Below are 70,122 nucleotides of genomic sequence, written 5' to 3'. Positions count from 1 at the left end.
AATCGCGAGGACCGAGAGAGTGGATGGTTTTTCCCTAACGTGGGCCATCGTGTCAGCTTCGTTCAAGCATGCTGGTGGCCTGACCCCCTCCCTCCCCTTTCTTAGAAGGACTCGCAGTCGTGCAAATTGTAACTAAGGACGGTTAGAGCAAGGGAAAGGAGAGGCGAGGGATTGGAAGCCCGAGGTTTGTGGGTTCCCGGGAGCGCTCTGAGCTTGGTGCCTTACGTGCGTAGGTTTCATGACCCAACTACTGTAGGTAATATCATCATCAGAAGAAGGGAGGTGGTGGTGGTGGGGGTGGTGGTGGGTTGCAGAGTGGAGGAACGGGGCCCTAATACACAGCAGGTGAATCCAAAACAACCAAACTTCTCTTAGTTTCCAAGTCCTTTGCTTAAAAGAACAAGCAACCACGCTTAGGGCTTTACTTGCACAACCAAGTTTCTTAAGCTAAGTGAATCCCTTCGTAAACAGTTCTTCCGCTAGTGACAGGCTTTAAAAGAAATGTTTAATCTCTTTCCTTCTTGAGTTCTAAGAATACCACGTAGCCGGGGCAATTTTGCCCTTAGAACTCACTTGACAGAAAGACAAGCGGTGAAAAGATTCAAGTCTCCAAGCCCCAGTTCTATCCATTTCTAACTTCCGACTCCTCGAGACGTTGCAAGCTGTCTTTGATCAATAAGAAGAATTCATCCTGTCTCAGCACTGAAAGGTGAGGAGGGAAAGGATTTCCTCTCCTCCAATGATTGTCTTGAAGGCCACACTCAGCCTGTGCACACGAGCGCATCCAGATGTTGTGCCACAGTGGATGAGACAGAGGACGAAAACCCAGTTTAAACATCGATCGTCAGACATCCATACAAAGTTGTGGCAAAATGGAAATATTTCCCTCCTCTGTGAAACCAGACCGGGGGGGGGGGGGGGAAGATCGTATGTCCTCTGAGGAACTTGGTTGTAAGTGGCCCTTAGGAAGTCCATTATAACTCTGAATGCTTGATAAGTGACTTGAAGCCTGCTTGGGTCTGTAGGCCAGGATTATTGGTGCTAAGAAAAATGGAATATAAATAGTTTAAATAGATGATATTGAGATAGCCTTGGTTCTTGAATAACAGTGGGTCAGGTGTTTTGGTTTTCTATTTTTTAAAAAGAGAGTGTCAAGGGCTGGGGAAATTAGGACATTCAGCCAGTTCAAACCAGCATAAAGATTTATTGCAAGCTTAAGCTCTCTGCAAGAATCTGGTCAATTGGCAGTTAAGGGATAAAGGGGGCATTCAAGGTGGGCTGGACTGAGATCTCTGGTGGGTGCAAAGGGATTCCTGACTTATAGCGCATTTGACCCCTCCCTCCGGTTCAGCCGGATCATCTCCTACAGTTCATTAACTAGTTGCATTTTGGATTCGTCTGAATTTCATCTGAATTCACATTCGCCATAGTTGGAACCTTTGTGCCCCCCCCCCGGCTGACTTCCCTTTCTAGTCCACAGAAAGAGTTAGAAGGCGATCTGTGACCCCCTTCATTTCTTTTAATCGGAAAGGGAGAGATTGTGAAGTGAATTATCACTATACGATGCAGTGAGACTAAATATGCCGCAGCAGCTACCCTTCTGTCTGCTCATCCTCACTTGAGACGAAGGAAGTGAAGGAAAGTGCTGGAAAAGCCACCATGTCAATTTATTCCTTACAGGACCCGAAACTCAGTCAGCAGGAGAAGGACTCGGATCAAAAGACAATCCTCCAATGAAACAGTGAGCACAACTGTATCGAAAAGAAAAGAAAAGTGTGTGTGTGTGTGTGTGTGTGCAATTGCAACTCGGCTGAAATGTTAACCAGTTTAGGTCTCCATCATTTCTTTTCTTTTTTTTATTGAAAAGTTTTTTCAATACATTTTATCTGTAACAACCCCTCCCCACCCACCCCCTTCCCAACCCTACCCAACCCTCCCCCCTCCCCTTCCCCCCTCCCTGTCCCCGACTTCCCAGAGCTAAATACAAGGTATAAAAGTAAAAACAATCATAAACAACCATATGCTAACAACAATGAACTATTAAGTCTATCGCACTTTAGCTCTTATAGAGTGACTACAAGCAATACAAATATCACATCAATACTTATTCAAATGCTAAATGAAACTTTTTAGTCCCATATTTATTCTGGATATAATCAATCCATTTTTTCCACTCCGTAATATAACATTGTTGCGAATGGTCTTTCAAATACGCCAAAATCTTTGCCATTTCCGCCAGGTTAGACACTTTTAAAGTCCATTCTTCTATAGTCGGCAGTTCCTCCTTCTAGGTCTCCATCATTTCTGATGTCATGGGAACAAGGGTTCAAGATCAAACCAGGGGAGTAACCCTGTATGAAAAGGCTCTTGGTATTTACTTACTGGGTCAAGGTGAATTCTAGTTTTCAGTCATTTCCTTTTATGGTCAACAATACTCCATGTGAACATGCATTCCCCCCAAAATACTTGCCATGTAAAGCAGTTGTGTTAAAAAAAAAAAAGCTGTGATGATGAAAAATAAGCACCAATCTAAAGTTAGCCCAATTGTCTTTTGGACAAAAATGGGTATTTATTATAAAATGCATCCATTCTGTTTTGTCATGAGCTGTCATCTCCTTTATCTAGTCTCTAGTGTGGTGCTAAAGAAATGCATTACAAGCTTAGAAGAGGTTTGGACGTACTTCTCAAAATTAATGTATGGCTTACAGTCCCCGAAGCCCAAATTTCATGGGGTTTTATTCTTTAGGTAAAACCTCTAATACACCTTGGCTACTATCACACTCTTCCTGAATTAGCCAGGTAAGTTTTATTGGATCAGATTTTAGAGGTGCTAGTGTTATGCAGATTCCTGACAGCCTATGCTATATATGCTCGGTACAATTTTTCAGATCCACTCGTATGCTTCAGGTTGCGTGGTCCTTTGAGAAGATGAATACCGAATCATGTCTTGGTTGGTTACAAGGAGAAGAAAATAAAAAAAATGCTACAGTTAAGATTAAACCTTAGTTAAAATCTGTCTGGGAAGATTCCAAAGCCACGATCAAACACGGTCAAGTTGTGGACAGGAAAATAAATTCCCCAAAAACAAAAATTAAAGTTTTTTTAAAAAAATGAGTAAGACCAGAAAAATGGCTAGACATTTTAAACCAAGAAGTTCAAATATCCAAAGTGTCTTTTAGATTCTTATCTATAGGAGAGAATAATAAACTCTGAATAATGGAAGCATATTGTACTGACAGATTCTGTTGATGGAACCCAACAATTTAATCTGGTGGCTATATTAAGAAGCTATCGATAGCTTAGTCAAACTTGGTAAAAAAAACAACATGCTTTTCGATCCATGTTCCTTGAGACAAATTAGGCTTCTAAATACATTCATGTACACCACAGACCATAAGTCACAAAATCTGCGCCCTCCGGAAACCTATGGATTCGGTACCACGCTAAATACCGTATTATGGAGATCATCCTGTGCTGAGCCACAGAAGACAAAGACCAGCCTACAAACACGAATAATTAACCTATTTTTTTCAGCACAGGGGAAAAAGACGCTCTCAATTTCTTGATTTCTCAGCTAAGCATAAGTGAAACATACACATTACTGAGAATAATTTTACATTCCCTTCTGTTTTCTCGGCATTTTTCTGCTTTTTATTTAAAAATGACTTCTCCAAATGGTCTGGAGGACATTCTAAACATTAGGAGGAAAAAAAAAAGCTGGGAGAGTGGGCTGTTTGCCATCCAACAGATGGCAAGAGCCCAGCAGTCAAGAGACTATTATGGTATGCACACTGACGGGGGAGTAGCAGAGAGTTAAAATTCCTACTGTGAATTCACATGAGCATCCATCCTGCGTCCGTATTTCAAGAGAAGAGGAGAAGTCAGGAAGATGATCCTGGAAGAAGGACGAGTTGCAACTTCAAATTGATTCAAAAAGATTTACAGGGAGTCCTTGACTTACGACCACGATCCCCAGTTTTTTGTTGTTAAGCGAGTTCTGCCCCATTTTACGACTTTTCTTTCTGCAGTTGTTAAGCGAATCACTGTGGTTGACAAGCTAGTATCCTGCTTGTGAAGGGAACTGGCTTCCCCATTGACTTCACTTGTCGTAAGTTCTCTCTAAAGGGGATCACATGATCCTGGGGACGCTGCAAAGGACGTAACTATGAAAAACGGTCATAAGTCACTTTTTCCAGGGCCTCCGTGACTTTGAACTGCCATTAAACAAACTGTTTTTAAGCGAGGACGACCTGTATGAATCAAAACATGTCTTGGTCTCCAGAAAAGGCATCCTGTTTCTGACATTTTCAAGGTCCTGTCTGGTCTCATGCAAAGAAGGAACAAAGTGCTAAAGGAAAAGTCAATAGTTTTTAAGGAAAATATTGTCTGAACTATAACTCAAGGCCCTTCCTTTGATCCATTCACGATTTTCCTGAATAAGAACGATCTGATAGAACAGGGAATTCCACGATCAAATTAGGAACAATTACAACGGCATAAATTCTAAGACCCTATAGAAATTTCCTTAGAATCCAGCGGTTCTCCTATTGCTTCATTTTGATTGGACGGAGTTACAGGTATGGAGACCTCAACAAGAACATCTGACCCAGGTCTTCAAGGTCAAAGGATGCTACGATGAGATCCACATTCATTTTATTTTACCACGCCCGCCTTCCCACCAGCAATCTTGGCTAGAAGACTAACAAGTGGGTAGCTCACGTGTCCTGAAGCTTGGAGGAATTTAGTTCAGCACTTCACAGAGCGAAAAATGTGGTCGGCGCACTTGCTCATTCAAATCAACCCAATTGTCAACAAGCACTCCATGTTCGTTTTTGGGCATATCTTGGCGCTTCAGAATTTTAATGCTGCTGTTGGAGATCCTGTTGGAGAACCACACGGATCCAGAATTTTCCATCCGCGGAGCACTGAAATTTCATTCAGCAAGCGGCAGGCAGAATTGTTTGGTACCCACTTGGTGGACCTCTGTTTATTTATTGCATCTTTAAACCACCCCTCTTAAAAACTCATTCAGCTGCTTTTACTAGTTCAGCTTTAGAAGCCAAGAGGATTCTTCCTACAAGCTAAAACCAGCCCTTTAATTAGGAGAGCAAAGCCCTCTTCCTTCTAGCACTGATGATGTTACCTAGTTGGGTCATGCAAGAAAACAACCCAGCTCAGAGAGCACCAAGGACCACTCCACCAACACAGTCTCCTCCTCCTCCTCCTCCTCCTTCTCCTTCTACCCCACTCCCGCAAACTCCACTCCCTTCTAGATGGGTATTGAAACATCTGCAAGAAAACCACCAAGCTCAGAGAGTACCAAGGACCCCACAGTCCCTTCATTGTTTGGTGAGCAAACTTGAGGGCAAGAAGGATAAGAAACCCCTTCGTTTTGGAATCGCCAAACGGATTCGCCTCTGGAATCAAAGCGAGATAATATCATTGTTGCTGATTTCAATGTAAAATTCATGAAAATAAGGGCGCTGCCCTTTGCCATTCATAATGAATAATGGGGGCGGCTTATTATCAGCTTTTTCAGTCTCTTCCACTAGAGAGCTTTTAAAATGAGGTCAACAGCCATCGTATCTTTACATATGATCAGCTAGCAGGAAATACAAAGCAACGGCATTTGCCCGGCATCACTAAACAAAGCCACAACGGATGAAAAATCATGCCGAATGTTAACTGCAACTCAGGCCAGATATGAATTGCTTGGATCAAAGTGGTTAGAGAAGGGAGACAGAACAGTGAGAAAAGATACACGGTCCCCATTAACCATGCCGAAAGATCAATGATGGCTAAGCAGAAGAATGACAATCCGATATGTTTGTCTCCACCGAACCCAGAGTATTGGTAGTTGACAGATGCAGCGCAGGAAAAGAGAGCTGGCATCCGATAAACTAACATCACTTCTTATAGCTGACGGCCCACCTCATCCATAAATGACACCTACCTGGAACAGGCATAAATTAGAGACCCCCAAAAGGGCTCCACCTGAGATTAAAAGCCATTCACTCATATCTGTAGTAGCTGTGGTGCTTGGGTGGACAGGAGAGATTTGATTGTGTTCCTTTGGACACAAAGAGAGAGTAATGCAAACAGGGAAGGAGAGCAGACCCACAGAGACTTCTAACTCTCCAACTGCAGAGAAGGAAGGAAGGAAGGAAGGAAGGAAGGAAGGAAGGAAGGAAGGAAGGAAGGAAGGAAGGAAGGAAGGAAGGAAGGAAGGCAGTTGTAGATGGGAAAAATTGACAATCAGATGAAAGAATACTGGGGTTTCTTTTGCAATGTCTTTCCTGGGATCTGTTGGAGCCCTCCTCCCAACTTAGGGGTCACAGGCCCCGATGCTCCCATCACCACAAGGACCACTTTGGCCTTGACTTTCCACCTTCTCTCCAGTTCCTCCTTCAGCTTCTCACCCTCCTTCTTCCTGACGTTGCTGTCACTTGGCATTGCTACATCTATCCCCACCATTGGCTTCTGCTTCTTGTCAACTACCAGGATGTCTGGTTGATTGGCCAGCCTCTCTGTCTGTCTCGATCTGGAAGTCCCATAGAATCTTAGTCCTCTTATTCTCCACACCCGTCGGTGGAATCCCATCTGGACTTGTGGGGGGTGGGGTTCTAGCCCACACATTGTGCAGATGTTCCTGTGCACAATGCTGGCTATTTGATTGTGCCGTTCAGGATATGAAGCTCTTAGATCTGACACCTTGCCCCATATATTGGGGTTTTCTCTGAGGCTTTCCTGCATTGCCTGGACTTCTGGTCTGGTTCTGAAGTTCATGTGGCAAGAGAATTGTGTGTGAGTATGTGTGTGTGTGTTTTACATCCTTTATGTGTATTTTAATATGTACGTATATTTCCCATGTATGGAAAAACAGGCCCTCCTGGATTCAGCTTCTTTTACTTCCCAAACGTAGGCACCTAAAAAAACCACGGGAAATATTTCTTCTCCTCAAAAGGCAAAGAGTTTTCATACCAGGATCTGCCGCAGGCAAAAATGCCTGAACAATTCAGGCTGTACCTTTAATTATGCAGAGATCATTTCTCTGGAATGCTGCCTTAAACACATTTTAAGCGGAATTAAAAATGCGACTTCCAGGTAGGCTAACCTTTTCTGACGCCTTTGATCTTGTTTAGGTGGATTCTCTTCGGCAGTGGTCTCCCTGTGATTCCCTCTTCTGGTGTTTCACCCCATCCTCTCCGCCAAGTCTTCAGGCAGATTATTGGGAGACTTGAATAATAATTAATTTCACTTGGGGTGGGGTGGGGGAGGTGGGTGCGTGCGTGCTTGCCTTGAGATGGCACCCTTCCACGGGGATGGGGGCCTGCATCTCCCTGCCTCATCTCGGATCCTTTCCTCCATTTTAGCTGCTGCTAATAAACTTGCCTTTTCCCCATGCATATTGATTTTGCTTGTTAAGTGCTGTCTGGCATTACTCTGCGTTTTAGGGCAGCCAAAGATGTCAGCTTGCGTTTTGCCCCCAAGCGCACAGATACGGCTGAGAACAAATTACTTCCCAGCTTTATTATCCCATGTTTTGGAACAAGCAGCCCTTCATCCTTGCAATGGCTCATAAACTAAAAGAAAGCAAGAGCGAACAGGGTCGGGAATGTGATGCAGTTGCCTATCGCTGAGGTCAAGAGCGGCTTGGACATATTGAGGCTTCGATGTAGTTACAGAGGAACGAGGGGACTGTCTTCGTCTTAAACTGGTGAATCATGCATTTACCCTCTAAAGCAGGGGTCCCCCAAACCCCGGTCCATGGACCAGCACTGGGCCACGGCCTGCCAGGAACCGGGCCACGCAAACAAGCAAAGCCCCATCCGTGGGATGCAGGCAGCACATGAAACCACGCCCCGCCTGGTCTGTGGAAAAACTTCTCCCCACGTAACCGGTCCCTGGTGCCCAAAAGGTTGGGGGCCTCTGCTTTAGGAGGACTAGTCTGGTCTAGTCCAGGGGTAGGCAACCTCGGCTCTTTTATGACTCATGGACTTCAACTCCCAGAATTCCTGAGCCAGCATAGCTGGCTCAGGAATTCTGGGAGTTGAAGTCCATGAGTCATAAAAGAGCCGAGGTTGCCTACCCCTGGTCTAGTCAGCTGATGATCTTCTGGAAGGCCACAAGCCTTCCCTTGGTTGCATTCCAAGTTTAACATGCCCGTTCTTTAGTCAACCTTATACTCTCTTTCGACCACAAGAGATTTTTATCATTGTCCCAACTAATAGCTATGGCAGGTTATGAAAATGACGCTATTACATTCTCCTTCCCATTTTATGTTAGCAGAGTAAGTGCAGCCAGGTAGCCCTTGACGTACGGCCACAGCTGAGCTCAATGTTTCGGTTGCAAAGCGAGACATTTGTTAAGCGGCCTATGGATGCCATGCAGAGATTCGAAGAAGGACACTTTGAAAGACTAATAAATAGCCAAAACCTGTTCAAGTCTCACTTAGAAAAAGCTAATTTGTAAACCTCTACTTTCCTGGCTCTTTAAGCTTGCTATCCTGACAATCCTAAAATAACCACAGGACAGATGCTTTGCAAGTATCCTACAAATAACATTTACGCCTGTGGAACGAGATTTCAGTAGGTGTTTCCACACACACGTTATTACTATTAATATACACAAACGGTCATTTCCAGTGACTGAGACTTTTCAAAGTGAGGAAAAAAGCTCTTCTTTTGAGAAAAAAAGTGTGTCTCTGTGTATGTCTATTTTGTCTACAAATGGAAAAATAAATAAAAAGAAACAAATCAAAATTCACAAGAAATGACCAATGCCACTCTAACAAAAGAACAAAAACAAAAAAAACCCTGGTGTTTTTATTCCTGTCTCTCATAAAGTATAGACTGAAAAATATGAATTAGCTCTTCAGATCACCAGGAGTAAAACATCATTGTGAAGAACAAAAGTCCAGGATTTACATAGTAATTTGGAATATAACGTGAGATTATTGCTGCCTACAAGGAAGGAAGGAAGGAAGGAAGGAAGGAAGGAAGGAAGGAAGGAAGGAAGGAAGGAAGGAAGGAAGGAAGGAAAAAAGGTTTAAAGTAGCATTTTTCAAGCTTAGTAACTTTAAGATGATGGGAAACTCTGAGAGTTGAAGTTCACACATCTTACAGTTGCCAAGATTGAGAAACACTATGACGGTATTTGAAGTTGTTTTATTTATCTGTCCTTTTAGGGATTATTCTAGCCATGGCAGGAGAAGATCTCGGTTACAGCATATCTCGTGGCATCTTCTCCGTTTTTCCTCTCCGCTCACTTCCACTGGGTGCCCGTTTGTAAATACCCATTTCAAGATCCCGAACTTTCCTCTTGAAATCAATGGGAAGTCAATTCCCCAGATTTCTTAAACTTCCACTTCCTTATCCACCAATTCCTACGTGTGACATGCTAGGATCTTCCCCAAAGACCTTGTGTTTTCCAAGCCGCTGCAGAAAACTCTCCACGATCTTTCAAAAACGGTCCTTCCCTGCACTATAGTTAACCTTTGTGGTTCCTTCTGCGGGTTAGAAGGGCCGCCTACTTAATGCCAAAGTGACGGCAATATGTAATCAATGTCTGAAGAGCACATGCGGTGCTAGTAGTCTTCCTTGCCCCTGGCAGCGGGTAACCTATCTGTCCGCTCTGCTTGAGGTCAGGGTAGGCGCACTGTGTGGTATCATTACCAGACACCGAGAGAAGTGAGATTTTTTTTTAAAAGCATGTTCTTTTCCTCGGTGAGAAAATAATATACAATCATTTACCCTTCAAACCTGCAAAACTGGAGTGGGAAAACGTCCAGCGGTGAGAAGAAGCACATTGTCTTGGGTTCCTGTCAGCTCTCTCTCTCTTTTTTTTTGATCGTGGAGTTGCAACAGGAGCGTGTGGGTGAAGCGTTTTATGCAATGGGGCATTTCTGGCATGTGCTGGCATGTTGCCCCCAACTCCCTGGTCTGTGGAAGTGGGTATGTTGGTGTGGCCAAAGGCAACAGGCAAGCTTGAATGCTGGTCGGGGTTCTCCAGCTGAGAAGAGGCAATATCACCGAAATGTGACATCTCCCTGGAGAAGAACAGCAGATGTTCTAGGTGGCCAGCATCCTGAGGAAGTAGAACAACACCAATGGCCTGAAGGATACGTCCATCTGGCCTCTGAGGCCCATGGGTCTGGAGCAGTGGTGGGATTCAGACGGTTCGCACCACTTCAGCAGAACCGGTAGCTATTTTTTTGTTGCCCAGGCCCAGAATGGACTTCTGGAAGCGGCATCCACACAGAGAACTGGTTGTTCACCTGTTTGAATCCCACCACTGGTCTGGAGTGCAGTTTAATCTTGTAGCTGAAGCTTCAGATAGCTTCAGGGTACCAATTGATATTTTGGCCTCCTCTACTTTGGTCCTATGAAATTACCACCACAGTCCATCAGAGAAGAGAAGGTGGAATGCTTTTGATTGACAGCTACCCATTCAGCCAGTTTGGGATATCTATGGAGATTCTCAGTTATCCATGTCACAGTTGTACCAAAGGTGTTTTTTTCAAAAGGCAACTGAATTTTCTTTGTATTTTCCTTGAAGACCTTTTGGTTCCCATCCAAGAAGCTTTTTCACTTCTGAACTGCGAGGGCTGCTAACCAAGTTACTTTCTCCCCCCCCCATCATTGTCCTAACTGTGAGTGATTGCTAAATGAGGATGTCCTGTGTCGAGTTAAGCTTGGACGTTCTTGCACAAAATAGTAATTAAACCTTGTTTAAAAATAGGACAAGACAGACAACAAGGACTCAGTCAGAGTAAGCAATAAACAGAATTGTTATTTTGATGGCAGATGAAAATGTCAACAAGCAGGACTGGAGAAATAATTAAGCCCACCAAGGCTTAGTTTGAATCCTCCGTTTGTATATGGATAGAGGTTTTCATTTAATAATATACTTTTCTAACTTTCAGGGTTGCGTGATAAATGAATGGCATACTGTATGTGGCTCTTCCTAGAGTCATAAAAAAGCAGAGCCTGTTTAATTTAGCCATTCTTAGGAAATTCAGCACACCTGTCACAATGTGGGGTTTTGCTAATTTTATGAGCAAGGTTTTGCCTCTGCTGCTTTCAATCCACCTTTTTAATGGATTGATTATTATGCTTTATAATGGTTTGAATTTTAACCGTATGTGGTTTCTGAGTCCTGAAACTACAAGGTGACTAATAATTTTGAAATTAATTAAATAGATAAGGTGGCTGGACCATGGCATACCAGGAATGTTAGCAAAGGTTTCCTAAAAAAAGGGGTCTCCAAACCTGACAACTTTTAAGACTTGTGGACTAATGATGCTAGGCTAATGACCTGTTTAACTTTGCTTCCTCTTCTCCTACCTCTAATCCTTACTGTAAGGTTAAATATTATCTGTTTCTCCTTTAAGTTTTGCAAGTGATGTGTGAAGCTGGAGGACCAGACCACCAAAAGCCAACAGCCATGGGCAAAACCATTTGGGGGACTATTTATGTGCCCTTATGTTGGTATTAACAACCAAATAGATGTTCTCCAGGATGATGTCCCCAACCTGTTACTTGAAGTCTTCCTATGGAGTACCCAATAAAAGAACCTTAATGTTTGTCATCCTCTTCTGCTCTTCTCTTTACATCCCCAGCATTATGGACTTATTAAGAGAGCTAGGCCTTTCACAGCCTGTATATTAACTTGATCCTGGTCATTTGTGTCTCAAGTGAGAACTCTGGAAAAGCGGGTGAATATCCAGCAAATTTATTTACAAAGGAGACCTCTTTTCCACACCAAAGAAGTGCTTGCTTGTATTATTAATATGGGTGACTAATTGCTCTGCAAGTGGCAGAGTCCAAAAAATAATTGACCTAAGTTATTCAGCTATCCTGAGGGATGAAGAAGAATCTACATGCCAAAACAAAGTGGCAGGGAGGGAGGGAGGGAGGGAGGGAGGGAAGAAGGAAGGGAGGGAGGGAGGGAGGGAGGGAGGGAGGGAAGAAGAAGGAAGGAAGGGAGGGAGGGGTGTAATCAGGAAATGTAAGGTCATGTTACTTCTAAGAATCTTCCATAATGACCAGGTTGCTGGGCTGGAAGTTTAACCACCATCAATTTCCAATCCTTTCCCAAGGTGTCTATATATCGACTGACCCCCTCACCCAACCATTTCTTAACCCCGCCTCTGATCACTCAGAATATTAACCAAGATTTTGGATGCTAAAAAGAGGCTCCCCTTTTGAACTCCACCCACGAAAATCAGCCTAACTCGCTTGAGTCGCTCGAAAAGCCTTGAAAAAGCAGGATTCTTATTAGCAAGTCATATGGAAATCCAGGCGCTTCGAAATGGACCCATTTATTCAGCATAATCAGCCAATTCCTTAGCTGCGTGTCTAGTTTTATAATAAATCTCATTATCTCCAATGTGAAGAGTCTGGAGTTTATATTATATTGTATTATGTGATTCTTGCAGTTGGCTGCTTTGAACACTTATAGGTAATTGGGGCGGGGGGATATTTACTATTCTAAATGTGTACATAACTGTGACACATTTGTATTTAGAGTGCAGGCGAAAATTGTAAATGAATATGCTTAGTACCAGCTCCCTTATAAAAAAACATTAAGCCACAAAATGGGTTTAAAAGGGAAACTCACTACAAGTTACGTTGTATTATAATTATATAATATATACTTATAGATATATTATATAACTATAATTACCTTATAAATGACTTACAACCTGTTGACTTATCATTCAGTATTACAACCGCCCTGAAGAAAAAGACTTACAACTGGTCCTCCCATTTACCATCGCAGCATCCCCTGGTCATGTGATCGGAATGTGGGCGCCTGGGATCAAGTGATCCCCATTTGTGACCTTCGCAGTTGGCTTCTGAACAGCAAAGTCAACGGGGGGAGCCAGATTTGCTTAATGACCACGTGATTCACTGAACAAACGGCAGGGATTCGCTTAAAACCACAGGGGGAAAAAAGGTTGTAAAATCAGGCACGACTGCCTTAATGCCCATCTTGCTTAGCAAAAGAAATTCTGGCCTCAGTTGGGAATCCTGGTTTTTATACAGGATGACAGGCAGGTTGGACAAGGCCCTAGGTTAGCTGCTGTCCACGTCTCCATCACTGGAGGTTTTCAAGAAGAGATCCGGACAGCCATTTGTCTGGAGTAGCAATAAGCACTTAGACTTATATACCACTCCATAGTGCTTTACAGCCCTCTCTAAGTAGTTTACAGAGTCAGTATATTTCCTCAGACAATCTGGGTCCTCATTTTACTGACCTCGGAAGGATGCAAGGCTGAGTCAACCTTGAGCCGGTCAGGATCGAACGCCAGGCAGTGGGCAGAGTTAGCAATAGCAGTAGCACTTAGACTTATATACCGCTTCACGGTGCTTCACAGCCCTCTCTAAGCAGTTTACAGAGTCAGCATATTGTCCCTGACAATCTGGGTCCTCATTTTACTGACCTCGGAAGGATGCAAGGCTGAGTCAACCTTGAGTCGTTCAGGCTCGAAGTCCTGGCAATGGGCAAAGTTAGCCTACAAGACTGCATTCTAACCACTGTGCCACCACAGCTCATTGTAGGGTTTCCTGCTTGAGCAAGGGTTGGACTAGAAGACCTCACCGGTCCCTTCAAGCCTATGATTCTATGTTCTATATTCTCTTTCCCCAAATCTCTGGCTGTATCCCTTCATTTCATCATCCCTACAGATAGCTGAAATACCTTTTTAGCCTGGGAACATACCAATCCGGATAAAACTTTAGTCCAGCTTTATTAATTTGATATAAACCTAATGACCTTTCTCCAAATCCACCTTTTAATCCATCTCAACGACAAGAGACGACCCTCCGGGATTTGCCACAGGTTGTCCAAAGGTTAACCAAGTATCCTCAGAAGCAAAACAAGCATCTTAACAATACATCCCACAAAGAGCTACACAACAGGGGGGGGAAAGGGGGCCCTAACTCATATAATTTATAAGACGCAATCAAGAGGGTGGAGAGAGCGTAATATGTCAATGAATACTAAATTGCTGAGAGAAAACCATCTCTGTTCTTAAGGATGCCCCACCTGGTCTGCAAAAGACATCCAGATGTGTGATCAATTCCCTCCCCAAAGCAAGAAGCTGTATGTTAAGAAAGAAAGATAGGAAAACAGGGGTCCAAATCCCATCGTCTACAACCCAGCATCCGCTCCAGAGATAGACAGTGTCAGCCTCAATGCCACTCCAGTCTCAATCTCCATTCTCTGGATGTCCTCAGAGCCAAGCAGATGCTAAGCTATTGTATCACGCAGGCCGGGCCTGAGAGCGGGAGGCAGCTGTGTCACAATGAAATGTTCCTCAAGATAATCACCGAATATAAACACTCGACTCCTCAGCCCATGGAGTTAGGCTGAGAATGGCAACAACGACGACAGGACTCTTACAAGGCTAAGAACAACCTGCTGGATTTAGAGTTTACCCAACATAGACGCCGGACCATTATCTGCATCTAAATGAATTGGAAGTAAAAAGTGACTCAAGCTGAGATGGTGAGACTCAGTTTCTGAGCCGTTCGAGCGACTGAGCGAGTCCAGCTATGACTGGTCTCTTTGACTCTTCTTTCCATCACTTCGTTCAGAGCAAAACAGACTTCAGGGTCTTCTGAGAAGCAGGAAGAGGTGATCCGGTTAGAAAATAAGAGAGAGTCCCAGGTGTACAGCGAGTGGTGGGATTCAAGTAGGTGAACAACCGGTTCTCTGCGTAGATGCCGCTTCCGGAAGTCCATTCTGGGCCCGGGCAACACAAAATTAGCTACCGGTTCTGCCGAAGTGGTGCGAACCGGCTGAATCCCACCACTGTGGGATTCCCACAGGGTACATCCCACTTTCAGTATCCCAGCTCCAATAACCAATTGTAGCTGAGAATTCAGGAATTGTAGTTTTTACAGCATCTGCAGGGATAAGCAGAAGGAAGCAAATGAGGAAGGAGAGACGGATGGAAGGAAGGTGGCAACCGTGTGCATTAATATGAGTAAAATAACGTCGGTCCCAAAAGGTAAAAACAACAAAAACCACCGCAAAAGAGTAAGATGGACACAGACAACGTTTGTATTCATGCTTATTACTTTTGGAGGAGAAGGACAAATCTACTTCTTTTGGAGCAATATCCTGGCGGGTGTACAATTGAGGTCTTCAGCATGAAGAAGCTAAGTGGGAACTAAGCAATGTTCACTTCTGCAAAGCTGTTTTATGTCGGACATTTATAACGTATCAATCCACATATAAGGAGTCCGTTGCAAAGGGTCTGCCTAAAACCTACAAGTAGGATTGATCCAATGAGATCAGTCTTAGCCTATCCTAACCTAACCTAACCACTCTTTTGGATTCTCTATAGTTCTCTACGCTTCTTCCTTTCATATAAAAAGTGTATTTGCCCAACATCTGGAAACCAACATATTCATTTCGTTATACAGTGCTATACATTAAAGCCAGGATGCAAAGGAATGTGTAGGTCTTGCAAACCAGTTCATGGCTGCTATCTTACATTTATTGCCACTGAAAAGGAAGCTGTGTGTTTCACATCCTTAGTTCATTTGGAATGTTTCCAGTAATGTGAAGATGGTGCTTAAGGAGTGGAGCTCAGCAGCTTCTCATGAAAGTAGGAGCAGAAGCTGAGCAGTTGAAGGACGGGCCAGATACCAAACCTCTAGGCTTAAATTCCAACCAAAAAGTACAGCTACAGAAGGGCGCCATCTAACGGTCTGAGACTTTAACTGCAGGACTGGGAACCAGAATAGAATAGAATAGAATAGAATAGAATAGAATAGAATAGAATAGAATAGAATAGAATAGAATAGAATAGAATAGAATAGAATAGAACAAAATAGCTTTAATTGTCACTTCGAATGTACACTAATCAGCATACATTAAAATGAAATTTCGTTGCATACTCAAAGGGTCACCACCTCAACATACACTACATAAATACGATGAAAATAAATAAATACAGAGTTATTCATATACCCACATATATTATGTGACACAGAGAAACAACAGTCTAGTTCGGATTATCAAGCTGCTTTAAGACTCTATCCCAGTGGTTGGTAGGCTAGAGATTTTCCTTTTGGCTTCCTGAAATGGTGATGACCTATAAAGCCCTAAATGGCATGGGTCCGGATTATTTACGGGAGCACCTGCTGCCGGCGTCAACTTCCCATCGCCCCGTGCGCTCCCACAGAGAGGGCCTCCTCAGGGTGCCGTCGGTCAGGGAGTGCCGGCTGGCGGCCCCCAGGGGGAGAGCATTCTCTGTGGGCGCGCCTGCCCTCTGGAACCAGCTTCCTGTTGAGCTCCGGATGGCTCCCGACCTTGGCTCCTTTCGCCGCAACCTGAAAACTTGGTTATTCGAGCTTGCCGGCCTGGACTGAGGGATTGGGGTTTTAAATTTCATAATTTAATTTTTTTTGTTTGGGGCTAAATTTAATTTAATTTATTTTTAACTTTTGTATGTTATATTTTAATTGCCCTGTACACCGCCCTGAGTCCCTCGGGAGAAGGGCGGTATATAAATCTAATAAATAAATAAATAAATAAATGAATAAATAAATAAATAAATAAATACCCATCTCCATCTAATCTTATTTGTGGTGATGGTGGTGGTGGTGATGATGTTATCCAGTCCTGTCTGACTCCTGGCAATTCTGTGGTCCAGGTCTCTCCACATCGTCCAATCTTGCATTACTTCTTTGAGTTGTTCTATGCCCTGCCTGGAGTCCGTTTTGATGGGTGTCCAGCCATTGCACTCTTGGTGGCCTGGTTTCCTTTTATCACTAGCTCTTTCCAACTTAGTTGCTTCCTCCAGCAAATTCTCCTGCCCGACATGCTTTGTTTAGGCTGGTCTCCAACTTGAAGGATGAGCCTCAATTGGAAGGGGCTAGTTCATTTCTTGAAAGGAGCTGTAGCCAGGCAGAAAAGTCCACTGGGCCAAAAAAAAAAGAAAGAAAAAAAAGTCAGTTGTCTTGCTGAGCAGATAGGAAAAGTGGAGGATCTGCCAGCTCAGATCTGGAATCCGGGTGAATGCTAATGCTTATACCAATATGGTACTTAATCAGTGATGGGATTTTGCAGGAAACTCTGATGTAAATCAGGTTCTTTTTCTTTCTCTCTGCTGGGATCCTTTGGCGGTCCTGAGCAAATTGCAAATCGTGTAGCCTTATATTTCCTAATGTCCGTGAGAAAGAAATACCGGCCTGCTATTTGAAGGCCAGGAAAGCGAATAAGAGGCCCTGTGTACTTAACAAAAAATAGCCCCATGATTTATTACCAGAGGCTACAATTCCAGGAATAGGGAAAAAGGAAAATCAAACAATTGGGTGGTTTTGAGCGACATGAAATGCTAACCTCTTGCTTTTATTGGCTTCTGGGAGGGTGTTGTTCCTCCTTTTGCTAAAATGGGATTTTCACAGTTCATCGCCAACAACTCTCTTCCGTGCCAACTTCAAAAAGCCAGACCATCAGCTAAGCAGATACACGTGTCCAGGAGATCAATATTGGTTTTTCTGCCCCATATAAACCAAGACGGTGGCATGGTCTCTTAACAGCAAGGAGAGAGGCTTAAAATCTACCCAATGCTCTCGTCCACCACTTTAACCATCATCGTCCACCTTATTACGTCCATACACCGGCTGCTACTCCAAGTAGCAGCGAAACAGTGAATCAAAACTCAAATGTTGAAAGGTTGACCCATCGTAACTGTTCAACCTTTGTCAACCCTAACCCTGAAGGCCCGATCATCTTCAGTGGTCAAATTTGCAACCTTAAATACATCTATCTCCAAACAAGATGCCCAGGAAAAAGCCACAAAACCCAAAACAAGAAAATGTACCAACAAGGTGGGAAGATTACTGTTTTGTGCCTTCTTTTGAAAGCTTTAGCTACTAACGCTAACATTAAGCTGTCAATAATTCAGCAGGCCTTCCAATGATGCGACGTGTTTGCGAGCAAACAATTTGCATCTCCAGGAATGTGAGGGTTGCACTGAAGAGATTCAAAAACAGGCACATTCACGTTTATTATGACTGTGGCAGACCTGTGTTCTAAACGTTTCTCTCTTATATTAGATGTTCAATTCAGCTGGGAAAGAAGGAAGAGAATTTACAGGAATTGAGAGGAATGAAAAGATGAAAAAAAGGGGGGGAAACTAAGCAGAGATAACGTTCCACAGCAAGTCCATCTCAGTCTTCCACAATCCTAAATCTCAGCTTACAGTTATGCAATCCTGTTTATTGATGGAGCTAAATTTTAGCTTCCCCTTCATCCAGGAGAGATAAATTGGTCCAGATGTTGGCTTTTTGGTGGTCTCTGAGCTTAGTTGTTTTCCTGAAGATGTTTCACTGCCAGGTTAATATGAACGTTATTAGTGCAATCGTCCTAGATACCTATATGCGTCTTGGAATGAGTGGCATTACCTTGAAACTGAATGCCATCATCCATGGCGTCTATCACTTCTGTTTCTTGGATAAATGCAAATGACATGATCGGGATAAAAAACACAAGATGTCTCAGATTCAAGACTCATCAAACCCACTGTCTTTCTTCAATGATGGTCAACCAAACGATTGCAGAAAGTCCCCAAGAGCCATCTTCTATTTGGGTTCCTGGCAAGTGGCACTGAAAGATTTACTGTCGCTAACAGGAGAAATATTATTTTAGAAGTACAACTAATGGTAGCCACATCTTCAGCAATGTATTCAGTCTTACACAGTCATTCAAGCTAGTAACCTTCATTAAATCTTGGTAGATGCAACAGTTTTCCATAAAATGTAGTTCCTTCTCCATCCCGACTTCATTTCGTAATCTCTTCATCTTCTTAAATTTGAGTGACCTCCTTGAAAATTAGCAGCACCACAGGTTTTCCAAAATATATTTAAGAACCTCACTTACCATCAACCTTTAACAGCAACATGTGGAAATAATGAGCAGTTTTTGCCATGTAGCATAGATTAGATTTTCATTAGCAAATTATATTACTATAAAACAGAATTAACACTTTAAGCTTAACAATTCAGACGCATATTCTATTGAATTCAATAGGCCTTATTCTACTGAATTCAGGTCAATAAGATACATACTATTGCAAGGCAAAACTGGTTTACATTTGTTCATCTATTCATTTAGCTAAATATTTTCATGATTTGGGAGAATCCATATGCCATTTCTAAAAAACAATTACATATTTTGCATGGAATGATCAAAGAGGTATTCGGTTCACAAAAACACAACCCAGATTTAAAAGTGGTTGGCCAAAATGTGGCTGGTTTTTTAGAAGCACGTTTTGGATTACATCGCCTTAGTCTTTTGTGCAACTTAAAATAAACCACCTACAATCTGCCTTTTCTTTGCTTGTATCTAAAAGTAAAATCAATTAAAGGCTAGTTGAATAAGTAGTGACATTTCCTCCGGGTTAACAGCCCTCCCTATAAACTAAGATGAAGAGAAACAGACATACAATAACCTTTAAAAAAATAAGTTTTGTATGTGGCTCTCTATATCACGTACTTACAATTAAATATATATTTCAACCAAAATGCCCAATAAATAAAAATGATTGCATCCTATGCCGCAGTTTTAATATATTCCATCTTGCCCCTGAGGAAGAATTCCTTTGAGGATATAGTAACATAAAGTTTCTTGGGAGCTTGAGAATCTGGTTACTATGAGTGGTTATTACAAGTCACAACCAAACTACCTGTAAGGGAACTGCAAAAATATCTTCTTTCCTACTTGCATCAGAATAGTTTTGTCCATTGACAATGCTGACAATCTATTCCAGATTTCTTAGAGACAGACAGAAGATCACTATGGATAATAAAGGTTTTTGGTTGTGGTTGTTGTTTTTTTGTCTCACCAAGAACAAGGAATTGTAATCTTTGAAATATAGTACTGCTTTATACTGGTCTGGTGAGGCTAATCTTAGAATACTGTGCCCAGTTCTGGTCACCACGATACAAAAAAGATGTAGAGAGGCTAGCAAGGGTGCAGAGAAGAGCAACAAAGATGATAAAGGATCAGGAGGTTAAACTATAAAATGAACAATTGCAGGAACTAGGCATGTCTAGTCTAGCAAAGAGAAGGACCACGGGTGACATGATAGCCGTGTTCCAATACTTGAGGGGCTGTCACAAAGAAGAGGGAGTCAAGCTATTCTCCAAAGCACCTGAAGGCAGGACAAGAAGCAATGGATGGAAACTAGTCAAGGAGAGAAGCAACCTTAGAACTAAGGAGAAATATCCTGACAGTGAGAACAATCAACCGGTGGAACAGCTTGCCTTCAGAAGTTGTGGGTGCTCCATCACTGGAAGTTCTCAAGAAGGTGTTGGACAGCCATTTGTCTGGAATGGTATAGGGCCTCTTGCTTGGGCAGGGGGTTGGACTAGAAGATCCCAAAGGTCCCTTCCAACCCTATTATTCTATATTCTATATTTGGAAGATCTCCAGAGTAAGAACCACATCTAGAATGTGCCTAGATGGTGGTGTTGACTATAAAAATGTATCTGACATAAAGGTGAACCCCTTTCTCCAAATGCCTTGATAGCATCTGACCCCAACTCAAAAATACGATAAACATGTACTAAACTGTCAGGATTCTCCTAGGAGCTTGACTCACAGCAACTGAGAGAGAAGGCTGTGTCTATTGGACTTCCTTGTCCTTGAAGAATTTGTCATTAGAACATAAAAGAATTCCATTGCCTTTAACATTTGTAAAGAAAAGTGTTGGTTAACAGTATTGGCATTTGCATATCCTAATATTGTAGACACTTACAAGCTGTAGCAGGAAGTATGCAAATGTAATACATGTTTAAACCGGTGCGATTTTAATTATGGATGAATTCTATTTTATTTATATGTTGGTTTGCAAAGGACACACACGTTCTATTTCAGTGTTAATTTTTTTAAAAAAAACAAAACCTTGCCTTGAGATTTGGTACAGATATGGAACCAGACGATCAAAGATATATATATATATATATATATATATATATATATATATATATATATATATATATATATATATATATATATATATATATATATATATATATATATATATATATATATATATATATATATATATATACACACACACACACTATAACTATATAAACCTCTACAACTCCTGCTTGAGCGGGGGGAGGGGGGGTTGGACTAGATGACCTACAAGGTCCCTTCCAACCCTGTTATTCTAATTCTAATTAAACCCTCAACCCCTCTTTGAAAGAATGTCCTACAAGCCACCCAACCTGAGACCGGACCCAGAACTGTCCCTCTTCTCTGCCTTGGTCAAACAGATCCCCATGATTAAAAATCTGAGCTCTCCATGGTTATCACACACAAAAGTATGCATTACACACCCTGTCACAACAGTTTGTCATTATAAAGTCGCAGGCTAGGAAAAATAAATGCCTCACTGAACAAAGTGGAAGGCAGAGATTTTTCACTGTCGGGGCAGAAAAGCTTTAACAACTGAGTGACAAGAGAAAAAGGTTGGACCGCCACAGTCCTATTTCTTTTTAATCCCTGTTTTCAGAATATTTACAGGTGGAGAAAAATAAATACTTTAGAGGGAGGGATCTTGCCCTAAGCAGATTTACTTGCTACCTGCTTGCTGATGAGATTGCTGTTCCTTCCTTTCTGATTGTGCTTCTCTAATTTTTTTCGAAAGCTGGGACTAAACAGTGTGACTCCTGAGTAAGTTGTTAGTTCGGGCGCTAAAGGGGAAATATCCACCGATCCTTTAGCATTCCAATATTTGAGTAGGAAAAATGAAAAAAGGTGCTCGCCAAAAGAATGCAGTTGGTCTAATGTTGTGGTATATATCAAAACAAACACCAAAACACACCCACACACTAACACACAAACCACGCCTTAGAGAAAAGAAAGCTGAAAAGCTATTATTTCCCTTTGTTGATTAATGGCACCATCACAGAGATGAAGTTAATAGAATCGAAGCTTTATAGATGCAAAGAAAGGTGCAAAGAAAAATCAGGTTTGTTAACCAGTTGTTAGATTTGTATTCTGCCTTTTTTTCAGGAACTTAAGACTTGTGAGTAGATAGATTGAGAGAGAGAGAGAGAGAGAGAGAGAGAGAGAGAGGAGAGATAGAGAGATAGACAGACAGTCAGATACATATAAATAAATAAGTAACAGACAAGATAGATAGACAGACAGACAGACAGACAGACAGACAGACAGACAGACAGACAGACAGACAGATAGATAGATAGATAGATAGATAGATAGATAGATAGATATAGATATAGACAGACAGAAGGATGGATGGATGACTAGCTAGATAAAAGATGGATAATAGACAGATGATAGAAGAGAAGATAGATAGATAGATAGATAGATAGATAGATAGATAGATAGATAGATAGATAGATAGATGATAGATAGATAGATAGATAGATAGATAGATATAGATATCAAGTAAAAGGAAAAGAAATTTTATAGGTTCAAATTTATCCAGAAATTCCATTTTGATGCCCAAATGGACACTGAATGTCACCAGCCTTTTATGCTCTCTTTTTTGAAAGAACCTCTGTGTGTAGGTTATAGGTTGATCAGCAACCTATCTTAAAGACCATCCTGTAAGATAGTTGACTTAGAAAAAGTTTGATTAGCCTAAGTGATTACAGAATTATTTTTGTAACCAAAAGGGATCCAGGGACTTTTCCCATTCCATCAACCCCGAGAAACACAAAGACCTTCAGCTTGCATGTCCAACACCATGAAAGAAAACTTTTCCACCTTTCCCGAAGTTGAAGGACATCTTCAAGGGCATCCGACATTCTAATTCCTGTAGATATATTGTATGCAGGTCTCATGACATGAGAACAATGCTTTTCTCCCCAATACAATAAGATAAATAGAATTAATAACGTTGCTAAAATAAGATCCAGCCAACATGGCTAAAAATACAATCTCTCCATAAAATGTTCTTGGCTCCTGAACAATGTGGAGCAACGGAGTACAAATTGAAATTGTTTATTTGTGTCTATTCAGTAACGTTCCTTCCATCATAAATGGATTTGTCAAACATCATTAGCCTTGCCCTTTCAAACCAAAAGCAATAAAACTTTTATTTGATTCAGCGGCCGTATATTCTTGGACACTCACTAAAGCACATTTGTGGAACAGCGTTATGAGCGCTGCTGAATTTCCATTTGGACATCATCACGTGTCTTTGTGTTTGCCCCTCCTGACGTTAATGTCTGCATTCTTCTGAGGTAGGGGTCTCCGAACCTAGCAGCTTTGGAGACTTATGGGCTTCAAGTCCCAGAATTCCTCAGCCAGCTGGGGAATTCTGGGAGCTGAAGCCCACAAGTCTTAAAGTTGCCAAGTTTGGAAGACTCCCATTTTAAGGTTATCTTTGGTCCAGCCCCTCCTTCTTGCAAGCTGATTAATGAGCAGGCATTAGGTTTGCAAACTTAGACCCCAGGACTGACGCATTTCTTCACGATGGGTCAATACAGGTAGCCCTCGAATTAGGACCACAACTGAGCCCAGATTTTTCTGTTGCTAAGCAAGAAGTTAAGTGAGTTTTGCCCCATTTTATGACCTTCCTTTCCCCTGTTGTTAAATGAATCACTGCAGTTGTTAAGTTAGCAGCACGGTTGTGAAGTGAATCTGGCTTCCGCATTGACTTTGCTCATCAGAAGGTCGCAAAAGGGGAACACGTGACCCCCCCAGGACACTGCGACTGTCATAAGTATGAGTCAGTTGCCCAGCGTTTCAATTTTGATCACATTCCCATGTGTGCAACGGTCATAAGTGTGAAAAACGGTCATAAGTTATGTTTTTCAGTGCTATGGTAACTTTGAATGGTCACTGAACAGACTGTTGCAATTTGAGGACTATCTGTAAAGTCAAGATGGTTTCCCCAACGGGATGATCAAAGTTCTTTCTGTTTTATAACTGCATTTTTGACCACTCCAGTTGAGAGAAATCTTCCTCTAAGTTCTGCCAAGGGCTTTATTTCATGATTCTCAAACACACCGCAGATATTTCCCCCCCCCCTTTTTCTTTGTTTAACACAAATAGATACAATGGGGAGTAAGTTAATCCTATTAGTTCCTGAAAATTCCCAGCTACAACTGAAGATTAGGGCTAATCTTGGTGATTGCCACTAATGTTATTATGTTGTTTGATTGTATTGGTTTTTATGTCTACCTTTTACTCATATGTATCTATATTAGGTGAATACGTTGCTATAGTCCTTGAATTACACCCATTTGTTTAGCCACGGTTCAAAGTTACAATGGTACTGAAACAGGTGATTTAGGACCAGCCCTTGTCTTAACAGCCGCAATTCCATCCACAGACACATCAACCTTCAACCAGCCTACAAACCCCTCAGAATCCAAATCAACCACACAGCCGACCAGAGACAACACCGGCCTTCAACCATCCCGCACAAGCCCCCATCTTCCCACCAGCAGTTCATCTCCCAATGATCTTGACCTGATATAACCTCCCCATCGCAAGACCCTCACAGATGACTCACACCTGACCCATTACAAGCCCCTCACTTGACACACCGACACCTGAAGCCCTTATAAGCAGAACACCGACACCCCCTAAACTCCGCTGAAGATGTTGCCTAGCCTGGTAACGAAACGTTTGGAAACCAAGCCACAAGCTCAGAGAACGAACCTCATCCTAACAACCATCTCAGCATCCCCAGGGTCAGGTGATTAAAATTTGGGTGTTTGGAAACCAGCTTCTATTTACAATGGTTGCAGTATCCTGGGGTCACACGATTGCTGATTACGACCTTCCCAGCCGGCTTCTGACAAGCCAGGTGAACGGAGGGAAGTCAACCATGCGGGCTGGGGAATTCTGGGAGTCGGAGTCCAGGGCTTTCAAAGTTGCGAAATCCAAGGGCTTAAACAAAGAAGCGGAGCGCCACGAACTCTGGACTTAAGAAGTTTCCTCCTAAGTATTTGAAAGCATCTTTACCTGTCTAAACCAAAGAATTTCAGCATCCGGATCCCATTCGTGGGGTTTGCTCTGCAGTTTTGCATGGAGGGTTTCCTTGAAACCTGCATTCTGTTCATGCTCCACAGGCTTTTTCATGCCTATCCTCTCTCGACAGACATGTCCTGCTGTGGACAGTTTCATGCGCTCACCAAGTCTCCGCGGGTCCTTTGCACGGAGGAAAGGTAAAGAGTTCACCCTGCCAACTCTGTCTCTTTTGCACCGACAAGCAGCTTTTCAGCTATCAAAGTTGGTGAATCTTTTGGCACATCATCAACAGAAATCAGAGAAGGGGTTTGTGTGATATAAAAAGAAGACCTGAAGGACCAAGCTAGTGGAGACTGTCCTGGGGAAAAAAAATCTAAATGGTTGAAACTGACTTGCTGGCATAAAATCGATCAACCTTTTCTGAAAAGCACTTGATAAAAATACAATTATCCCCATCCTCAAAGCAAGTGCAAACACCACTGCTTCTATCCATAAGTGATCGAGATCGATTAGGCTGCTCAAGGTAAGGAGGATCTTCACACTGATCAGGGGATCCACAACTCATCCCCTGATAATATCAAAATGTCCCCCCCCCCTCTTTTGGAAAGGATATTGAAGATAGCTTAGTTAATATCTTAGTTCAGCACTGCACTCCTGTTGTTTGCAAAAATACATACATACATACGTATCTTCCATTGGAAATGCAACCGAGCAAAATCAAAAAAGAAAAGGGGAGCGGGGGGGGGGGGGGAAAGAGAGAGGAAGAAAATCATAAAATCTTTCGCTGTGGCTGCCTGAGGCATATTTTAGTATTTGGTTGGTTGCCAAGCTCAATTTATTTCACTGTTTCACTTTTAATCGCTCACTTAGTTGAACGTAAGTAAAACACACACACAGAGTTTGTTTTCAGGGTAGTTTCCTCACCGCTGCTTCAGTCTAAATATATTGCTAACAGCCTCAAAAGCTGTAATAATTTGCTTTGAATTCTGCAGGAGCCAGAGAAATGACTCCTTCTTCGTTTTCACAGAACTGGGTACCTACCACAGTGTGGCTTAGAACCACACACAGCCTGAAGGCAAGACAAGTTTTATTCCTGTGAAAAAGTTTAAAAAAACAAACAAGCAAAAAAAAAACACCAAACACCAATCCTCCAGCAAGGCTTTTATTTCTAAAATACAAATAGTCAAGAGTTCGAACTCATTTGCAAGCCAAAACGCTGAGTGAAAAGATCCTGTGGATTAGCTAGCTCAGGGGTAGGCAACCTTGGCTCTTTTATGGCTCGTGGACTTCAACTCCCAGAATTCCTGAGCCAGCTGGCTCAGGAATTCTGGGAGTTGAAGTCCACGAGCCATAAAAGAGCCAAGGTTGCCTACCCCTGAGCTAGCTAGTTAAAAGGAAGAAGAAGAAGAAAAATGTGGTCCAGAACCATTCAACTCTATAAGCACTCAGAAAAGCCGATACATTAGCTACTCCTTGATTTGAAAAAAAAAATCAACTTTCAACACAGAATCGGTTTCAACTTGATAGACGATTCTGTCCCATTGGTCTGCACAGAATAACATAGTTGGAAGGGACCCTGGAGGTCTTCTAGCTCAAGCAGGAGAACGTAGACCATTTCAGACAAATGGCTGTCCAATCTCTTCTTAAAACCTTCCAGTGTTGGAGCATCCACAACTTCTGGAGGCAAGGAGTTCCACTGGTTAATTGTTCTCACTGTCAGGAAGTTTCTCCTTAGTTCCAGGTTGCTTCTCTCCTTGTTTAGTTTCCATCCATTGTTTCTGGTCCTGCCTTCAGGTGCTTTGGAGAAGAGGTTGACCTCCCCCCACTCTTCTTTTTGGCAGCCCCTCAAATATTGGAACACAGCTATCATGTCACCCCTAGGATTAGTACAAATAGTGCTCAACTTACAACTATTTACTGACTATTTGAAGATACAACAGTGCTGAAAAAAGAGAATTACGGCTGTTCTTCGCATTGAGGGCCATCTCAGCTTCCCCAAGTTCACATGATCCTTTTCAGAAGGAGTTGTTTTAACCAATTCTAGCCACAAAAAGGAGGATATGGCTGTAACAAAGCCCCTCTACTTATTGACAAAACATCTGCTGGTATTTAAAAGAAGGCTTTCTTCGGCATGTGAAGTAAGATATTTTACACTTATGCCCTCAGGAGCTGGAGAAGTGTGGTCAGTGCTAGAAATAAATAGGTTTCCTGTCTCAAGACTTGGGGGGGGGGGAAAGAGGGTTTTTAAAAAAAAACCTGCAACCCCAAAACAGAACATTATCTATCCTCCCCCCACCCCAAAGTGCATCATTTGCTCCAAATCTACTATTAGATTGCTCCCCTTATTAGGCAGTGCTTCCTGGCACTTACCGTCCAATCTAATTCATTCAGAGAAGGACGATTGCAAAGATCAGCACTGGGAAAGACGTGTGCAAGACGTAGTGCACACACATGTTCTTCTGCATGTTATGTAAAAGAGAGCCGGCAATATTTAAAGCTGTGTCACACCCAGGTATATTTAGTTCAATTGAATATATATTTCATTTAGGGAGTTCTTGAAGCTCTCTGAGCTTGGCTGTTTGATTGCAGACGTTTCACGACCCAGCTAGGTAACCTCATCCATTTGTAGGTGTATGTATGTATGATGGATAAATAAGATAATAAAAATAAATTGTAGGCAGGGAACTGGGTTAGTCTAGGGTAGGGTATCTGCATGTGCAAAGGAGGAACTGGGCAAAATCTGCGGCATCAGATCTGCCTGGCATAATGGGAGCTGCAACGGGTGAAAGTTTTTGCCGATGAATAAATTAAGGCGCCTGGCTAGACGGCGGGAGGCAGTGAGTTCTAGTTCTGTCTGGGTGACCTGGGGCTAGTCCTTCTCTCTCAGCCCACCTCCCCTCACAGGGTTGTTGTTGCGGGAAAAATAGGAGGTGGAAGGAGTAGTAGATATGTTTGCTGCTTTTAGTTATTTGCAAAAATAATGGCATGATATAAATAAATATATGTAAATGTCAATTGGAAAACGTGTTTCTCTATTTTTATTTTTATTTTTAAAAAAAGCTTTTTGCGGGGTGGGGTGGGGACAAAGCACTTCCAAACCTTTTTCTTCTTCTCAACATGGTCTACCTCAAAGGGCTGGCGTTATGTTTGCCTTCCCTTCCTTCTGCACATTGCTGGAAGGAGGAGGAGGGGGAGGGCCCCTTCTGCTTCCTCAGCCTGCTTGCATGCCTGCCTGCCTGCCTGCCTGCCTGCCTCCCTTGGACGACAAGTCCCATCCTCCTCTACCTGGAGAAGAAGGCGCGCCTGGCTGCTTTAAACCAGGCTGGGAGAACAGGTGGCGGAGCTTCCGGACTACAACTCCCGTCCGGCGGCGCGAGGGCTTCTGGGAGTTGTAGTCGGCTTGCAGCCGGATCGCCGCGGAGCCCGCCAGCAGGACGGGGGGGGGGGCTCCTCTCCTCGCTTCTTTCCGAGGTAGACTGCCTCTGGATGGGGAGGTTGCGGGCCCTGCCCGGCCCTCTCCAAGCCCCCAGGGAGGCTCCCTGGTCCGGACCACGCGGGAAGGGCTGTTGCGAAGCTTCGCCTTGGCCTCCGATCCTCTGGCTTTGCAAAATCGCGTCCTTTCTCTGCCCCAAAGTTGCATTTTTGCCCGGGTGGCGAAGGGCCCCGAGACACCTGCGGACGTTGCAACGTTTCCTTTTGCGGCTTGTAAAGGGGAGGAGGGGGAGGAAGAGGAGGAGGAGGGGGAGAAGAGGGGGAGGGGGAGATGGAAGAGGAGAAGGAAGAGGGGAGGAAGAGGAGGAGAAGGAAGAGGAGGGGGAGGGGGAGAAGAGGGGGAGGGGGAGACGGAAGAAGGATGAGGGGGAGGAAGAAGAGGGTGAGGGGGAGATGGAAGAGGAGGAGGAGGGGGAGAAGGAAGGGGGAAGAAGAGGAGGGGGAGATGGAAGAGGAGAAGGAAGAGGGGAGGAAGAGGAGGAGAAGGAAGAGGAGGGGGAGGGGGAGAAGAGGGGGAGGGGGAGAAGGAAGAAGGATGAGGGGGAGGAAGAAGAGGGTGAGGGGGAGATGGAAGAGGAGGAGGAGGGGGAGGGGGAGAAGAGGGGGAGGAAGAGGGGGAGGGGGAGATGGAAGAGGAGGAAGAGTGGAGGAAAAGAAAGAAGAGGAGGGGAGGAAGAGGGGGGGAGGGGGAGATGGAAGAGGAGAGGGGAGGAGGAGGGGAAAATAGGGCAAGTTGGATTGTCCATCTTTTCCTTCCTTGCTTTATTTTATTCCGCATGGCTGGTCTTGTAGGTCTCCTTTGTAGGCTTTGTGGGCTGGGCTGTCTGGCCTCGAATACAGAACTAGAAATCAGCAGCTTGCTAAAAGACTTTGGAAACCAGAGCGACACGGATTTAAGTTCAGAAAATGCAGCCTAATAATGGATAGATTTGATGGTTTAGCGAACCGGTTATGGCTCAAGACAGTTATCAAAATATTTTAAAAAATAATAACTATGTTGTGTTGGACATCCAACTGGGGGGTTTTTGGCGCTTATACAGTAAATGTTAGAAAAAAATGTTATGTTTTTTTCCCCATCCAGGTTCACAGACCTGAAACTTATCCAGGAGCCCTAAAAAGTTGGAGGGCCACAGGTTTTAAGTCTTGCTCTCGGTGGTGTCACCTTGCCCCTTACCCTTCCCACTGGGCATGCTGGCTGAAGCCTGAGTTCAACAACATTGGCCTGGCCGTATCCTGACCCACCCTGCCACAAGGGTGCCACGAGACTTCTAAGTGCAGAGAGTCCACCCTATGTCGATAGTCCTCAACTTATAACCATTTGTTTGGGGACTGGCCGAAGTTCCAACGGCATTGAAAAAAGTGACTTACAACCACTCCTCACCCTTACGACTGTAGCCAAAAAAGTCATAAAAAATTGGGCGCCACTCACATGCTTAGCAAAAGAAATTGTGGTCGCCATTGTCATTGTGAGCCCAAGAGTATCTCTACTTAATTCTGATTTTATTCTTTTCTTGGCGCAGAGAGGAGCCAGGAGGGAATAACCCTCGCAGGAAAATGAAGTTTGCTTGCCTCTCCTTCCGACAACCTTACGCCGGGCTGGTTTTGAACAACGTCAAAACCATCGAGAGCCGTTGGCGCCCAGTGCTGGCAAACCACCAAGATGGGACGGTTGCCGTCCACATCGCGTTTAGAGACTGGGAAGACGACAGCTGGAGAGACCTCCTCTTGAACAGACTCGGGTGGACTTCGGCTCAGATTGAAGATTCGTTAGCAGAGGGGGAGAAGTTTGGCCGAGGGGTTATCGCTGGTACGTCCAACGGAGACCTGTCTCTTCAGCCAAGCAGCCAGAGTCACGCTGTTACGGGGTGGCCCAACATGGTTTGTTTGGTTCTTGGCCTAGGACTTTGCAGAGCCCACCTCTTGGGTCTTGCAAACCATGGTTGGTGACTTCTTAGACTTCTAAACCCAGCACTGTTGCTGGTCTGCAGAAGTACGGTTGACATAACGCCATAGATCAATGTTTGTCAGCCTTGTCACCTTTAAGATGGGTGGACTTCAGCTCCCAGAAGGCTGTGGGAATTCTGGGAGTTGAAGTCCACCCACACTAAAGGGCTGGCTGGAGAATTTTGGCCCCAATCTCCTAAAAATCACTAAATCTTACCGGGTTTTGGTATTTCCCCTCCCCTGAAATTTTACGGGCTTGTCAAGGAAAGTACCCAAATCTCACAAGGCCTCACATATACCCCAAAGCCTATAAAGCTGGGTAAATTTGCAAGATTTGGGCCATTTTGTTTTTGTGCCCGGGAAGCTTGCACCTACTGAATCACAGACTAGCAACCAAGAATTTACTAGCAAACGATGATGGAACACAACGTATAAACCTGGCCACAGCTTTGTCGCAAAGACATTTTTTTTCTACGTGATCTATGTTTGTCAAAAGAGTCGCCTCAGAAAGAGGCGATCCTAGGTCATGGTAGAAATTTCTCTTGGGGCGCAGAGAAAAAATTATCTGCTGTGTAGGCATCAGGAAGGGCAATCGGCCAGTAAACGCTCAGCTCCATTCAGTCACCCTGACTTTATACACACACCACACACACACACAGAGCAAGGGATTGCAAGGTTGTTAAAAGAATATATATATATATATATATATATATATATATATATATATATATATATATATATATATATATATATATATATATACATACACACACATACACATATACATATACATATACATATATATACATATACATATACATATATATATATATATGTGTGTGTGTGTGTGTGTGTGTGTGTGTGTGTGTGTTTGTCAAAGAGGAAAAAGAAATAATTTTCTTTGGGGGAAAAAAATTAAATCAAGGGTTTGGGTCTTCCACTGTAGGTCTTATTGACGTTGGAGAGACGTTTAAGTGCGCTGACCAGTTGCCTCCTGAAGACATTTTCCTGTTGGAAAACAAAGCCCTTCTCCGGGGTCTTGAAGGAAAATACTTGACGGTGATTTCCAACCCCAGATGGCTGCGGAGGTCCATTCCTGCACGAGGACACAAGGACATCTGGGAGGTGCATATCCCAGAAGATCTGATCCCCCTCCGTTGAATCTGGTTGAACTTTTCCCTTAGGATTTGCTGTCCTGCTCGTGATGGGATTTAACGGGACAACTGTTCTCAGTTTCGATCACGGCAAATTTTAACTCGTGTGTTCAGGACTGCTGTGCAATTCCTCATCGCTGGGATAAATCGTTGGACTTGGGATAAATTCAGTCTCCAGGGAATTTTGCACCATTCCAAGGGTGTTATTATTGGATGCCATCAAGCTGAAGTTCATTTCATTAGAAGCACTGACTTTTAAAAACAAAATTAAAACATGTTTTTCTCTTCCTCCGCGCATACATTATCCAGTAACCTACATTCTCGTCACATAAATGAGGTGATCTGCTTTGAAGCATTTCATTATTCACATTTTTAGACTTCAAATCATTAGCGTCCAATAGGACTACAGGAATTCTCCTGGCTAAATTCAATGGTCCTTGACTTAAGACCAATCACTTAGCAAAGTTATGATGGATCCGCTCGAAAAGATACTTACAATCCAATTCTGAAGTTCTGATGGTTGCCCACCCCACAGTCACATAACCACATTTTGGGCTCTTGAGAATCACATTTGTGACTGTTTTGCAGCGTCCTGCAGTCACACGGCCACAATTACAGTTGTAAGTTGAGTATTTTTCATGCTCCCTCCTCGCTTGCCAGAGAAGCTTACAAACCAAATCACACCCAAGGAGAAATTTGTGGCCTTCCAGAATAGTTAACCTCCCAAATCTTCATTCCTACAGGCTACGTCATCTGGGAAGTCTTTCGGACACGTTTGTAGGACCTCAAGTTCCCCAACACTGGTCCTGGGTATGCTTGGGATGGAAGAGTCATTTTTTTTCATACATTAAGACAAGCAATGGAGCTTCCAAAACCTATGGCATTAATGCTGATTGTGTACTATTTTTCTATCTAATGGAACCCCATTGCTCAAAATGCTAGGTGTTTAAACATCTTTCTCTCTGTGTGTGAAGTTTCATGCCCTATTTTTAATATGTGCTTCTATAGTGTCTATGTAAACTCTTGAAAGCAATGGGAAAATTTGGCAGCGTTGAGGGAATTTTTCAAGTCTGAACAAATTAGTCTGAATCTACAATTTTAAAATATTCCCCCAGTGCTTTAAATTACAGGGCTCTGCAGCTCTCAAATCGGTGAGTTAGAAAGGTTTCAGCAATTTAAGCAATTCAGATGTAAATATGCTAATTTGACTTTTTTTCCTTGCTATCCTACTTGTGAAGGATTTAACAGAACCATTGTTCTCAATTTAGATCACAATAAATTTAACAGCACATTTAGGACTGCCGTGTCATTCCTTATCATTGGATGTAGGATAAATACAGTATCCAGAGAATTCAAAAAAACACAAAACCTTAGATGGCATAAAGCTGAAGTTCATTTAATTAAAAGCACTGATTTTTTTTATTTTAAAACACATTTTTCTCTTCCTCCGTGCATACATTATCCAGTAACCTACATTCTCCTCGCATAAATGAGGCGATCTGCTTTGAAGCATTTCATTATTCACATTTTAGATCGTCAAATCGTCAGCATACCATGTTACTACAAGATTCTTTTTGCCCAAATTTAACGTTACTGAACTTCGTGGCACCATGTGGAGTAAAAGCAAATACTCTGGGGAACAAATTTGAGGCTGTTGATAAAATGAACTCCCGCTTTATTAATACGTAGCTGAAAATTATGAAAATAGTTGAAGTCTCTTTAAGGAGACAAATGTTAATCGAAGAACATGAGAACCGCCCCACAGCTTATAAATAATGTGTCGGAGGTGACTTCCCATCCAAATTAAACATTTGCTAGGATTACAAATACTAGGCTCTTCTTAGTTTACAGCTTGCAGTTCTTGATGTTAATTTTTGTCTAGCATTTTTATTAAAGGAATAAAGTTCAAATCTGCAATATCCATGACTATCAAAAGAAATGTGTTTTAGGGAAAGCAAAACAAACTCAGAATCATGTAGATGTTTTAGCCAATTTAAATACATTTAGAGTAAAGTGTGCTTCTGGCTACTGAAAGTATTAATTTGCTGTATTAAAAAAAAAGAAAGAGAAACCAAGTAAAGTGAACAGAAGAAACAAGATGAGCATTATTAAAAAAAATCAGTCAATACTTCAGCCAAACCTAACTTGTCCTCTTGACTTCACCAGATCTTCAAACTTGATGAAGCCCAGATCCAAGCTGAAAATTTATAAATATTGTACAGGAAGGTCACAACAGCAACAAATTAAAATGTATTGATGAATTCGCTGTTGGTCCTTTGACTACCTATCTTCCTATTGTCTTGTCCTTCGCCAGATTCAATAAACTCCCCCCCCCACACACACACACCTTTTAGAAAATGCAAACAAGATCTAGGTACACAGTAACAATCTCACAATTCAGCCATGTTTTCTTTAACCAATCACTCTCCCTTAAGCATCAAGGTCAAAATCTGTTCTGGTAATTGCTTTCTCATTGTGTAAATCCACTGAGATCTCAGTAGACTGAACAGATTCGTAGTGACAACTTAGGAAGTGGTTAACGTTCAGTGTTTCTCAATCTTGCCCCCTTGGAAGATGTGTGGACTTCAACACCCAGAATTCCCCAGCCATGGGGAATTCCGGGAGTAAAAGTGCAGACATATCTTCAAGGGGGCAAGACTGAGAAACACACTTTTATTCTCTAGGATACCTACCTTGAGAATCGGGAGGGCAACGTCCCCCCAAGACAATGCCAATGCCAACACACAGGTCATTGTGATTCACCCACTATAACACCGGGTCACATATTGTTCCCAGAATCAACCTTGGCAAGCATCTTTCCCTCTTCTTCCCTTTCCAAGTTCTGGTGGCATGACTGATTCTCTAGATTTTTAACCGGTCGAACGATCTCTTCAGATTTTTAAAAGCCTTAGATGTCCCGTGAGCTACTGACATCAAATTGTTCCTAACCATAATTGGCCAACTTCAAAAATGCTGCCTGCAGAACTCTGAAATGCATTTTGTTGAGGAACAGAAATGGGAAGCTATTAATCCGAATCCATGCAATTACTTCCCTACGTATTTCCCCCCCAATCTATACATTTAACAAGGAAATCTTTGAGGGAAACATCCCTCCTGGGTTATCCATGGTGAAAGAAATACAAAGAAGTTAACCTAGGTAAACCAGACAGGAAGAACAAAGTTTATTCTTCAGTCCATGCCATGGTTGAATTCCCTTATTTTTAAGTAGATTCGAAACATCTCTAGCCTTCTCCCGTCCCCCTTTTTTTTTTTTTACCGATGGTACCCAGCATATTCTGCCGTTTTGGGTCCAGCTCCTTTGGAAGCGGACGGAGGATTGGACGTACAGTTGCAGTTGGGACAATGGTGGTACGAAGGAGTTCGGTGGTGATGGGAAGACCTGGACATGGAAATCGCCGAAGCGGCCGCTATCATCGGCATGGAGAACCACGGATTGCAAAAAGGGAGGATGCTGGCCCAGTGAGCTTGCATGGCTGATAAGTCTGGATACATGGTCGGGAAAGTGGGCAGCCCCATCATTGGCGCAAAGGGGCTGTTGGGGACGGGCGGGATGACGTGATACAAAGAGGTAGCTGAGGTGGTGGTGGTGGAATCGATCTCGTGGGTGTTGACTCGAGCGTGGCTGGGGTGTTGGGGCAAGTGGAAAGGAGCCAGCTGGTTGATCTTGTTCTCAGTGTCCTCAGGTGACCCCTGATCTGAAGACCTCAAAGGGCTCGGAGAAGTGGAGAACCCGCTTCTGAGACGACCTACCGTTCCGGCCAGGCCTTTGGTCATGGGTGGCTTCCGGAGAGCAGATTTGTGCATCTTGTCCTTGGGAGAAGTTGTAAGGAGACTATTTTCCCTGGAAGAAGATCCCAGAGAAGGTGGAGCTTCTGGGCTTCTGGATCTGCTCTTCAAGCAGATTTCGCCAAAGTCTTCCTCTAGGGAGAAAGCCATGGGTGGCATGTTTTTGATTCCAACTCTTCGCTTGCACCTTGCGAGTAGGTGTGGGCATCCTCTCTTGAAATTGGGGTTATGGTAGAACTGGAGCTAGAATGGGGGGGGGGAAATGGGGAAGTGGTTAATCTTCTAAGGAGAAGTCAACAGCTGAGACATTTCTCATTTCTCAATGTTTACCTCTGGCCCTGAATATAGGACATTTTTTTTTCAATCCCCAATGTAATCGCTTTGCTCCTGCACTCAGAGGAGTATGTAAATCCAGAATTCGTGGCCACTGGCCACTGAAGTTAAAGACAAGTAAGTATCTACGTCAACACTGAGGTTTCAAAGTTTTCGTGAAAAACAAATGGTAACCATCGGCTCAGCGGGACATATTTTTGGAAGATATAATTCATATTCAGTTCCTCTTAAATGGAGAGGCTAGAACAGTGATGGCCAACCAATGACATGGGTGTCCAAGGTGACACGTACTGCAAAGTTTTGGAGGACATGCTAGCATGCAACAACTATTTACGAAGGCGCACCCTCTTGTACGTTTTTTGGAGGCTGTAGGGGCCACACCAGGCTCTCTGGAAGTCCATGAGAAGACCGGGGTCCTGCGCGGCCTCTGGACCTTCCACAAATGAGTTTTACCCGTATTTCATTTTTATAATTATTCAACGTTTCTTTAGATACTACATATAGCACCACACGATTGGACTGCATTTTTTAAAAAAATAAATGAATACAGAAAAAATTGTTTCTCTTTTGTTCACTGGGCAGGGTGGGCAGTGACATGCCAGCAGAGTCATGTCAGGCATTTTCCAAATTTTTGACACCGAATGACAAAGTTTCATCCTCACTGGTCTAGATGGAGCAAAGTGGTTTGCGTGTAATTTTTCGTGATTTATAATGGTCCATTTACAGTCCTTTTCATGAATACGGGGGGGGGGGGAGAGAATATTGTAGCCCAGAGAATATCATGGGCCTAAAGTTAGTGGTGTTGCCCAAATGTTAGCAGAGCAGCTCATAATATTAAAAGATAGGGCTGCCTGCAGAACGAAGGGGGACCAGCTAAAATCCACCGAATTGTCTGCTGGATGGAAAATTAGGCATTTCGCCTACATGAGCCACTTCAAAAAATGAAATATTCAAAACAAGACTGGAGGGACCTGTCCTGGTGCTGCTCCCATCCAGTGTCCTGTATGCAAAAGAATAATTGTGCACCAGGATGTTGAATACTGAAGATGGGATTATACTGCTACCGTTGCGGTGCAATATAAAACAGAACTATTTTGTGTGTTTGCTCTACAAGCTCTAATTGCAACAAGTCTGCTTGAAATACGCTTGTCCAATTTATTCCTTTTCTACAGACAGTTGTTTGAATGGCTTAGCAGAATTGGCTCATTCAACTATCTGCTCTTTGCTTTGCTGAAATAAACCATCTTTACAGTGGCTTAGCGCTAAGGATTCACAGGCTGCAGTAATCCAAGACATAAAACCGTCATAAGTCACTTTTTTTCAGCGATGTTGTAACTTGGTCACTAAAAGAAGTGTTGGAAATGGAGGACTGCCTGTATTCAGTTAGCACCTTCCCCACCTTCAATAAAACATCGTTTCTGTTTCCCGGCATAGTTTTCAGGAGAGGACTAGGAAACCTCCCGTTCCTTTGTCAATTGATGGCATGCCACGTACAGGATTTTATTTTTATTTCCTTTCAGTCACGTCCACTCCCAATTACGACAACCCTTATTTGCCAGGAGCCACCGGCACTCTTATAACCCCGGGGGAAGGAAGGCGACGGTGCTGGGCCCAGCATGGTGGATGCAAGCGGGTGGAAGCACCGTTGCCAGTTTGGTAAAAGAACGGCCCTGAGCCCACGCCGTGGTGGATCTACGGCAAGGTCAAACCACAGTTAAGTGGGTTTTGCAAAAGCCGGGCCTTACCTTGCTAAAGGCGTAGGCGGCCTTTTCTTCCGCCAAAAACTCGGCGAGGGAGGCCGACCGTTGGAAGTTCTGCCTCATCTTGCTGAAGCCGTAGAGGTTCAGCTGGCGGATGAAGCTCTTCATGCAGTCCGTCTCGAAGATGCGCAGCGGCCCTTTGCGCTCCAGCACCTCTTTCTTGAACAGATCCTCGTCGATCACCACGCAGTGGCCCTCCTCGTCCCACCAGAGGGACTTAAACTGCTCGCTCTCCACGATCTTCCAGAGCTTCTTCGGGAAGGTGAGGGAGAGGAAATCGTTGTCCTCCAGAGCGGCGGCGTCCTCGCAGAGCGACAGGCGGGGCCGCTTGGCCCAGGGACTGTCGCTCAGCGCTTGAAAGGCGTCCTCTTCAATCATGGACCTCAGGGCGAAGTCCCCGGCGGCCGTTTTGTCGTGCAAGGGCGCGGAGGAGAGGGAAACGGCAGGAGGGGCCGTCTCATCTTCGTCGGAAACGGGCTGGGCTTGCAGAGGGGCGTCCAGTTCCCTGGGATCGCCCAGGTCACTTTCAGAGGTTGCCATGTTAGGCCATTGGTCAAACCATGCAGATAAAAAGTGCCAGCAGGTCTATTAAAAAAAAGGAAAAAGCAAGGGGCTAGCCAGTAGGAGCTTCAGGAAAGAGTTCTGGAACATCACAATGTTTTTATCTGGGATGGGTGTGACCTCACACAATGGAGGCTGGTTTCCTAGCAGGCGAGATCATAATGGCAGGAAGAGAGAGAGACAGGCTGCCTTACTGCTGCGCTGAAGGAGAAGAGAGGATTTTGGGGTGAGGGGAAGAGAGGGGAGGTGGGTTACAGAGCTCGCATATATATATATATTTGGGGGGGGGAATCCAAAACATACTTTTCAACGCTAAAGGGCAATTTTCCACCTAGAACGCGGGTGCCCAACCTTGGCAACTTTAAGACTTGTGGACTTTAGCTCCCAGAATGCAACTTTTAAGCACAGCTGGCTGGGGAACTCTGGGAGTTGAAGTCCACAAGTCTTAAATTGCCAAGGTTGGACACCCCTGACCTAGAAGCTAAGGGCTCCTTGATGGATGCTGTCTTTTTCCATTAAGGATATTGTAGTCTTTTGCATTGAGTCATGCAGTGTCCCCCAATTCTCATCCCCACTTCTCTTTCCTCTCCTGTGGTGCGACGCGACATTTTCCCAGCAGCGACGTCCTTCCTGATTCCCACATTACATTCGAGTTTCTGATCCTGATAAAAATTCTACCAAACTCTCATGCAAGAGCTCTTACCTGACCCTTCCACCCCAGATATTTGAGAAGCTTAAAGAGTTCGCTCACCCTTACAAACGCACTCCCGGCTGACATTTTTCACGCTTTCCAAGAAAACGGGGGTGCAGAAATCCGGCAGGTGGGTAAGCTTTTCCAGACAAAAACAAAGGACTCGGCAAACTTCGGGATGCTTTATTGAACAGTGAGGTGTGAGAAATCAGGATTTGCCCAAATGCAATTTTAACAAAAGTGGACTTTTTTTTTTTTGAAGATCTGGCAGTCTTTCTCCTTTCCCCGCCCCACCGCAGATGGTAGAAAGACTGGGTCTGTTTACAGGAAAATTTACATACCTCTTCCAAGGCAATTTAATCCAGCATGGGAAGTGTCAACAGTCCTACCGAAGACCCGCGTCCGAATAGTAGTAAGATTCATGGTTCAAGGGGAAAAATCGAAACGCGTGAACAACTTGGTCTAAGGTACTTCAACCAAAATAGAAGCCGAGAGGAACACGCAACAACCACACACCAGTGATGACGCATTTCGTACAGCCTTTAAAAAAAATACTTTTACATATTTATAATGTACAGACTCGTGTTCCCCCCCGCCCCCCCCAATATATTACACTGCCAAAAGTTCATATAAATACTATGTACAGAGTAACATGACTTCCACCAAGGAGGTAGGTTCATATATCAGAAATCTCCATTTTGGTTTCTCCAAAATAACACACTCATCCACTGCAGGATGGTGTGAGCGCAAAGCCCTTGGTGGGCTTTTGTCCAGGGGGAACTGTGGACAGGAAAACTCAGGGTGGGGGTGGGGGACTGTGAAACTGGATGACCAGTGGCCAACTATGACCTTGATGCTGAGACCTGAACTCAAATCTAAGACTGTCGTTCCGTGAGGGCCGACCCGACCGTTTCCATCGCTGAATCCTGCGTTACTGGTTTCTTCCTGCTTTCGCTGGGGTGATATTTTGCACCCAAGACAGACACTTCTTAAGGAAATGACACGAAGGCCAATCCACAGGGCAAGCCGCCGAGGCCCCAATCCTTAGCCATCAACCAAGTAAGAGAAAGGCATGAATTTTTTTTTTAAAAAAATAAGAAGAAGAATCAGGATTGGCCACGGATACCCAGTGGGGATTATCACATGGAGACATCTGTCCTTTCAGAGTTCGTTTTTAATCCGGCATGTCGATATTTAGTTTGGGCGGCGGTATGACGTACTTTCCGGGACTCTGCGTAATGACCACCCCGGCTTTTTTGCGAAACATCGGAGCAATTTTGGGAGCTTCCGGAACCGGAGTTTCTTCTGTTTCCTCGTTATCTTCGTAATGCAAATCGTACGAAATGTTGCCGTACTCTCTCAGGAACGGGAAGATCTCGAGGAGGAACTGGCAGAAGTCTTTGCGAACGCCGAACCACCCTGCGAAAAAGGAAAGTTGTGGGCAGTCACTCCCCTGTCCCATTTGAGGAGTCCCGCCTCTTCCCCCCTGTGAGGGGGTCCCCGGGTGGTCTCTGAGCTTGGCTTGTTTTCTTGCAGACGTTTCATCACCCGACTAGGTAACACCATCAGTGCTGGGAAGGGGTGGGGTTTGCTCTCAGTTTATATTCTAGTGCAGGGGTGTCAAAACTGCCAGCCCGTGGGCCAGATGTGTCATGCCGAAACTGCGCCCAGCCCAGCCCTGGCCATGGGGGAAAACGTTGTGATATGTCACGACACGTCACGTGACGAGTTTGACACCCCTGTTCTAGTGGCTGGCCCTGTCAGCGTTGGTGGGGATGGTCTTGGAAGTTCTTTGGTTGGGCTTACTGACAGGGCAAGGCACTAAAATGAGCGCAAACCCCACCCCTTACTAGCACTGATGATGTTACCTAGACAGGTAATGAAATGTCTGCAAGAAAACCATCAAATTCGGATAGCAGCAAGGACCCCCGAGTCTTCCTCTCTGCAAACCCCTCCTCCTTTCTAGCACTGATGATGTTACCTAGGTGGGTCATGAAACGTCTGCAGGAAAACCACCCAGCTCAGAGAGTGCCAAGGATCTTCCACAGTCTTCCTCCTCCTCTCTGCAAACCCCGCTCCCTTCTAGCACTGATGATGTTACCTAGGTGGGTCAGGAAACGTCTGCAAGAAAACCACCCAGCTCAAAGAGCGCCAAGGATCTTCCACAGTTCGACCCCGAGCTACAAATATTCTCCTTTATTTCCCCCCCCCTTTCTCTGCACTTGAATCACAGTAGGAAGAAGGAAAGAGAGCTCTGATGTGAGATACTTACAGTGATTGCCCCCTTTCTGGCCAAACGTTGTGGCCATCAAAGTGATCAGCGAAAGCCACAGTGGAACAAACACGGGTATGTAGGAGAAGGAGTTATGTCCATCCAGTCTGTGAACCAGCAGGATCTAAAGAGACAAACGGACCGCTTCAGTTTCAAGAGGGAACAGAAGCCTAGCTAGCATCAAATCCTTCCTTAGCTAGTCCTTGGCTTATGACTGGTTGCTCAGGGATTGTTTGAAGCTACAACCTACTGGGGTCAGGGGAGAGAGGCGGGGGGGGGGAGAGAAAGGGACTTAAAACCCAGATCCGAAGTTCTGAGGGTTGAGGGGTCCGCCCTGGTCAGATGTCCACACTTCCGGCTCTAGGCAACGCTGCTGCATTTATAACTGTTGGCAGAGTCTCACAGTCACGCAACCGCATTTTTATAACGGTTTTGCTGAAAACTGGCACTTAACTTTGTTTTCGGCAAAATCACACCAGACTATAGGTTCGCTTCCAAAATGCCGCGTTTGCTTAACGACCACTGCAAATAAAGTCATAATTCACGGGCTCCCTCGGCACGCATAAGTAGTATCGCGATATTTGGTGTCGACGCTGCTAACGTCGGATGCTTTTGCATCGACAACAGATGGAAATGTAGCCATTTTCTTCCTTTCGCTTTTAGAGTTAGAGGATGCTGGGAAGGGGGGGGAATGCGAATGAGAGCCCAGCTAGACATAACAACACTGAATCTAGTGTGAGAATCAAGGTTACTGAGCCCAGAGCTGAGAAAGAATTGGCAGGCTGGAGAGGAAGCCCAGGCTTCAAGCTAATTGGGGAATGTGATTTATGACTGCAAATTGGAGGAGGGAATTGTGCTTTGATACTATGTGCCATGGGGAGGGGAATTCGGTTTTTGGCTTTGATTATTAAGTACTGATATTATGTTACTCGAATAAAAGATTAAGGTAAACAATGCCTCAAAGTTCTTTTGAAGAGTTTCATTTGTTGGAACCATGACATTTGGTTTCTAAAGACTTTCACTACACGCAGAGCAGGCTCGGCTCCCCTTTCAGCCATGATAATCCTATTTGCAGCCTATTTGGGCAGTTTTGGAGAAAAAGGAGCCGTGAACAATCGTCCCATCTCAGAAGATTAAAATAAAAATAAAAATAAATAAATGGGTCACCTACTTCAAAGGTGAGCAACGGAACCACGATTGTCATCCAACTGATTGCCATAGTAATGTGTGTTCTTCTTTGTTCGGCAATTACGTCCATCGAGCGTAAGAACAAGACTGACCAGACAATATAATACAACACAACCAAACAGAGAAAGGACATCAGGATCCACAGAGGGACACAAACAACCTAGAAATTAAAACGGAGAGGGAGGGAGGGGAGAGAGAGAGTGTGAGTCACCTGTCACTCAAAAGGACTATTCATTTCCATTCTACGCATCAAAGGTTCGAAAATCCAGGCTCTAGCAATGAGTATGAATGTTTTGAAATATTTATGTGGGGTTCCTTTTAGCACTGGTGTTATTACATAGATTGGGTCATGAAATGTTTGCAAGATAACAAGCAAGCTCAAAGAGCACCAAGGACCCCACAGTCCTCCTCCTCCTCCTCCCTTCTAGCACTGATGATGTTATCTAGTTTGGGTCATGAAACATCTGCAAGAAAACAAGCAGGCTCAGAGAGCACCAAGGACCCCACAGTCGTTGTCTTCCTCCCCTTCCTCCCCCTCCTCCTCTCCACACCCCCCACTTTCTTCTAGCCCTGATGATGTTACCCGGTTGGGTCATGAAACGACTGCAAGAAAACAGCCAAGCATCAAGGACCCCACAGTTCAGCCCTGAGCTACAAAGATTCTTTCCTATTGAAGTGTTTATTTTTGGCAGCATGCAAGGATTTCCTTTTTTTTTTAACTTAACATTCCCTAAAACTCTCCCTACAATTTTACCTACAGTTCCACCTACAGGCTGGATTTTCTAGAGGAGTTATCATTCAAGTCCTAATTAGATCTTATGCTGCTTAACTTGTTCAGGGGACGATGCCGATTTTCGATTTTGCAACTTCATCTCAAAAATCGACAGTCCTTAATTTTGGTGTGCCGGCTGCTACCGACCTAACCATCCTGACATTCGGAAAAGAGAATGATGTACAATCACGGTTTACGTACAAGCCATGGCCACTTGATGATTTCGTCCAATCGGAGGGCAATAAATATGAACTGGAGTATATTGACGGAACACAGGATTTCCAGCTAGGAGAGAAGAAAAGCAAACATATTACAGTCAAATGGATTTTGCTGCAACCAGCAGAGCAACAAGTTACAAAGTACCTTGCAACTTAATGCAGAATACTCCAGCCGAATAAAAGTCTGCTCTTTCTTTAATTGAGGGGAATCTCTCTCTCTCTCTCTCTCTCTCTCACACACACACACACACACACGGACAAAATATTCTGAATTATAAAACTTATTGTTGGGCTCCCGGGAACGGCACATGGAGTTCCTTAAGAGTAGTTGACTTTATTGTTCTTCACCTAGAGACAGAATCTTGCCAGGCTAAAGCAACTATCTGCATAACTACTGATGTACTCGGGGATGAGCTACGGAGGAGTTGTTTTAACCCTCCTCCTACGGATCAAATTTTCCAAGCTGCCTCTCTACCTTCTGGGAAACAGCCCCTCCTTCCTGGGAATCCAGACTGCATTCCACCCCACCTATAGCCCAGTACTTCTAAAGGTGTCACATTGCCCCAAAGGCACACAACGCCAATCAATCATGTACATCTACAGAAAAAAAAAAGAAGAACCATCCACAACTTAACTAAAATTTGGGACTAGCTTTGCATTATGGCTCACTCCTCCATTTTCTAACGTGGAGCGTCCTCACCTCCAGAGATCTGTCATGCCGGAAGCCCCACACGCAAGCAGCCACGGAGACCGGAGACACGAAGAAGAGGGGCATGAAGACCAGAAGCCAGAAACGGGTCCCTCGCTCGATTCCGTCGCAGACCAGAACTTCAAACATCAGCAGAAGAAGGTGGATGCCGACGGCAATTAGCATGGCTTTGAACTCTACGCATGTTTCCCCTTCTGCTCTAAAGGGTGCAATTTAAGTTCCGTTAGCTCACACAGACTACAAGTTTCCCCAAATGTTTTCTGACATTTGTTCATCGTGGGCCCTATACGAATCTCCAAAAGAAGATTTGCACAAAAAGACTCATGCAATACATTTGCAAAGCAAGCACGGGGTCACTCTTACCGATATTGTGGGTTTCGTGCCCATACTCCAGTCCCCACGGAGGCCCCCACAATAACCATTAATTTCCACAGCCATATCGGAGCAAAGACTGCCCAGTAGCTCCACTCAATCTTGTTATCCAGCCGGAGAGACAGTAAAATTGAGAACAGCAGCAGGCAGGCATAAATAAGAAATTTGCTATGGAAGGGGAAAAAAAAGAGGGGAGGGGAGGGAAGAGAAGATCAATTTCTGACATTTATCGCCTTCAGAATCGTGGTGTGTAGTTTGTATTTCAACAACAAAAAACCCACCAAAGTCATTAAAAAGAGGTGAGCTGGAGACAGCAAAGATTCCTAATAACACACTGAAACTTCTTAATTTTAAATCCCTTTCAGCAGCTTCCAGTGCGCTTTAAAATCATAATCTTAATTTCCCAGTTAACCGATGCCAAAGATATATTGTTTTAAACCAGCGTTTCTCAACCGTACCTCCTTAAGGTATCTGGATTTCAAGAATTTTCCCAGCCAGCATTGCTGGCTGGGGAATTCTGGGACTTGAATTCCAGACATCTTTAAAGACACCAAGGTTGAGAAACGCTATTTTAAACGAAACCAAATAAGTTCCTACTTGTCCACAGAGCTCTTTAGGTAACGTGTACAGTGCTGTTTCCTGAGAACAAGGACGACGTTCACATATGCTGAGCCTGAGCCTGATACTAGCGATGGGCAGGACCCCACACGTATGGGACTAGCGCCTTATAAAACAAAAGGAGCATCTGTGTCATCCAGCTCTTTGCAATTCCATACGGCAACGCCTCATACACCCCAAGCCGTTTCATCTTCCCAAATGACAGCTGTGAAGCATTGCAATACACCGCCAATAAAAATCAAAACAGAAACTTTTTCAGGCACCACCATTTTCCCATGAGGACTTCAGGTGGTTTCCTTTCTGATCCGATTATCCACAGCTCATTCAGTTCTCCAGAAATGTATCTGAATTATATTGGTTATATTTGAAAACAAACAAACAAAAACCCAGAATATTATTTGGGCTGAGCAAGTCAGCCCAAGCATCCGATCCTACAAATCATCAGTGGAATTCTAGATACTAGAAAAGTTTCAGATACTTTCCAATTTCTTAAGATCCAACTAAATATATAGTTAAAATAGTTCATTCAGGGACCGTTCAGAGTTACAACGGGGCTGAGAAAAGTGACTTACTACCGTTTTTCCACACTTGCAACCGTTGCTGCATCCCCACGATGAAGGGATCAAAATTCGGACGCCTGGCAACTGACTCGTACTTATAACGGTTGCAGTGTCCTGGGGTGTGTGTGTGTGTCATGTGATCACTTTTCGCGACCTTCTGACAAGCAACCTCAACGGGGAACCTAGATTTGCTTATCAACCGTGGCAACGAAGGTCGTAAAAGGGGGGCTGAAACTCGCTTAACAAATGTCTGGCCTAGCAAGGGAAATTTTGGGGTCAACTGTGGTGGTTAAGTAGGGCGGCCACTGTTCCACAGGACCCCAAAACGTATCTGTTAGCTCCACCAGTGGACTTTGCAGGATGCGACACAAGACCCTGAGTGGTAGAACCACACAGACACAATCTCCTTTAAGGCAGCATTTGCCCTCCTCTCCGTTTGAAAAAAAAGAGAAGACAAAATTCATTAGCAAGGAATGCAAGAGGCTTCCTTCCCAGGCCTCCCACCAGGAAGCTGAGTAACACGCCAGCAGCTGCCTTCAGACTGTCATTATTCAGTCAACACAAAGGGAGGAAGATTATGAGCTAGGAAGCCGATGCAGACAGCTACGATTCAGTGGCAATTACAGATGTTCACAAAAACAAGAGCCAAGAGGGCTGCAAGGGCGACAACACGATTTGAAACGATCGGAAACGTTTGTAGCTCGGCTGATAAAAGATTTTATTTTTTTTTGGCTCTCTGAGCTTGCCGTTTTGCTCCTTACGATTGTAGTGAAGCGATTTTTCAAGTGACTGTCGATCTCTTAGTTGTTTTATCCACTGCAGTGTCATACCACCCAATCGTGGGATGTTTTTGGACGGCTTAATGTCTGGATGATAATGGGCGAACCTGGTGATGCTCTTCATGTGCAATAAAGGCAGACTAGTTAAGTCCTAGGGAGCGCCAGACGTATCGTCAGCTGAAACAATATGCTGGAGCGAGGAAGGAAGGAAGGAAGGAAGGAAGGAAGGAAGGAAGGAAGGAAGGAAGGAAGGAAGGAAGGAAGGAAGGAAGGAAAGAAAGAAGCAAGCAAGCTTGGGCAAGGTCAAACTAGAGATGCTGGCTAATTCTTTATGGCTAGGGCATAAAGAGGACATTTGAGAGTTTACAAGGTTGATACTGTAGGGAACAAAAGTGTGACTGAATCTGGATGTTCTGCTTCCAGACTGGGTAAAAGCGTTCCAATTTTGCCTTGGCAGGCTCCCCTCTGTCTTGTTTGGCTCCCCCAGAGCAACGGCAGTGACATGACTAGGAAATTTCCCCCCATTGTCGCAAAGGGCCAAGCAAGCTCTTTAGGCTCAATTTGTATTCCGTGATTTAGCCGTTCTGTAAAAAGAAGCCTTGATACAACACCCTGTTCCTAGCTTCAGAAGGCTGCAGAGTGAAAATGAAGGAGGATGGAATCCACCACGGTGTAAAGAGGTGTGTAAAGAGAAAAAGGAAGTCAACGTTTTTACAATATCCCTTTTACGAGAGAAAAGTAGGAATGTTTTTCTTTCTCCTGAAGGGCATAAGCGGAAATGCTCTTCCATGTGAGAAACTTCAAAAGGGGGAAGCAATCAATTCTTAAAGCTCCTTCCTCCTTAATGGGGCCATTGTTTTATTTACCTACTTTCCTCCAGCCCAGGGAGGGACTTGGTGTGAAGCTCTACAAATGCTTGTTGAAACTACAGTTTTACTCTGTAAAACTACAGTTTTACTCTGTAAAAAGACAGTCCTCTCAACGTTTCAGATTCTCCCAAATCCTATCAGCACGACCAACATCCAGATTGGTGGGTGCTACTAGTCTGACACCAGAAACTAATTTTTAAACCCAGAGTATTATTTTTAGGTTGCTTTCCTGGTGCTATAGCCGTACTCTATATTCCATAGGTAAGAATGAACATTTCCTTGTTAGAACAGATCCCCCCCACCCCTCAATACTTACAAACGTTAGCCCTGTGGCAAGGCAAGTTTTGACTTTCCTTTTTTTGCCTAATACTTAAGATTTAAAATTACAGCTCAGACAGAGCACAATAGAAGTGACAAATATTCCATCAACCAGTGCAAGTCAATTCCAGGAGTTGAAGTCCGCACGTTATAAATTTACTAAGATTAAAAACTCACAATAAAAGTCTGATCTATATGGCATTGTTTTCTCGGTGTGGGCAGATGGGTGGGTACCACCGTTAGGCTGATATCCTTCCTCCCCTGCCCTTCTCAAGATCTCCATCCCTAAGTCCAAGGGGTCCATTGAGGGCATGTCTACTGTAAGAAAGAGGTCTAGGACAACTCACAGTGGGCAACTTTCCGTGGGTCAATCCATGTGGAACAATTCAATGCGACAGAGGTTATCCGCCACTGCTTCTTTGACATTGTTTCCATTGGCAAACATGGAAATAATGTAGAAGAAACAGTGGTGGATAATATGTATTGCACTGAGTTATCCCGCAAGGATTGTCCCAGAGCAAATTCGGTATTATGAGAAGCCTTGAAGCCTAAGACCAACCTCTCTCTGGGAGCAGTCCTAAACAATAAACCCCCACTCTACCACAAAGATTACTGTTTTTCCATTTATTTATGAAGTGTACATGCCAGCCCATCTCACTTCTCCTATATTAGGGAACTCTAGGGTGGCAAAGCTATTTGCATGGTTGGGAAGAAACGGGTGCAAATCCCCAGGCGCTTGTAGCATTGCCTTGACCTGCTCCCCTCTCTCAGCTCCAACCTGCCTCGCAGGGTTGTTGTTGAGGGGATACAAACCAAGGGGGAGCCCCCTCCCCGCATGTCACCGACCCTCTAGTGGGAGGCCATGAACTTCCAAAAGGAAAAAGGGGACGTTTTCCCAAAATACAATTGGCCAAGTCATCTGGAAGGATCCAGGTACTCTGAAGTCGGCTGTGCGTTATGGGAACTGGGCTGTGCCTTATGGGGATTATAATCCAGCCCTACACCACAGGGGTGGATCTCTTTCCCCCACCCCCAAATACTGGCTGTGCCTTATGGGGATTATAATCCAGCCCTACACCACAGGGGTGGATCTCTTTCCCCCACCCCCAAATACTGGCTGTGCCTTATGGGGATTATAATCCAGCCCTACACCACAGGGGTGGATCTCTTTCCCCCACCCCCAAATACTGGCTGTGCCTTATGGGGATTATAATCCAGCCCTACACCACAGGGGTGGATCTCTTTCCCCCACCCCCAAATACTGGCTGTGCCTTATGGGGATTATAATCCAGCCCTACACCACAGGGGTGGATCTCTTTCCCCCACCCCCAAATACTGGCTGTGCCTTATGGGGATTATAATCCAGCCCTACACCACAGGGGTGGATCTCTTTCCCCCACCCCCAAATACTGGCTGTGCCTTATGGGGATTATAATCCAGACCTATCTCAAAGGGATGGATCTTTCCCCCCCACCCCCAAATACTGGCCTGCACTGCAAGGTCGGCTTCCCACCCTCACTGCCCCCCCTTCCAAGGGCTCTCTCTCGCTGGCCCCGCCCCTTCCACCAGGCCCCGCCCATTTCCGGCCTCCTCTCACCTCGGATTGAAATCTTGAAAGAGGCCCCTCAGGTTCATGGCGCTCCGCCCGGCTTCGCCGCTCCCGCCGCTCGGTCACCACGGCCACATGGCGGCTCCAGCCCGAAGCCCTCCCGCGAAGAAACCGGGCTCCCCGCCGCAGCTCCGCCAACCATCGGCCGCGTCCCCTTGACTCCGCGGCCGGGTCGCACTGCGGTTGCGCCGAGGCAGAGACCGCGCACGCGCGGACCTCAGAAGCGGGCCCCGCCCCGGCCTCTCCGCCCCGAGTCTTTCCTTCCGCGCCTTCGCGCTCCGCCCCCTTGACGCTAGAAGAGTGACGTAAAGACGCAGCGAAGCCGTGCCCTCTTATGGGCGTGCCGGGCGGAAGTCTCTTCCAATTTTGTACGAGGAGGGATTCTGACAGTGGCCAAATACGTGTCTGGAGGGCTGGTATTTGTGTGGGGCAGCAGTGGATGAATGCACTTTATTTATTGCAGAGGGGTGGCACAGAAAGAGCACTGATATGCATTGAATTCATGGACGAAAAGGGTAGAAATGTAACACTGAAATGAAACAAATCAGATTGCCGAGGATGTTCGAGGCAGATCCAGACGACGTGGGTGCCCCGGAGGGAAGACCCTGACTTCGTCTTGTTCGAGTGAGTGATTGCGTTTGTTCGCTGACTTTTCTCTCATATGCAAACCTGTCCCATTTTATCTCCCTTTTAAATTCACTTTGATTCTTTTATTTGCCCCAGGACAGTTATATGTATCAAGGTTGCGATTTAAGGGGCCAATGCATGGCATCCATCGAATGCCAACGCTTGTGAGTCGCAACCTTCCGATCAAGCTGCTGGGCAGGGCTGGTTCTTGGGGAATGAGTGCCACCTGGCGATCAACTGGTAGAAGGATTGATAGAAGAGAATCTCGGGGTTGAACCTGTGGGTTCCTCGGTGCGCTCTGAGCTTGCTTGCTTGCAGACGTTGCGTTACCAAACTGGGTAATGTTATCCGTGCTAGAAGGGAGTGGGGTTTGCAGAGAGGAGGAGGAGAAGGAGGAGGAGGAGGAGGAGGAGGAGGAGGAGGAGGAGGAGAACAGCTCTGGGTCCTGGGTGCTCTCTGAGCGTGGGCATTTTTTTTTTTGGCAGACGTTTCACGCTTGGCTAGTCTAGAGAAAAGGACTAGGGCAGGGGTAGGCAGCCTCGGCTCTTTTAGGACTCATGGACTTCAACTCCCAGAATTCCTGAGCCAGCCAAGCTGGCTCAGGAATTCTGGGAGTTGAAGTCCATGAGTCCTAAAAGAGCCGAGGCTGCCTACCCCTGGACTAGGGAGTGGGACGTGATAGCACTATTCCAGTATTTGAGGGACTGCCACAACCAGGAGGGGGTTAACTTATATTCCCAATGCACCTGAAGGCAGAATAAGAAGCAAAGGATGGAAACTAGCCAAGGAGAAGCATCGTGGGATGAACAAGAAACTTCCTGACAGTGAGAACAATTAACCAGTGGAACGATTTGCCTCCAGAAGTTTCGGGCGCTCCATCGCTGGAGGTGTTTAAGAAGAGACTGGACAGCCGCTTGTCTGAAACGGTATAAGATCTCCTGCTTGAGCAGGGGGCTGGACTAGAAGACCTCCAAGGTCCCTTCCAGCTCTTATTTTGATTCGGATTCTCTTCTAATGCAGGTCTACAGTCGCCAAAAGAGCGGAAGGCAAAGCCGACACGCGTTTTGCTCAGGACGCAATTCCCACGAAAGGCTTGCAAAACCCAGCTCGGCACGCCCTGGAATCGCCGCCGCCGCCGCGCGGTCGGGGTGGCGCTTGGGAAGAAGCCCTGCCCGCCGCCGCTTCTTCCTCCGGAGACGGCTCTGGAGCCTGGCTGGCCGGCGAGAGACCTTCCCCGGCGGGGCCATGGCGCCGGATAGGCTCCTGCAAGCGGCTTTGCTCCGTCTCCTGGTCGCCGTCTGGCTGGGCTGCCCGAGGGCTGCAGGTGATGCTCCGGGCCAGCCTCGGACCCCTCGGGGTGGGGGTGGGGGAGGAAAGCCGGTGCATCCGCGGGAGACGGGCGTGGGCCAGGCGGAGACCCCGGGCAGGAGGTTCAGACGACCCTCGGGGAGCGCCCCTGTCTGCAAACGGGAGTCTCGCGGTGGAAGATGGAATTTGCCCCTGGGAGGGAAAGGGTGTGTGGGGGGGGGGTTTAGGAAAGCTTCGGCCCGGATCTGCTTGGAGCCTCCTGGGCAAAATTAAGAAGGGGGGGCTGTTCCTGTGTGTGTGTGTGTGTGTGTGTCTGTTCCATCAACTGGAAAGAATCAGTTTAGCCTTCTTGTTTTGAGGTCCTTTGACTCGGAAAGTCAAAACCCGGCGTTTGACTTCAGGCTTTCAAGGAGATGCTACTGGGGAAGTCCAGCATTTAGGACCCACCTGGGTGGGGAGAGACTGGACATCCCTTTGTCTGAAATGGCCAGGGTCTCCTGCTTGAGCAGCGGGTTGGACTATACGAGACGGGTTGGGGTTGAGGAGGTATAAGTGGCAGACCCAAATTCGGTTCATTTGCTTTGTGGTTAAGTGGGCCTTGAACCCAAGTCTTCCTCAGTCCAGAAGTAGACTAACATTTTAACCTCTGTGGGTGGTTGTGTGCAGCTATTCCGAACCGCAGCTAAATAACTTATTTTTTATCAGCTACTAAAATCAAATTAATCTTTTTTGTTGTTGTTCCATTTCAGCGTTGGAAAGTCACTGAACTTCAGTTTTGTTTTTTTTCCAATGGTCTTCCATTGCGTAACACTTTTAATAAAATGTGTTTATAAAATTCTCTCCCCTCCCACAAGAGTGCTTGAAAATGTGGGGATGATTCATAATAACATGATAAAACCACTGTTCATTTAAACCAGGAAATGTACAGAAACTGCCAAAACTTCCCTGTGTTAAATGCTCTTGCAGTGTCTCTAAAGCAGAAGTGAAGATTTTGGGGAATTGTAGCCTCTCTTGTCTTCTCAGTAGCCTTCCCTTCCCTTCCCTTCCCTTCCCTTCCCTTCCCTTCCCTTCCCTTTCCTCACAATGGGGCAATTAGATGAGATGATTAGGATATCAAAATCAAATCTGATTTAACTCTGCATTATCTCCTTCGAGATATGTTGTTTGTTTTTGCCATTCATAAAAACTTATGCTTCCTGAAGTTTAGGGCATTAATCTTTGAAAGTATTCAGCGTATGGTACTAAACCACCGCGACCTTTTTCGTTTAAGAGAGTTCACAGGCTAAAAGGAGCTGCTTTGCACTTCCCCCAATTAGGATCGGCTGCTGGTGCCCAGAGGCCTGTCCGTGGTCTTCAGCCTGGAGGCTTAAATGTTCTCTTTCTGATTGCCGACGACTTGCGCCCTGCCCTGGGCTCTTATGGGGACCCCCTGGTGAGATCGCCCAACCTCGATCAGCTGGCCTCTAAAAGTGTGGTGTTCCAGAATGCTTTTGCCCAGGTAAGCGATGTTGTCTTCATTATTTATTTAATTTTTGTGGGAGGGGGGTGTCTTGGTTGTCTCTGCTATCTGAGCAAGACCACAAATCAGCTTTTCCTCCCTCCCTCCCTCCTTCTCTCTCTCTCTCCCTCCCTCCGGTCCCCCCCCCGTCTCCCTCTCTCCCTCCCTTCCCCCTCCATCTCTTTCCCTCCCTCCCTCCCTCCCTCTCATTCTACCTCCTTCCATCTCTTTCTCTCTCTCCCCCTCCCTCCCTTCCTGCTTCCCTCCCTCCATCTATCTCTCCCTCCTTCCATCTCTCTTTTTCTCTCTTCCCCTCCCTCCCTGCCTCCCTCCATCTCTCTCTCTCTGTGTGTGTGTGTGTGTGTCTTTTTTTGCCTACAGCAAGCTGTCTGCGCCCCAAGCAGAGTCTCCTTTCTCACGGGCCGTAGACCCGATTCCACCAGGCTGTATGACTTTAATTCATACTGGCGAACACACGCAGGGAACTACACCACGTTGCCACAGTACTTCAAGGAGAATGGGTACATCACCCTGTCTGTTGGGAAGATTTTCCACCCAGGTGAGCTTCCCACAGCTTCCCAAGACCTGGGGGGTGGGAGTGGGTGGGTTCCGTATGAAAGCGTTCGATATCCAGATTGAAGGATTGGGGCCCATCTCTCTTCTGGCTTTCCGTTTCTCAGGCATCTCCTCAAACCACAGTGACGATTATCCGCATAGCTGGTCTATCCCGGCTTTTCACCCGTCTTCTGAAAAATACGAAAACACGAAGGTAGATGAGCGCTCCGGTTGTTGACCATCAGTGGTCACTGATCATACAGGTCGTCCTCAACACATCGACCACAATTTCTGCGGCTAAGTGAGACATTGGTTCGGCGAGGTTGGCTCCATTTTACCGCCTCTCTTGCCGCAGTCGTTTAGTGGACCGCTCCCGCTGTTTTAAGTTAGTAAAACGGTTGTTAAGTGAATCTGGCTTCCCCCGTTGACTTCGCTTGTCGGAAGGTCGCAAAAGGGGATCACAGGACTCACCCCCCCCCCTCAGGACACTGTGGCCGTCACAAATACGAGTCAGTTGCCAAGCGTCGGAATTTGGATCGCACGATCAATGGTCGTAAGTGTGAAAAACGGTCCTAAGTCCCTTTTGTCAGTGGCGTTGTAACTTTGAATGGTCACTAAATGACCAAATGTCGCAAGTTGAGGATGACCTGTATATTTATTTCATTTCATTTTATTATTTTATTTTGAAAATTTATATTGCCGCCCACTTGCAACATGGTGACTCCAGGCAGCTGACACGGATACAAGAACGCCACTTAAAAGCAGTAAAGATAAGAAGAAAACAATAAAATAATAATATGATGGGCTATAAATACAGATCATCAAAAGAGAGGATGGCGAAGTCTTTTTTTTTTTTCTTAACGCGTCGCTGGGCCAACCTTGAGTGTTGATTTTTCCTCCACTGATTCAAGGAAGTGGTGACAATTCCTTCATCGCTGGAGTAAAAGAGTAGTAGCTAGTGGGTAGCAATTGCTCTCTCCTGCCTCATACTGCTTTTCTCTAGCCTTGTTGAGTTTGCCCTGGCCCAACGACCAGACTTCTTTATGACGGTTGCCGGTTGCCTTCCAGATTTGCACAGGGAAAGATGGAAAGCTTCATGCCAACTTGATCTGTCCTGTGGATGTGGCCAAGATGCCCGAGGCTACTTTGCCGGATATCCAGAGCACCAAGGAGGCCATCCGTTTGTTGAAGACTCTGACAAGAATCAAGAGGACGTTTTTTCTGGCTGTTGGCTATCATAAACCCCACATCCCATTCAGATACCCTCGGGTAAGGACGTTTCTCTGCAGCGGAGAAAAAGTGACATTTCTCCTAGGTGGGTCTTCAAAAAGATTGCTCCTAGAAGGGTCTTGAAAAGAAAGAAGAGGTTGGCCTTGAAAAAGTCAAAAGGACTTGGCTGGTTGATTTATCTAAACCAGGGTTTCTCACCCTTGGCAACTTAAAAGATGTGTGGACTTCAACTCCCAGAATTCCCCAGCCAGCCAAGCTGGCTGGGGAATTCTGGGAGTTGAAGTCCACAATCTTCAATCCGCAAAAGTGAGAAACACTGATGCAACGTATACATCACAGAGGCTTTCCTGTATTTTTATGGCTGGCTAAATTTCTCCCCAATATCCAATCTTTCCGAGCGTTGTGTTCCATAGAGTCATCAACAACTGGGGGGGGAATGTAAATTGGGTGAGGTTTCATGAGTAGAATCACACTTTCACTGGTTGAATTGCCTAAGTGGGAGGGTTAGTTAAAAGAAGCAGATGTACGAAAATATCTCTTGCTGGGAAAATATTTATTTATTGTAGAAGTTTTTTTGTTGTTTGTTAGTTGCGGTCGTGTCCGACCCATCGCGACCCCATGGACAACGTTCCTCCAGGCCTTCCTGTCCTCTACCATCTTCTGGAGTCCATTTAAGCTCACGCCTCCTGCTTCAGTGACTCCATCCAGCCACCTCATTCTCTGTTGTCCCCTTCTTCTCTTGCCATTGTAGAAGTAACTGAGCCCCACCTGAATGATGGGGAGTCTTTAGAAAGCAAATCAAATCTCACCTCTTCTCTCTAGAAATTTCTCAAATTATATCCCTTGGAAAACGTCACCTTGGCTCCCGATCCAGGCATTCCTAAAGGACTTCCTTCCGTGGCCTACAATCCCTGGATGGACCTGCGGCAGAGAGAGGATGTGGCAGCCTTGAACCTCAGTTTCCCTTACGGGCCCATTCCAGAACACTTCCAGGTAGAGTTGGCGAAGGCCGTTCTGTCACATTCCCATTAGATGAAAATGGATGGTCTGGCCCTGAAAGACGCCGGTGGGATAAGGAGGTGGCTGCCCGGTCAGTCTGCTTTTTTTTGCTCTTGCAGGCAGTCCTTGACTTACAACGGTTCATTTGGTGACCATTCCAAGTTATAGCGACACTGGGAAAAAAAAGGAACTTATGACTGTTTTTCCACACTTCCAATCCCCACAGTCACGTGATCACAGTTCGGATGTTTGGCAACAGGCATGAACTTACGTCAGTTGCAGTAGGGTCCCCATGGTCACGTGATCAGAATTTGAGTGCTTGGCGACTGGCATGTATTTATGACAGTTTGCGACGTCCTGCGGTCACCTGATGGCTTCTTGCAACAAGCAAAGTCAACAGGGATGCCAAACTCACTCAACAACCGGGCCGCTAACTTAACAAGGGGTGGCAAGAAAGGGGCAAAACTCACTTAACGACACGGCTTTGCTGAATTTGGGCAGGCAGGGACGTTGTAAATGAATCTGCTTCCTTAACGCAAAACAAAAAACTCACCTTCCAGTCTTGTCAGGGGCTGCTTGAATTGACAGCGTAGCAGGCTACAACTCACTTTCGTCCCCTTTGCAAACCTGTTTTGTAGCGGAAGATTCGTCAGAGTTATTTTGCCTCCATCTCCTACATTGACACGCTGGTGGGGAAGTTGCTGAATGCCCTGGATGAGGCGGAGCTGTCTCACAACACGATGGTGGTTTTCACCGCAGATCACGGTAAGACTTCCGCATGGCTTGGAGACAGTTGCAAATTCCACCGCTTCGTGTTCTGGAGAAGATTCTTGAATGAGATGAATTTTAGCTCTTGCATCAAGATCAGCCTGCTCCATGAACCAGCTTGTATACAGTGAGCTATCCATTGCAATGACTTATGTCAGGGTTTCCCAACATTGATACGTCGAAGACTCACGAACATCAACTCCCCAGCAGGCCGGGGAATTCTGGGCATTGAAGTCTGGGAATTCATCTTAAAGTTGCCCCGTATGGGAAACCCTGAGTTATGTGGAATCCAAGGCAATATTGCCTCCCAGAAGCCTTGGTTGCACCCTGCCAAGAGCTCTAGAGATCAAATTGAATTATTAAATACATGGGAAGGAATCGTACTAATCATGACTACAGCACTCATAATCCCCAGCTGGCTGAACAAGGAGGGGAAGTCCAGATAGGGAAAGAGAGAGTTCTGCAAATGTGTATTAGTTAGATCTGCTTTGCTGTGTCACTGCTTCGTCGAGACTTGCTCACGCGTAAGACGGAGATGGTGTCTCTTGTCGTTGCCTTCAGTCTACAAATATCATTTAAAATCTTTATGGGGGCAGCTAAAGTGATGGCTGTAGCATCAGACACACCATGTTTGCACCTCATTGCTTTTTCTGTACCTATCAGGTGTGAACAAGCAAAACACATGTATAGAGTATAAAATAGCAACTTTATTGCTTAATGTCCGTTTCACAGGAATCTTCCCAGATTGGCAGTTTGCACCTGGGAAGGACTAGATAAAATTTAATGGCATTCAAGAGGGGTGGGACTTGCCCTCTTATGCCTACGTAATGTTTCCAGACTAATTCCCTGCTTGACTCCTCAGTTTGGCCAGTCTCTTCCCAATATCCTCTCCTACTTTGTTCTAAGACTGACTGAAGAGTTTTGGAGCTTTTAAAAGCTTGGTTGTTCTTTGACATCTTCGTGGTCGATCCTAATTGACGTATTATACTCAGTTCTTGATTCTTCTTTTTTTTTCTTTCCCTGGATGGATCCACAGGACTGCTCTCAATGCTGTCTCTCCTCCTGGTTCTTGATTTCATTTAGGCTGGTCACTGGGTGAACATGGCGAGTGGGCAAAATATAGCAACTTTAACGTAGCCACGCGAGTGCCACTGATGTTCTACGTGCCAGGAGTAACAACTCCAAGCTCTGATCCAGGACAGAAAGTTTTCCCATTCATTGACCCCTTTGCTCAAGATCCCCCATCTGGGCTTTCAGGTAAAAAAAAATCCAGCATTAACCGTACAAAAATTAAAAGTGCAACCTTTTATTTCTGATTCAAGTAGGTCTTCCCTGCTTTTTTCTTGTTAGATTTTATTTAGCGCCGAAATATATTTTAGTATGAAAATTCTACCGGGCTGCTTTTGGTTTTGTAAGCCATTCTGGGGGAAAAAACAGGTAGATGCCTTTCTTTTAAGTTCCCTAGCTTCAGTTCGTTTATAATTGCAAAACCCAGATCAGCTCTGCTTTGCCAAGGCAGGGCATCAATAAAACTCACATTCTTTTTGGCATAAAACACACAATACCGGACACAGAAGAATGGATGGAGGTTGCAGGAGGACCAATTCTGATTGAAGGTTGGGAGAGAAACACATCTTAAAGATAAATATTTGACAGGGGAACCAATTCCTTGAATTAGACTCACGTTGGTCAACCAGCTTCTTGGTTATCCTTGTCCTTGATTGATTTCAATGAACTCAACTCAAGGATTCCACTTAAGTTCCACCGTATTTCCATCTTGGCTGGATTCCCGGGCAATGGTCATCTGTTAATTGCCTCTGCCGTTCTTCTGCCTGGAAGGGAACGGAGTTTGGATCCCAGGAGGGAAGGGTTGAATTCCAGGTGTGGCCAAGAGACAGTGTAGCTTAGATAGTTTGGTAGGGAGGAAGCGAGTTAAGAAGTCTCCTGCCTAGTAATTCTCAAAGTGTATCTTTGGCGATGCGAGTACTTCCTTGAGTCTCGCACGATTTCTCTCCATGAGTGAGGAACAATAAAGGAGACGACTCAGAAGTAACTCCAGGTGTCGTTCTTAGACCTGACACTCTACTCTAACTTTTCTCTTATTTTGCTCCAGGGAAACCTAAAGAAATGGTTGAGTTGGTGTCTCTGTTCCCAACACTTGCTGAACTGGCTGGACTGACCGTTCCTCCTGCGTGCCCTCAGCCTTCCTTTCACGTCCCTCTTTGTAGCGAAGGGAAGAGCCTGGTCCAGTATTTCCCATCCTCCAGTGGAGGGCAGGAGAACCACGGCCTCACACAGAACAAAATCCCGGTTGCCTTCAGCCAGTATCCCCGTCCTGGAGATGTCCCTGCACCGAATTCTGATTTGCCATTGCTTCGAGACATAAGAGTCATGGGCTATTCCGTTCGTACAGCCGATTACAGGTGTACTGTCTGGTTTGGGTTTAATCCCAACAACTTCACAATCGATGTGAAGGACGTCCACGGGGGAGAGCTGTATTTTGAAAAGAGCGACCCCAACGAAGATCACAACCAGTACAGCAAAGTCCCACATGGATTCCCCATTCCCAAGCTTTGCAACGTGACTGATTATTTGAAATTGGAATCAACTTCAATTCGATGAAGCTCTGCGAAGGAATTGACTGCTATGTGGCTTGTGTATACGTCCTGCTTTGTGTTATACACAAAGAAGCCTCCAGGGATAACCGTTTTTGTATAAAAGGTTTTAAATTCTGATACAAGAATAAATTTGAATATATATGTATATATTCATTAAAAGAAATCTTCTCGTGTGTGTCAAATAGTTCTGGAGAAAACAACAATAACAGAAAGAAGTTAGAAAAGAAAGACTAAGTGATTAAGTGATCTATTTGTAGTTCTCTGCATGTTCTCTTGGAGACCAAGGAACATGCTAGTTGGGAATTCTGGCAGATGCCCCCAAATACCTGGTGGGATTGGGATAGGAAATCTGGTGATCCTTCTTTTTAGGTTTTTGTCAGGTGCAAAGAATCAAGACCCCATGTTAAACTCCAGTTAAGATGATTGATTGCTCATGTCTATACACAAGGATCTAGTCAACTAAGGGTCAACACTAAATGGGTTCTAGATAAGAGTTAATGGAATTCAAGGGCTGTTGGAACATTTGTGTGCACGTACTGATTCTAGGCTGGGTCCTCTCTTGATTCCCCTCCCAGGTTCTCCCTTTCCTCCTACTGTTTTGAAGAAACATCTGGCTATCGAGGGAAACAGAATGTCCACGGTCTTGCTCCAGATCTATTAAGGTTGTTCTGATGTCCTTCCTTCCACATGGTTTTGACTAGCTAATTTTCCTGGGAAGCTGTTTTTCTAGTTCCCCGGAGTTTCTCTATCTCACCCAAACTGTGCAGCATTTGTACTCGGAATATATTTCGGAAGGAATGAGCTTCTCCACCGGAGGACAGCAGCTGTGCAGGCAAATCTTTCCATGATACGGTTCATCAACAGCAGATCCCCAAAACAAATCTATTCAAGGCATTTTTATGCTTGCCTCAAAGAACTAAAATAGAAAAGAGCTTCCAGGCCATTTTATGGCTAATGCTGTGATTTATTTAACTCTAAGGAAGAAGTGAGAGTAATAAAAAGATTCTTGAGGTTTGGTTAAATTCCATTTTTCTGATTTATTTAAAGGGATAGTTGAAAGTAGGCATCTTTAGGAATCTCTTTTCAAACGCCACCAAAATAGCCAGAGAGGGATATCAACATTTGGCTGATGGATTCATCTAATTGATGGATATATTTTTTTTACTATTTTACTGTAGTTTTTAAAATTATTTCTCTCTCGAGCGGGAAACTCAGCTGAGTTTTGTTTAGAGGAGGCAATCCTATTTATTGATTTGATTTCCATAGCTGCCCATTCCAACGACGACTGATGGGAAGCATACAACATATTAGCAAGATGAGATCCAGGTGAGATCCAGGATTCTGGGACTTTACTTGCTTTTTTCCCCCTGATAGATCTGGCAAGGGGGTGAGCATTCTCCCAGGAACTCGAGACGGACTCCAAGAACAAGGAAGCCATCCTAGAAGAACCAAAAGTAGACAGCTTGAAATGTTGGAGGGAAGGAGGAGGAGGAGGAGGAGGAGGAGGAGGAAGGGAGAGAATGCAAAGCCATTCTCATGGAATAAATCAGATGCCACTTGTGAACCACCACCTCCTCCTCCTCCTCCTCCTCCTCCTCCTCCTCCTCCTCCTCCTCCTCCTCCTTGGCACCAGCTGGAGCAGAAGGCATTTTGCCTGCCTCAGCAGAATTTGCTACCTACCTAGCAGCTCAGGAGTGGCAAGACCTGGAGATTCCTGAGGCTAAACAGGAGGCAAAAGAGCCACGTCAACAAACAGCCTTTAGTTTAATAAATGAGATCCGCTTGAATTAAAGCATCGTTTCCAGGGTTGTTTTTTTCACTTCCCTTGTGCAAAAAGATGCAAAGCGTCTTAAGACTTAATGTGGTCTTTCGAACCCACTTTTTTATTTTTATTTTTAAAAAGGTGTTTTTCTTGCTGGGAGTTTGTAGAATGGAACTGACAATCCTATCGCTTTGCAGTTGGGCTTGCAGTTTTTTATTTATTTATTTATTTATTTATTTATTTATTTATTTATTTATTTATTTAATTAATTAATTAATTGATTGATTTATATACCGCCCTTCTCCTGAAGGACTCAGGGGTACAGGGCAATAAAAATAAGAATACAGGTTACAAGATTTAAAGTTAAATGATTCTGCCCAATGTTGTAGGTTAGTTAAAATAATGTTAGAACCCAAACCCATCAGGCCAGGCCGGCTTTTACATCTGTTGAATTGTTTCCTGTTCTCACGGTTATGGAAATGCCCCAAAACGTGAACAGCCTTTGGGCTTCTGACCAGGCTTAGCTTATTTGAAGGAGGTGTGTGTGTGTGCCCTCAGATGGGGGTGTTTTGTGGCTCAAAAGTTGGATAGGAGGATGGCTTGCTTTCAGCCGCTCAAATGCCAAATTGCAGCACTGTGGTTAGGGAAGGAGATGCACAGAAGTGAAGTTAGAGTTAACCATAATATGTGGGACATATAAATGGTCCTTGACTTACAGCCATTTGTTTAGTGACTGTTCAGAGTTACAACAGCATGGAAAGTTTGTTCTGCGACGACTCCTTGCCCTGAAAACTGTTGCAGCCTCCCTGTGGTCATGTGTTTGAAAGTCAGGCTCGGCGACTGGCCTGTCTTTATGACATTTGCAGCGTCCCAGGTGACCCATGATCGCCATTTGCGACTTTCCCAGTTGACTTTCAACAAGCAAAGTCAATGGGGAGAGCGAGACTTGCTTAACGCCTGTGTGACTCATTTAATGACTGCAGTGGCTTGCATAACAGCTGTGACAAAAACAAAAAACCAAAAAACAGGTAAAAATTGGACGTGACTCCTTGAACGAACACTTTGCTTAGCAGCAGAAATTGGCTGAGACTGATTGGGGGATTCTGGGCGTTAAGGTCCAGAGATGCTGGCTGGGGAATTCTGGACGCTGAAATCCACACATCTTAAAAGTTGTTAAGGTTTGAGAAACACCGTGTTATGCCGCTGAAAAGCAACAGGATGTAAATCTAGCCTTGCCCACTAGAGGTCACTAGGACTATAGAGAAAAATTGCTTTAATTCCAACTCTTCCAATTCCAGAGTTACTATTATTGGGTCACTTATCCCCTTTCCTTTTATTTGATGGCCAATATGGACCTCACAGGCATTTGTGCAAAGTAATATAGTAGCTCTAAAGGACGTCTGAATTCATAGGATTGCAAACGTAACTTAGGGCAGCAACCGGAGGACAGAGATGACATGGAGAGAAATATGGTGGTAGGTGTTGCTGTGCAGAAAAATCACAATTTCGGGTTGTTACAGTTTGGGAAGCCCCTTACTTGCAAAGCCACTAACAACAAGCCAACCAACCAACCACGATCAAAAGACATATAATAGGAAATAGATATTGTATTTGCAAGTCAAAAATGCCCAGTTCTGTCAATTAAGTTTTGACCGAACCATTGCAGGATGCCTCTCCATCAGGTTTTGCACAGAAAAGATCAACATATGACAATTGAGAGTGCCGTGCATTTTATTTCATTTTTCCTGACTGTTGACACCAAAGCAAGTCTAGCAACTTCTACAAATCTTGTTTTCCTTTCTACCTGCATGTTTTTAATAGCAGGAAAAATTATTCCACAGTACTCATATTTTTGTTGGGAAAATTAAATCTCTCTTCCCCTTTCTCCTGGCTAATTCTTGAGCACAACCCAAATCCAGTTTGTTATTTTTCCTCGGATGCAAAAAATGTGGAATTGCAGCTTTGCACTAAATAGAAACCAGCCATTTTGCCCCAAGAGTTAAACCCCGATTCATGTCCCCAGCATCACAAAACCTAGTTACCAGACAATATGTTCAGAGCAACTAACTGGCATCTGTTAAAGACCTCCAAAATCATTTCTTTTCCCTCTGAATTAGTATTGTTGGGAATAACAGCAGAAGTGGGCTAATGAACAAATGTCATCCTTGTTGACTTCCTAATATCCTTTGATTTGATCCAGTCTGACAGAGTTCCTGCCACTTTCTCTCTGCCAACGAGCGGCAGCCAAGAAACAAACAGGGAATTTCCAAAATTCAAGCTTCACTCTTTTCCTAGATGTTAATGACTGCACGGATGAATTGTACATTGCAAACGGTGCAGGGTTAAGATCAATGCAAAAACCAAGAATGGAAACAGAGACAAGTCATCAAATAGGCTTTAAGCTGAAATTTATTCAACAGGTTTAATAAAATTATATTTCAGTAATCCACTGACAAATGCCAGCTGGGTTCCTACATCGTCCTCTGCCATTTGTTTCTCAACCGCGGCAACTTTAAGAGTTGTGGACTTCTACTCCCAGAATGCAAAGGGAGGCTGCAACAGTTGTAAAGGCATCCTATTGCCAAACACCTAAATTCTGATCACATTTTCAGTGCTGTTGTAACTTTTTTTGTCCCACAAGATGATCAAAGGGCTTATATGGATTTGAGGGCAGTTATTGAATCTGCCCTCTCCTGAGACTTTATAAGACTTTGTTATTATTTTATTTATATCCTGCCTTTATTATTATTATTATTATTATTATTATTATTATTATTATTATTATTATTATTATTATTATTATTATTATTATTATTATTATTATTATTATTATTATTATTATTATTATTATTATTATTAACAATTCAAAGCAGAGAAAATACCTAATACTCCTTCTTCCTCCTATTTTCCACGCAACAACAACCCTGTGAGTTGGTTTGAGAGGGACTGACACAAAGTCACCTGCCTGCCTTTCACGACTAATGTAGGACTAGAACTCACCATCTCCTGGTGATTATCCCAAAGTCACCCAGCTGGCTTTAATGGCTAAGACAGATCTAGAGCTCACCATCTCCTGGTGATTGTCCCAAAATCACCCAACCGGCTTTCATGCCTAAAGTGGGACTAGAACTCACCATCACTTGGTGATTGTCCCAAAGTCACCAAGATGGCTTTCGTGGCTAAGGCAGGACTAGAACTCACTGTCTCCTGGGGATTGGCCCAAAAGCCACCCAGCTGACTTTCATGCCTAATAGGACTAGAACTCACGGTCTCCCAGTTTGTAGCCTGGTGCCTTAAACACTAGACCAGACTGGATCGCTTGATAAGCTTTACAAGATTTCCTCAGATTTTATATCAGCCTCGGATGGTTTGGAGTTTCAGAAGCCTCCATAAGCTTTGGAGAGAATATATCTAAAGACCGGAGAGTTAAATGTTCTACTGATGTTATTGAGGTGCGCCTAAAGTGGCCTAGCTCGATTTCAGGTCTTATAATATTGTCTCTCTAGCAGCCTGTTTTTTTTTAATTGATTATGGCCTTCTGACAAATGGAACCTGGCCAGTAAGACAGCGAAGACGAGAGCCTTCCCTTCCATCATCTGCCTACATCTGGCCTCACTAAATATTTGATGGCGTAAACAACAAATAGCTCTTTATGAAACTCATCCTCCGCTTCCTTCGGGTTGCAGATTATCGCTTTCTCATTTGCATTTTGCATGTTTCCCTTCTTTAAAAATGGCAAATGAAATTGCATTCCCATCCATCCAAGTGGAAAGCTAAATAATGAAACAGAAATTGGAGCATTTCCCAATCAGTGAAAATGACGCCCTGGGTTGGTGGGATCCAGAGATTGTTGTCAAGGGCGGGATCCTTAAAATCAACAGGACTAATTAGAATTCATGTATGTAGGGAACGCTTCACCTAGAACTACATTTGGATCCCACAACGTGTTTTTAATTATTGCATTGCTTTATTAGCCAGAAAAAAAGTCAGCATCACTATTGTGAAATCATGTCAGTATTAGCAAGGAGAATAACCGTTCTGGAAAGATCAATCATATAAACTAACCCACTTGCTTGTCCAATATTTATGCAAAATAACACATCTCAATATGTCATCTCAACCCAGTTAGAAAATTCATCTAATTTCTCCATCTCTCCCAGTAGTGAAGGGGGAAAAACCACCGTGTTTTATTTCCAAGTTTCTAATATATTTCATTCTTCTGTATATTCTAATCCATATGTCCATTTCAAGTGACTTAATAAAAACAGGTGCTTAATTTGCTAACTAATGGAACTTTCCCCTTCTCTTAAATCCTGGCTCCATGACGAAGTAGCAGTATTCCTTGTCTCAGATCCAGGAATTGTAGCAAGTATCCCTCTGTTAATATTTTAAGCGTTCCGGCATTGTAACTCTCGTTATTTTTTTTTTTGCCAATATGACTCCAGTGGGTGTTCATAAGTGATGAATCCATTATTATCTAAACCATTGTTTCACAGCCTTGGCAACTGTAAGAGGTGTGGACTTTTGACTCCCAGAATTCTCCATCCTAGATACAAGCTTTGCATCTGAGCGATAAAGTCTTTAAAAAAACCTAGGACTGCTTTTACATCATACATTGATCAGTGAGGTCCTCAAAGGAGGTAGAAGGTTTAGGGGTTAATTATGAATGGCCTTTAAGGTTGTATCTGTGCTCTTGGATAGTCTCCCTCTTAAAACTCATAAAACTATGGTTTTATCTTTCTCCTTTTAAAGAGTAATATGGTAATTTTTCTGTTGTTTTCAATCTACTGCAGCTGTCTCTGTCTTTATCTCTATCGTCTGTCTGTCTGTCTGTCTGTCTGTCTGTCTGTCTGTCTGTCTATCTATCTATCTATCTATCTATCTATCTATCTATCTATCTATCTATCTATCTATCTATCTATCTATCTATCTATCTATCTATCTATCTATTCTATCATCTATCTATCTATCTATCTATCTATCTATCTATCTATCTATCTATCTATCTATCTATCTATCTATCTATCTATCATCTATCTATCTATCTATCTATCTATCTATCTATCTATCTATCTATCTATCTATCCATCCATCCATCCATCTATCATCTATCTATCTATATATCTATCTCTATTACCCCTGCCCCTTTCTCTCATCTATCCATCCATTTTTAAAGCACCTTGAAATCTGATTTCAAAAGAAGCACCGAGAAATCTCTAACAAAAGCGGCAACAAAAATGTCATCCACTACTTTTGCCCTGTGGGTTAAAACCAAAGTTGAGATCTCTGTTGAATAAAAAAAAAAAGTTCCGTTTCCCATAAGAAAAAAAAAGGGCAGGAAAAGATATTTCCTATCTCTGAGTTGCACACACGTGAGCTTTTTTGGTTTGTTTGTTTTAATGGCAAAGTTACTTGTCCCATTTTTCTCCAATTTCAGAAATGGAAGTTGATTTCTCTTCCTTGGTTGCCATCTGCTTCGGCTGCTAACAGTCTTCCCAAGTAAGAAGCCATCTGCTGATTCTATCCGAGGAAGCTTTTTATAGAGCAGCGAAGTGGGGAAGCTTTTTTTTAAAAAAAATAATGACTTAGAATAAGTTGGATATGAACACGAGCAAGGGTTTATATTTTGTTTCTACTAAATGTACCTAAGGCAGGCTGGATGAACATCAACAAATTTCACCATAATAACCTCTTTGGGGTGATCACAACATCTGATTCTGCCTTCTAATGAGGTGGAACCACCCCAAAAGATGCAGTTCGATGGTCAGAAAAGTCAAGTCCTGTATTTGGGGGGGGGAGGGCAAAAAACAGATCCACAAGTACAGGATAGGTAGCTCCTGACTCAACAGGGGTGCCTATGAGAAGCATCTTGGTTTCCTGGTGGACAACCACATAAGTGTGAGCCAGCAGTGTGTTGCAGCTGCCCCCCCCCAAAAAAAAAACCAAGACAGGGCAGTCCTAGGCTGCATCAACAAGGGATAGCATCAAAAAGACAATAAATGATAGTACCATTTGTATTGCATTGGTGAGGCCACATTAGGAATATTGTGTCCAGCTCTGGTCACCACGATGCCAAAAAGATGCTGAGACCTATACAAAGAACTTAGGAAGAATGATTGTAGGGATTGGGTATGTTTAGTTTTATTAAAAGAAGGAGTAGGGGTGACATGATAGCAGCGTTCCGATATCTGGTTAGAACAACTAACCAGTGGAACAACCTGCCTCCAGAAGTGGTGAATGCTCCAACACTGGAAGTTTTTAAGAAGAGACTGGACAGCCATTTGTCTGAAATGGTATGGGGTTTCCTGCCTTAGCAGGGGATTGGACTACATGACCTCCAAGGTCTCTTCCAACTTCTTCTTCTTCTTCTTCTTCTTCTTCTTCTTCTTCTTCTTCTTCTTCTTCTTCTTCTTCTTCTTCTTCTTCTTCTTCTTCTTCTTCTTCTTCTTCTTATTCTTATTCTTATTCTTATTATTATTATTATTATTATTATCTAAGGGGCTGTCCCAAAGAAGAGTGGGGTCAACCTATTCTCCAAAGCTCCAGAGGGCAGGACAAGAAGCAACGGATGGAAACTAATCAAGGGGGGGGGGAAATCAAGCTAGAACTAAGGAGAAATTTCCTGGCAGTTAGAACGATCAATCAGTGGAATACCTTGCCTCCAGAAGTTGTGGATGCTCCAACACTGGAGGTTTTTGAGAAGAGATTGGACAACCATCTGTCTGAAATGATATAGGGTTTCCTGCTTGAGCAGGAGGCTGGACTAGACAATCTCCAAGGTCCCATCCAATTCTGTTATTCTATTATTCTCTGAGAGCAAAGACTTTCCTTGGGGTTTGATAAGTAGGCTGGAGTATCAAGGAGAGAAGCAACCTAGAACTAAGGAGAAACTTCCTGGCAGTTAGAACAATTGACCAGTGGAACAACCTGCCTCCAGAAGCTGTGAATGCTCCAACACTGGAGGTTTTTGAGAAGAGATTGGACAACCATCTGTCTGAAATGATATAGGGTTTCCTGCTTGAGCAGGAGGCTGGACTAGACAATCTCCAAGGTCCCATCCAATTCTGTTATTCTATTATTCTCTGAGAGCAAAGACTTTCCTTGGGGTTTGATAAGTAGGCTGGAGTATCAAGGAGAGAAGCAACCTAGAACTAAGGAGAAACTTCCTGGCAGTTAGAACAATTGACCAGTGGAACAACCTGCCTCCAGAAGTTGTGAATGCTCCAACACTGGAAGTTTTAAAGAAGAGATTGGATAACAATCTGTCTGAAATGATATAGGGTGTCCTGCCTGAGCAGAGGGTTGGACCAGAAGATCTCCAAGGTCCCTTCCAACTCTGTTATTCTGACCCTAGAAAGAGCAAAAAAGATGGTCTGGAGGCTACATTCTCCATAATTGCATTGGATACCTCTGTGTCCAAGTGGTGCACAGCAACGGGGTCTCTGCCTTGCACTTCCTTATCCCGCACAAGGCAAGCTGTCACGTCAAGCGTTTAGCAGAAACGCAATGGGAATTGTGAAGCGTTAATGTTTCCCAGACTGCCGTCTGCCACATTAACAAATCTGTTCTCTTTCCAATAGACAATCCTGCCAATCACGGTGACAGTTTGAAGAACACCGTTCATTGTTAATTAATTATTAGCTGTCAGCCGAAAGCTTCTGTTGAACTACCTGTGTTCAAGCAGGCTGTGGTTCACCTGTGATTTAAACTTTTCTGTTTAAAAAGGGATATAAGGAATACCTTCAATTACCAGAGGGGGTGGAAATGCTTTCAGATATTTCTTTTCTTAAGCGATGGCTGCAGGGACAACATTCATGATTAACCATTGCAAGTCGCAAACGTGTCTTGGTGATTTTCTCCAAAGGTTGGGAGAAAAAAAAATTCTAAAACAGGAAGGAATAAGAGAGGCCCATCCTGACAGCCCTGACAGCTAAACCAGAAAGAAACACAACAAGATGAACTAATTTGACCCCGTTGTAAAGTTCAGGAACAGACTCTTGTAAGTCTGAAGGCACAAAGTTTCTCCCTCCACTTTTAAGTTGTTTTTCCCCCCATGTAAAGATATTACTAGGCTAAAATTCTTAGGGATCAGGTTGGGGAATTCTGGGAGATGAAGGACAGAAATTGAACTAAGGCATCCAAATTCAGGTGTCAGAAAGATAGCAATGGGGACAGTGTAAGTTCTGGACAGTCTGAGGGTAAGGTAAAGGTAAAGGTTCCCCCGCACATTGTGTGCTAGTCATTTCTGACTCTAGGGGCCGGTGCTCATCTCCGTTTCAAAGCCGAAGAGCCAGCGCTTGTCTGAATTCTGGCTGGGATCATCTCAAACACCCTGCTTAATACCCAGCACAGCTCAAAAGATGGTCGGTACAATTAATTAAACTTTCAGTGTGTGAGTATATAAACCTTACAACAGGCTGAGTGACAATTGGAAGGCGTTATTTTTCCAGCCACGTGTTCCTATTAGTTTCTGCATTTGAAGGTTTCCAAAAAAACCAAGGCACAGTCAACCCTCTCGGAAAATCTGATTCTGCCTCTCCAGTTTTCTATTGATCTCTATAAGATGCTGTTCTCTTCCGGCTTCCTGTTTCTCTCCTCTGATTCACAATGTTTCTCTCTTTCAAAAGCAAGAAAAAAGTAGAGGGGAATCCTTTATCTTTGATGGCTCTGACAATTTCCAACCTTTCCAGTACAGCCCGGCATGGCAACATCCTATAGCTCTTTTGGAAGGGATTTGCAAAATTAGAACAATTAAAACACAACCTGGAGAGATTAAAGAGATTAAAAACACGATCAGAGGCCTCCTGTTCCTTTAGCCAGTTCTGCTTCTGATGAAATTTTGGGAGGTGCTGCAGAGGGGAGGATGGTGTTCTGAAGTATAATATCCATCAGTCACACAGAAAACTCTTTAAACAAGATGAACTTTAAAGAAAAGGCCTGTAAAGCATTAATTCAAATTTCAAATTTAGTTAACCGGTGGGGAAACTCTTTCTGCTTTGAGTCTTGTGGTGGCCGTTCAGACAACAGGTTGAGAACGTAACCGATGGATCCGTCCTTTTCTTCTGGATTCTTGGAGTGTAGAACATCTCTATGCTATCAGTTTGATTTGCTTAATAGGTTTCCGGGGAACCCTAGTCAATTGCAAAGGAAAGAATGGGAATGTTTAACCGAAAATGGTCAATCTCCAAATCAAAATTTGATTCCTAGGATTGTTAAAAGATGGGGAGATAGCGGGGATCAATTCAAGTGATGCCAATTTCAATATCTGAGGGGACGTGACAAAGAAGAAGTGGTGGTGGTGATGGTGGTAGGGTGTCAACCTATTCTCCAAAGCCCCTGAAGGCAGGACCAAAAACAATGGATGCAAACTCATCAAGGACAATTGTGACTATTGTCCAGTCTACAGATCTTTCTTCTGTCTCCCAAGGTCATTTCCACCTACCACTGTAAGCCCTGAATGCCAGTCCTCAGTTTGGGTTTGCGAAGTATAGCAGTGATTAAGCCAGACTGGCATTTAGCAATATTGTCAACCCCTTTTTGCTGGCAAGTCAAACTGATCCAGCCTTCTCTGTATGCATTAGCAAGAACAAAGATTGGCAAAACGTTAGCATCTGTCAAGACGATACGAAGAGTTGTAAGGAACTTTAACGAAGCAACGATACAATAATGAAAGGTGCCACTGCGTATTAATATGACACAGCACCCGTTTTATGCGTTCCAATATATGCTCTTTCATGCAGTTAT

General features: G+C 44.2%; 4 protein-coding genes across 8 annotated transcripts; 2 read left to right on the top strand and 2 right to left on the bottom strand.

Annotated features, from left to right (window-relative positions):
- Positions 1–29,220: 29,220 nt before the first annotated feature.
- Positions 29,221–31,865, top strand: LOC308673077 (protein EOLA1-like). The gene is made up of 2 exons (XM_081336467.1): positions 29,221–30,286; positions 31,370–31,865. The coding sequence occupies exons 1-2, from the start codon at positions 30,034–30,036 to the stop codon at positions 31,582–31,584; spliced, it is 468 nt and encodes a 155-aa protein (XP_081192593.1). The 5' UTR covers positions 29,221–30,033; the 3' UTR covers positions 31,585–31,865.
- Positions 31,866–32,012: 147 nt separating this feature from the next.
- On the bottom strand, positions 32,013–38,685 carry LOC308673076 (heat shock transcription factor, Y-linked-like). Of its 2 annotated transcripts, XR_014027562.1 has the most exons (3): positions 37,463–38,685; positions 34,271–35,627; positions 32,013–34,135 (listed from the first exon to the last, which is right to left on the bottom strand). XR_014027562.1 is itself a non-coding variant. In XM_081336466.1 (2 exons), the coding sequence occupies exons 1-2, from the start codon at positions 38,015–38,017 to the stop codon at positions 34,851–34,853; spliced, it is 1,332 nt and encodes a 443-aa protein (XP_081192592.1). In that variant the 5' UTR covers positions 38,018–38,685; the 3' UTR covers positions 32,013–34,850. The 2 variants fall into 2 exon arrangements, 1 of the variants encoding a protein (XP_081192592.1); XM_081336466.1 differs by having other exon boundaries at positions 32,013–35,627.
- A 568-nt stretch (positions 38,686–39,253) lies between these two features.
- Positions 39,254–49,181, bottom strand: TMEM185A (transmembrane protein 185A). Of its 2 annotated transcripts, XR_014027621.1 has the most exons (8): positions 49,002–49,181; positions 44,252–44,428; positions 43,880–44,087; positions 43,163–43,246; positions 42,173–42,349; positions 41,002–41,125; positions 40,711–40,850; positions 40,009–40,148 (listed from the first exon to the last, which is right to left on the bottom strand). XR_014027621.1 is itself a non-coding variant. In XM_081336868.1 (7 exons), the coding sequence occupies exons 1-7, from the start codon at positions 49,037–49,039 to the stop codon at positions 39,904–39,906; spliced, it is 1,053 nt and encodes a 350-aa protein (XP_081192994.1). In that variant the 5' UTR covers positions 49,040–49,181; the 3' UTR covers positions 39,254–39,903. The 2 variants fall into 2 exon arrangements, 1 of the variants encoding a protein (XP_081192994.1); XM_081336868.1 differs by lacking the exon at positions 40,711–40,850 and having other exon boundaries at positions 39,254–40,148.
- A 213-nt stretch (positions 49,182–49,394) lies between these two features.
- Positions 49,395–58,841, top strand: IDS (iduronate 2-sulfatase). Of its 3 annotated transcripts, XM_081336381.1 has the most exons (11): positions 49,395–49,637; positions 50,393–50,566; positions 50,661–50,964; positions 52,265–52,446; positions 52,828–53,005; positions 53,127–53,215; positions 54,070–54,270; positions 55,054–55,224; positions 55,869–55,995; positions 57,082–57,255; positions 58,112–58,841. In XM_081336381.1, the coding sequence occupies exons 3-11, from the start codon at positions 50,886–50,888 to the stop codon at positions 58,618–58,620; spliced, it is 1,710 nt and encodes a 569-aa protein (XP_081192507.1). In that variant the 5' UTR covers positions 49,395–49,637; positions 50,393–50,566; positions 50,661–50,885; the 3' UTR covers positions 58,621–58,841. The 3 variants fall into 3 exon arrangements, with proteins under 3 accessions (XP_081192507.1, XP_081192506.1, XP_081192508.1); XM_081336380.1 differs by lacking the exon at positions 50,393–50,566; XM_081336382.1 differs by lacking the exons at positions 50,393–50,566; positions 58,112–58,841 and having other exon boundaries at positions 57,035–57,204.
- The last annotated feature ends 11,281 nt before the right edge of the window (positions 58,842–70,122 follow it).

This window comes from Vipera berus, assembly GCF_964194415.1.
Source record: "Vipera berus genome assembly, chromosome: 11".
NCBI classification, from domain to species: domain Eukaryota; kingdom Metazoa; phylum Chordata; class Lepidosauria; order Squamata; family Viperidae; genus Vipera; species Vipera berus.
The sequence above is the reverse complement of the archived record's forward strand: the minus strand, read 5'-3'. Positions and strand labels throughout refer to the sequence as shown.

Excerpts from the sequence above, each read along its gene's own strand:
- TMEM185A (XM_081336868.1), bottom strand. The coding sequence starts at position 49,039 with ATGAACCTGAGGGGCCTCTTTCAAGATTTCAATCCGAG. Across the intron at positions 44,429-49,001 it reads TTTCAAGATTTCAATCCGAG|CAAATTTCTTATTTATGCCT; the intron begins GTGAGAGGAGGC and ends CCCCTTCCATAG. Across the intron at positions 42,350-43,162 it reads TCATCAAGTGGCCATGGCTT|GTTGTTTGTGTCCCTCTGTG; the intron begins GTACGTAAACCG and ends TTTAATTTCTAG.
- LOC308673076 (XM_081336466.1), bottom strand. The coding sequence starts at position 38,017 with ATGGCAACCTCTGAAAGTGACCTGGGCGATCCCAGGGAACTGGACGCC. Across the intron at positions 35,628-37,462 it reads CCGCCTACGCCTTTAGCAAG|CTCCAGTTCTACCATAACCC; the intron begins GTAAGGCCCGGC and ends CCCCCATTCTAG.
- IDS (XM_081336380.1), top strand. The coding sequence starts at position 50,886 with ATGGCGCCGGATAGGCTCCTGCAAGCGGCTTTGCTCCGTCTCCTGGTC. Across the intron at positions 54,271-55,053 it reads TCCCATTCAGATACCCTCGG|AAATTTCTCAAATTATATCC; the intron begins GTAAGGACGTTT and ends TCTTCTCTCTAG. Across the intron at positions 55,996-57,081 it reads GGTTTTCACCGCAGATCACG|GCTGGTCACTGGGTGAACAT; the intron begins GTAAGACTTCCG and ends GATTTCATTTAG.
- LOC308673077 (XM_081336467.1), top strand. The coding sequence starts at position 30,034 with ATGAAGTTTGCTTGCCTCTCCTTCCGACAACCTTACGCCGGGCTGGTT. Across the intron at positions 30,287-31,369 it reads TGGCCGAGGGGTTATCGCTG|GTCTTATTGACGTTGGAGAG; the intron begins GTACGTCCAACG and ends CTTCCACTGTAG.